The 68,396-nt window shown below is 33.2% G+C and overlaps 3 protein-coding genes across 7 annotated transcripts; 2 read left to right on the plus strand and 1 right to left on the minus strand.

The window, feature by feature from the left end:
- Positions 1-13,069: 13,069 nt before the first annotated feature.
- LOC130640574 (uncharacterized) lies at positions 13,070-19,240 on the plus strand. The gene is made up of 5 exons (XM_057447163.1): positions 13,070-13,305; positions 14,883-17,093; positions 17,514-17,989; positions 18,347-18,484; positions 18,913-19,240. The coding sequence occupies exons 3-5, from the start codon at positions 17,702-17,704 to the stop codon at positions 18,973-18,975; spliced, it is 489 nt and encodes a 162-aa protein (XP_057303146.1). The 5' UTR covers positions 13,070-13,305; positions 14,883-17,093; positions 17,514-17,701; the 3' UTR covers positions 18,976-19,240.
- Positions 19,241-29,248: 10,008 nt separating this feature from the next.
- On the minus strand, positions 29,249-30,107 carry LOC130630495 (equistatin-like). The gene is made up of 2 exons (XM_057444049.1): positions 29,895-30,107; positions 29,249-29,555 (listed from the first exon to the last, which is right to left on the minus strand). The coding sequence occupies exons 1-2, from the start codon at positions 30,049-30,051 to the stop codon at positions 29,305-29,307; spliced, it is 408 nt and encodes a 135-aa protein (XP_057300032.1). The 5' UTR covers positions 30,052-30,107; the 3' UTR covers positions 29,249-29,304.
- A 6,856-nt stretch (positions 30,108-36,963) lies between these two features.
- Positions 36,964-59,764, plus strand: LOC130640590 (calcium/calmodulin-dependent protein kinase type II subunit gamma-like). 5 transcript variants are annotated; one of them, XM_057447167.1, is made up of 13 exons: positions 36,964-37,384; positions 43,124-43,363; positions 43,998-44,219; positions 44,416-44,554; positions 44,906-45,078; positions 45,408-45,434; positions 45,732-45,884; positions 46,043-46,094; positions 46,391-46,471; positions 47,168-47,248; positions 55,970-57,749; positions 58,266-58,323; positions 58,935-59,073. In XM_057447167.1, the coding sequence occupies exons 2-12, from the start codon at positions 43,278-43,280 to the stop codon at positions 58,304-58,306; spliced, it is 2,835 nt and encodes a 944-aa protein (XP_057303150.1). In that variant the 5' UTR covers positions 36,964-37,384; positions 43,124-43,277; the 3' UTR covers positions 58,307-58,323; positions 58,935-59,073. The 5 variants fall into 5 exon arrangements, with proteins under 5 accessions (XP_057303150.1, XP_057303149.1, XP_057303147.1 ...); XM_057447166.1 differs by lacking the exon at positions 58,266-58,323 and adding an exon at positions 41,558-41,598 and having other exon boundaries at positions 36,968-37,384; positions 58,935-59,764; XM_057447164.1 differs by lacking the exon at positions 58,266-58,323 and having other exon boundaries at positions 36,968-37,384; positions 58,935-59,764.
- The last annotated feature ends 8,632 nt before the right edge of the window (positions 59,765-68,396 follow it).

The following is a 68,396-nucleotide window of genomic DNA, read 5'->3' on the forward strand; positions in this document are numbered from 1 at the left end:
ACAGCCTTCAAAGATATATTTACGTGTTTTAGGTCCCAAATCGGGACAGCCTTCAAATGTATACTTGATTGTTTTAGATCCCAATTCGGGACAGCCTTCAAATGTATATTTGATTGTTTTAGATCCCAATTCGGGACAGCCTTCAAATGTATATTTGATTGTTTTAGATCCCAAGTTATGGCAACATTAAACATATGTTCATGTGCTTTAATGGGACAGTCTTTAAAAATACATAGTGATTTTGGTACCAAGTTAAGATTGTCTTAAAATATATATCGAATGTTTTAGGTCTGAAGACAAGACAGCCTTATATTCCGCATTTTTATTACGTTTTTTAAGTGCTCATTTCAGTGTGATCAATGCACGTCGGGAATTAAATACGTTATTTCTTCCGTTAACCACAAAATAATTCTTTAAATGTCAGAGAAGCGACGCCTCTACATAATCAATCGTCTTTTTTTCTCTTTTTTTATTCTTTTTTTTTTCTTGTACTCTTCTTTTCTCTTTCTTTGTTGTCTTCTTCTTCTTCTTTCTTTTCTTTATTATCGTCTTTTCCTTCTCCGCTTTCTTTGTCTTCTTTCTTCTTTATTGATGTAGAAAAATGTATGACTTACCAGTACACTAAATGCGTTGACAACTGACATTTGGTGTGTGTGAGTAAAACAAAAAATAAGTTTGTTTCAAAAAACATGTTTTTGAAACAAACTTGGGTGTCCGAAGGTTGCTGTCAGTTGTCAAAAATCCGAATAAGCTTTTTGAATAATATCTTTTGTCATTATTTTTCTTTAATAAGAAATATGTTCTTATGAATATAATTTTAATTTTATAATAGATAAAAAGCAGCTTATTCGGACTACCTTCGTTTGTGGGGTAAACTTAAGACAAGTATGTTTTCAAAACAACACTTAACACGTGCGCGTTATATGTATTACGAATAGTAAAAAATGTTTATGGCAAGATCATTTTATGACATAACCATAAAGCATCAACAAATAAACAAATAAAGTAAAATAAACAAATAAACAAAACAGACTTGACTGCTTAACTGCTTGTCCCTTGAGACCACCTAACTTATCGTGAAAAGTAAGCAGTAGAGATAGAATAGAAATTGAAAGACGCGTCCCTTACCTAATCCTGCCTACCTGCCTACTTACTTAGAGACCTCCCTACCTTAAGCGCGCAATCCTGCCTACCTGCTTACTTACTTAGAAACTTACCTTAAGCGCGAAACAGAAACAAGGGTGAAAAAAATTGTACTTGATATACATCTTCTTTCTTGTCTTGTGTTGTCAGCATCAATCTTCCTTCATGATGTTTCTTCTTACTTCTACTTATTCTTTTTCATCTTCACTGCACAACGTATTTTACTATTCATCCTTCTTCTTGTTTTTTGTATCAACAAAAATGATCCCTCCAAAATAATCTAAAAATAGAATTGCACAAAAACAAACAAATAAACAATCCAAACATTTAACTAACCAATCAAAAAAGTGAAACAAAAGCAACAAGAAAACAAACACAAACAAAGGCAAACAAACGAGAAAGGAAATATTCTCAACTTTAACCAACCAACCAACCCAATTGAACCATTCAAGTAAGAGAAAAACAAACAAATAACTTACCAACAAACTAAACAACTTACAAATCAACCAATGAGTCAATAAACCTACAAGCATATTATAACCAAGCAACCGACCCATCAAATTGTTTGGTTATTGCCAATAACTAACCAACCAATAAATTAAACCAACGAACTAACTCTACAAGCAAAACTAACAAACCAAACAACCAAGTAATCGACCAACCAACCAAGTAACCAACCAATGAAAAACCTTTTAACAAAAAATTTAACCAACAATCAACCAACCAACAACCAATTTATTTATCATCCAAGCAACTAACCAAAAAAAATCAAACCCCAACCTACAAAAAAATTAAACTAATTAACCAACCAACTTGTCAACTAAGCAACAAAAAATTAAACCAATTAACCAACCAACTTGTCAACTTGTCAACTAAGCAACAAAAAATTAAATCAATCAACCAACCAAACAAAAACAGACAGATCAACTTAACAACCAGCAATGGGGAGCGTGGGATAGAAAAAAAACCGTCACACACAAATATTATTTTGTTATTGTATACCAAAAGAGAGGTATTTCTTACTGGAACATTCTTTATCTTTATCATAAAGAACTTAATATTTTTAAAAGAAAACTTAAAGAGGCTAATATTTTTTTAAGTTGAAAAAAATGAATGTAAGTATTTAAAACAACTTGACAAAAACAATCCAGACAAAAAAACTTTCATACATTAAATAAGAGAGTCTAAGATAGTATGTTAATATTATCATGGCATCAAAGTGCTTTTTATTGAACAAAATGCCTTGTAAACCAACCTCGTACAGAGAGCTATTTGCTATTTCTTCTATTTTGCCGTGCAAGATTGTCTGAAAGAAAAAAAGAGCGCTGGAGACGAGATCGAATTAATTAAATAATTAAAGTTTTCAAAAGGTTCACAAACAAATAAATAAATACACAAATAAATAATCAACAAAAATAAGAGTAAATAATACACATACCTGTGCGTTCTTACTAAAATATGACATCGAAATGTTGCAGTGGGTTGTTCGTCTGATTTATTGTACTGTTAAATCTAAAATTAAAATGTATGATAGAGAAACCAACAAACGTGCTCTCATGTTAGTAGGAATTTGCGAAGGAAACAATTTCGTATTTTTATTTTTTATTTTTTATTTACTCTTGCGAAAATTATTGAAAATTTCTCTAATTTGAAGAATATTGTAAGAATAATGCAAAGGCCCGACCATCACACAAAACAGATTTTCTATTTTCTAGTAAAAAATTGTAAATGTGCTAAATTTTGGTTCTTACCTCATTAATTTAGCCATGTTTTAAATGATATCATATTTTTCGCATTTTTACTCAGTGCCACTTATTTCAGTGATTTTTAATTTCTACACTAAAAACCCTGAAAATTCCTAAAAATGTCTTCAAACTCTTTTGTCGCAAAATTCGTGACATTTTATATCTTCTAGATCTTCTAAAATTTAGATTGACATTTAGATTGATTCATTTCTCTAGTCATTCAGTTTATTCTTCTTATTTGCATTGTAATCTCTGTAAGTGATCAAATCATGCATTTTTACTACCTAGAGGGATTATAATACAAGTTAATTAAAATTAATACTTTTCATTACCGTGATTTGAGAATTTCATGTCCCTTAGGAAACTACTTCAGAGCATTTTATTCTCAAGAAAATTAATTGTTAAGTTCGTGAAAAAAAATGAAATATCTTGCGAATATTAATTCTCATTAAAATTAATTCTTTAAAGTAACTTTTCAGCAAAATATTTTTTCTTGGATTATAAAAAATAACTTTCAAAGGAATAAAAGAAACTTTTTTATTCTTTCTTTTTGCGAAATATTCTTTCACAGAAACTTTCTATGCATAATTTTATTTTTTTCCTTACGAAAATTTTTTTTATGCGAAATACTCATACACAATTTTTGCTACTTACCTCAACTTTTTTTTCAAATTTCGAGCCTTTTTTCGGCTTCTACCTCGTTTCACAAATTAATTTCTCACACCACCGCTACGTTTCAAGCCACTTGTTCTGAAATTGCCGCCAAGTTGAACAGTCATGTCAATTTCATAGCTCTCCTTATTAAACTTCTTTTTTCGTATTTGTTTTCTAAAAAAGTTTTTGTTTCAGTCTCCGAGAAGAAGAGTATTCTCTGCAGTACAATAAATTTCGTTTAAAAATAGATATACGTAGAAAGTACGACCTAGTCTCCCAGAAAAAGAATCTTTAGCATAACTAAATTCCCACAAAAATTCACTTATGTGAGACCCATACCTAGTTGTCCTTTAAGACCAGAGAATCGCTAGATACGCAAACAACGAACGCTCTAATTGGATTAAAATTTTATCACTCTTTTTCCGACAAATCTTTTCCTACATTGGATTTTTTTTTCTCTGAATTTTTTTTGATTCAGTTATTCATTTAAAATTGGCACTCATAATCAATGGATGAAGGCTGTCGGACAAAAATAGCCACAAAATAGTCTCCAGCCTCGTTCCTAGGTCTTTTCCAGCCTATGATATTCACACGGGGCATCCCGTACCTGGGGACAATAGTCCCCTCAGTTAGGGACATTGCTTGTGGTATACTATTTATCAGAAAAAAGATTAGCGGAGAAATTTCACTCAACGGAAGAAATCGCAACTATTCCCTAAGAATTTATCTCAGGCAGTGCGAGATATTGCGACAAGAAAGGTGTGAGCAAGCCGTCAGCGAGACCGACCAGAAAACTCGTTTCAACACATTGAACGGAGAAGCGCAAACAATTTTCACAAATCTGATTTGTTATTAACCACATTTATTCCATTCCGAAGTAAAAGTTGAAATCATTTTGATTTTCTTTTACTGCCAACAACAGAATTTTCTCAAGACAAAATAATTTGCCCGCTTATTGAAAGTACTGTGCTGTCAAGTTGCTATACTCAAACATTGAGCCCTGAGCCGTTATTACGGAGCGCGCTATCAAATTAATTAAGAAGGCAAAACGCACTGGGAATGAGGTTGCTTACTTCGAAAAAAAGATGCACTCATGTCGCTGGGTAAAAGCAGCATAATAAAGTGAACTAATTACAAGGTATTTTAATAAGTTTCTTAAAGTTTATGATATCAGTAGATCTGTGCATCTTCATGAACATCAAAACGCATTTTCTAGTTTTTACACACGTTCTCCATATAAGCTTGAGTGAGTCATGTGACATTGACAAATACCCCAGCTAAACGCCAGGGGTATTTTCTAATTTTTAGCGGAAATGCGAATTTTAAGTCACATAATTAAAATAAAAGTTAGAAAATTATCATTGAGGACACGGAAAATATTAACCGTATTCAGGTTTGAAAAGGAGGAAGGATCGGGGAAGCTTTATCCCTATAAATTGTTTTCCTGAACTAGGGTTTATTCTGGTGACTTTTTGTCCGAAACGTCATCCCATAAAATATAAATTTAATGGCGGAATAAAAGCAATTGACGTCTCCTCGTTCAAAGTATCTCGCCCTCAGAAAATAAAAAAGAAAAGGAAAACAAGAGCGGGGGACGAGGTTGATAGATAAAATTTCCCATCTTTCTTAAAAAAAAACCACATAAAAATTTTTTTTTACTAAAATAACAAATAAAATGAAGAAAACGTACAATAGACAGTTTTTCTTAGTTATTGTTCAATAAACGTTCTGTGCCTTATACGAATTACAACGACCACAGTACCCACATATAAAGGCCGTGTAAATATATCTTCATTTCGGTCCATAACATCCAATACTCTCTTAAAAGAAAAAATATCTTTCTTGAATGTCGATATGTTTTAAATTCTGCATTGAGTAAAAATTTTAGTATTTAACTATAATTATAACTCTAATTGAAGAAAGAGACGATAATTTTTTTTTTTTGGCAGTTCATCTTTAAACTGTATACGTTTATACCCCAAGTCGTGTTTTATTTTCACTAAAGGACCTTTTGAAGGATAAATTATTCGCATAAAGTTACTAAACAACAATAACAGAAAAGTATTGTATTTAAATTCAAATACAGTATAACCTATTCACTAATTTTTTTCTCATCTATATTAAAATGCCGTATACGTCTGTCCGTCCGTCCGTCTGTCTGTCACGCAAAATGGTAGCTTAGCCGCGACGGGGGAACCCGTGGATTTTTCCACGGGCTAACGACTAGTATGTTGAGTTTCTCATGTTAAAGCCTTATTTATTCTCACTTGTCTATTCAGAAGTGAAACTTAACAGCATGATAATTTTGCACAAGTTGCTAAACTTGGAGTTACATGTACTACATTTCGTTGACGTATTTCCGTTTACGTAGTTTCGTTATGGCTATGAAACGTTATATCCCTTCACAATTCTAATGTTTTTAATATTTCAGATGCTTTATTTACAGGCATTTGTTAAAAGAGCCATGAGATATCACTGGTTGGTGGTATTCTCCTGTGACTGTTGCCATCTCGTCCCAGAGCTCCGCCTCGTTCGATTTCTATGTCATCTATGTTATAAACTTTATTCATCTATTGAAGCATACAAAATCATTGATGAAGTCATTAAGTCATTTAGAAGTCATTTATTTACCAAATCCATTTATAATAAATGCATTCCTTTTTTCTTTTTTTAAGGCAGACGATATAACAGATCTACTAAAATTGAATCTGCGTAGAAGAGTATTATTGTTATTTTTATAAGCATTGCCGTAGCAACGCTTTTATTACATGAGTGATTTAAATAACATCGTAAAGTGATAGCAGGAGTTTTAGTTTTTTGGAAGAAACGATTAAGACAAAGTATGGAAGAAAACGAACAAATCCTCCCTGGGGAAAATGATTGCACCAGGCAAGCTGGAAAAGTAAAAGTTTTGGGTATACTGGTACCTGTTCTACAAGTGTGCTTTACAATTGGGATTCAAGTTGTTATATTTTCGGTTGAAAATTTGCCACTAGACTTAGGGTTTTGCGTAGTAGGTGGATACATGCTTTTATCAATTTTTTTGATGCTTTTTTACCTTGTGTACCAAAGGATAAAAAGTCGAGGTATTTGCCACCTAATTGAAAATCACCATTCAAATGCTCATTTACTAGCTGGTCTGTATATTTTTGGTGTTGGAACACTTTTATACAGTATGCTACAAATAGCCGGCGTTATAGAGTGTATCTTACATGGCTATGAAGCGTTATATCCCTTTACAATTCTGATGTTTACAATATTCCAGATGCTTTGTTTACAGGCATTTGTTAAAAGAGCCATGAGATATCACTGGTTGGTGGTATTCTCCTGGTATTCGTTGATAGGGACGAATTTTTCCTCATATATAACTAACACAGTTCTAGAACTTCATTTAATATCTGGCGCATCAAATGGAACTAATCATACCAAATGTCACGGTAAAGTCTTGTATAAAGAAAGCATAGTGTGGAGGGAGTCATTGATCTCATTTGTATCTGAGTTTAACATTATCTCTGCTGGAATTATTGGATCCATTATTTATAACATATCAGCAATCAGAGGTGCTGATGCCATTGAGAATATGCAGCATGATAACAATGAAGATGACAATGAAGATGACAATGAAGATGACAATGAAGATGACAATGAAGATGACAATGAAGGTGATAATGAAGATGATAATGAAGATGACAATGAAGATGACGATGATGCAGCAAATGAACACAATTTGTTATTTCGTTCACAACCAGGTTTAGCTTTTGGAATTTTCTTTGGTGTACTTATTGTGACAGCAATCATTTCTGTGTTGTATAAAAATAATGTAGTTCTGGTCTTTTACTCCATATCAATATCAACTTCGGTCATTGCAATGCTCATGTTTGTCAGAATGCAGTGTTTTATTCACAGCCATCACATCACGGTAGCCGTTCATACAGACGATATTTTGTTGTACATATCTGTGGCGGGTCACATCGTGAAATATTTTCCCAACTTGTGTTCATCTGGATATTCCATTTACGACCAACACAAATTGGCTATAGCCTGGTGCTCTTTTTTTGTCTCTTTTTTCAAAATAAGTGCTGCGATATTTCAAGTGTTTATATTGGTCCAATATCTGCACTTAAGAAGAAGAATCAGCAGTATGGTGATCAAACAGTTTTTGTATTTTATTCTTATGCAAAACTTAACATTTTGGGCGATTGATACCTTTATATACTTGAGAAAAGATGCATCTTATCGTACCCTGAATCCCACCCTCGAATACTATGATGCAGACTATGAAAAGGTGGCTTCCGTGGCTAACGTATTCTCCATATTGTTTCGATTCCACTCAGCTGTTTTAGCATATGAAATCACATCAAATAAACTTATTTAATTGCGCACTTCTATCTCAGCATCAAAATCTTTGATACTGTACCTTGTCAATATGCGAGATAATTATTTATTGTGTAACGCACTTTAAAGTTTTACGTTTGCTATTCAAGAAATAAATTTCTGTCATTATTTTTTTTGCCAACGTTTTATTATTTTATTATTATTATTATTATTATTATTATTTTATTATTATTATAATTATTATTATTTAATAAGAAATACGATGTTATATATACAACTAAATTTACGTTTTAAAATAAAACTTGTCGTCATTTCACTCCTCTTCAAACCACTTCAATATTTTTTTTCTATATTCTTATTTCGGCACATTGATATTACATTCTTATTTCGGCACATTGATATTCCTTTCTTATTTCGGCACATTGATATTACATTGCAATAACAGAAAATGTTTTGAAAATCTAATCAGTGAACTGGAAATACTGCAGCAAGTCAAACGACTTACGATTCGTTATATTACATAGCTCGCTCTGACCATATGGCTGGTTAAAGGGCTTGAAATATCTTATGTGTTGCGTTGAAACGATAGACATGTCTCAAACAGATATACTGTAGAAACTGTACATTTTCTTATTTTTTTTAAGTAAACAATGGAAGTTTATACTAAATAATGGTCATTTGTTTGATTTAAAATTAATAAAAACATCCATGTTCTTATTTTGGATGTGTCAATACTATTCATTGTTGTGACGTTACAGTGTTTTTATTAAGACTTCAAAGAACTTTTTCTTATTTTCTGGAACTGTTATTCTTATTAGTCATGACTAAAATTAGAAATCCTCTTTTCTGCGAAGTAGAAAATACAGTCACATGATCGAATAATTCTCACCCTGGAGGAGAGCAAAAAGATTCTCTCCAGATTCCAACCTGAACTCTATTGTTCTTGTCTAAATAAGGAAGCATAATTCCTTTTTTATAATACACCTTTCTCGAATTTCATAAATTTTAATAATTATAACGTCATCCAAAGTTTTATAATAGTTCTATGCTCTGATATTATATTGAAAACGAGGCAATTTTTAGAAAGCTCGGTCATATAAAATGTTTGACTGTAACTTTCAGCTTGCAATTAAGGCACATAAGAAGCAGAAATATTTACGAAATTAGGTAATTTGTTCCACCTTTTCTTGTGGAACTCAGGAATGAGAATCATTTTTTGTTTCGACCTCTTTTATTGCGCTTGGCATAATTAGGAAATCCGGGAATGGTTTGTGGCTTTAAAGCCGGTAAAACTTTGAAAATAGGCTCCTTTTTTGTCGCCGTTTCAACTACAGAGAATAGAGAAGCACGAAAGGGTAATAATCTAGTGTAGCGGTGCGTAAATTATCTATGTTTGAGTGTGATAATAGAACTACCCTGCTGAACAAGATCCAAAAATCCATTATTTTAACAAAAAAAACATTTTGTATTTATTTATGCTCATTTATTATTTTATGCTCGTTTTCTTCGCCAATGCTTAGCTACAGTGGTCGTTTGTTATCTTTTTGGTGATCTAAAATTTCATGAAGCTAGATTTGCATTTGATTACAAGGAGTTCCAATAACTTTGAATGCTTTTATTCTTTTTCGTATCTGCAAGTTCTCATCAAAAAATCTTGATGGATTAAAATTCAAAATTAATTTTCATAAAGTTAATCTAATAATCACGGAATTAACTTTGAGCAAAATAAAATGGACCTTGTTTTTAATTTAATCTTTGGAAACTAAAAAAGTCACTCCATTTGCATAACTTCAAAACAAAAATTAAAAGTTTTAAAATCGGGAACAATAACGTCTAAGATCATACTGTTAATAAACTGAATGCAAAGAAAAGTGTTTTACTTGCATCACATGCAACCGAGGCGGACCGCGAAAAACTTAAAAAGACGCAGACTTCAAAAATACAGTGAAATCTCTTCAAAACGAACATTATCGAAACATTTAAATAAGAGAGGTGTTCGTTACATCGAGCTTCTTACCAATTTGCTTATATCACCTGCCCTAGGGGTGGGCTAGGACGAAGTGAAGTCGTCCATACAATGTGTCCACTTGCTAGATTATATTGCAAATTTGTTTTCTTTTTTTCCCGAAAAAAGCTCAAGCTTGAAAGGTTACCAAATACTTTAAAAATCTTTTTTGTCCTTGCAAGGAGAATTTTAGTATAATATAGACAAATTTCTTACAAATATACTTTATATGCGAGATTACTAGCTATGTCCGCTATAGTGGGGTCAGTTTTGGGGAAGTAATATATATTGGAAACTATATATGATGTCCGCTATAGAGAAGTGTCCGCTGTAGGGACATATCCGCTAAAAAAAAAGTTCTCTGCAAGGTTTTTTTGGTATAATGTCAACAAGCTATGAAGTCAGTCTGTATATTGTTTTCTCTCCTTTTGAAATGTAAATGCTGATATAATTTTTTCGGGCAAAGAATGTTTGAGGATCTTTTTCAGGACTTTAAGAATGTGCTTTTTACTGCTAAAAAGGGAAATTAAAGATTCAATTTATAAAAACAACTACATGTTGCCAGATGTTACATTATACAAAAATAGATAACGGTTGCATATCATAGCGATATAATAGAAGTTGTGACATAAGAAAACTTGTGCCATAACAAACCTTGTCAAATGATACACCTGACGGTAAGCAATCAATTGAGTATGATTGATCGATTCTTCTTGATGAAACAAAGTTGTGTTGTAAGTTTCAAGTTCTAAACATAATCCTAACAAGAGTTGTTATATTTTTCCTATTATAAGAGTTTCATAGAGATTTTTAGGGGTAGTTTCGAGTAATAGCCCATATCAAAGCCTCTGAGAGGTATGGGACCTAAAAATTTTGTATGCAGGTTTCTAATAGATAATATTGAAACTCAGTAAGTATTGTAGCCATGCTACATAGCATTAAAGAGTTATTAAAAAAAAACGTCAGCAAGGTGTATAAACTGCTAAAACCGTCTTTCTGATCCTTTGCTAAAAATCTTGGATTCGTCCCATTAATTTCTGGCTTAACATGCTTTTTGAATATATAAAATTTCGTCAATTTGAAATTAACTTTAAAAGGCTAGCTTCTTTCCCCATTATCCAATTCGTTTATGACTATGATATTGAATTAAACTGAAAAATAATTATTGATTTCCGCCAGCGAAAGCAGAATTTTTAAAATCGCATGAGGAGATAGATAGAGAGATAGAGACAGCGCAGCTAGGCTGGCCGCCCGAAACTTATCCGGGCTAAAACTTAAATCCTCGTTTTGACAGATTTTTTTCTGAGAACGAGGCTAAAATGAGTTTTAAGCTAATAAGAATCCTTACAGTGCAACAAATTGTTTTATTATCCAATGAACAATACTTTTTTTGTAAATTTATATGCTATCGAAAGTTAAAGCTCGTGCAGTGTAGCATAATGAAGATCGTCTTATAATGCGCCATCTTTGATGTTATTAACGTTTCCCTTAAATAATTACGTCATTTGCTTCTGTACAATTTTGCAAGCACGTAGACTAAAGGGGGATTCTCACGAATTGAACGGCGAGTTTGGAGGCGAATTGTGTCTGAGCATGCGCAGTTCGATGCAAAATCAAAACAAACAAAACTGCGCATGCTCAGATACAATTCGCCGTCGAATTCGCCGTTTAATTCGCCTCTTGAAAATCCCCCTTAAAGCTTTATCCAGGAGAACTAATTAATTATTCATGAATTTTAATTTAAAGAGGAATTGTTTTGGCTGAATATTTTTGCTGAAAGATAATGTATTATAGCTATAAAATGGTGACAAGTGTGCTTTAAAAGAAAAAAGAAAAATATGTAGTCTGAAAATAACCTTTCGTAACTGATTATGTAAAAAAAAATTTGTTGCTACCTTTAAAGATATTTTCCAAGTTGTTTTTCACAGAAAAAGAGAAAATAGATAAATTTTCAGCCTTGCCGTTGTTCTTATTTTGTTTTTATTGTTCATCAATTTTCAGGTTTATTATTTTTCTTTTAAAATTGTCTTTACAGAGAAATGAAAAATATTCAATGATTTTATTCCCCCATATTACTCAGTCCTCTTCAAAGTTCAGTACTTTTTCAGATTATTGTTAATGGCGGAAATCTTTAAGCTGCAGGGTTTTTGTATTTTTTTTAATGTTTTTATAGCATTGAAATTGTAGATATTAACTTTAAATAAAGACATAATTATGTTTTATATGCCTTAGGTTGTTTGAAAATCGTTTCTATCTTTTATGATAGAGTTTTACTCGGGAAGATTTTTTGCTAATAATAACTGTTTAAAAGGTTGGGTTTTCGTTTTCTCTTTAAGTGTTTTCACATTTTTTTCACAAACAATAACAACCTTAAATACATAAAAAGACATCCATATTTGCAGATAAGACTTTGATCTACCAACTTGATACCAGACACTTTACCAGAGCAAGGTCAACGAATTTTTTTTCTTTCTTTATCAAGCTCTTCTGCGTGTTGTATAAGAAAGCCACAGTTATTTGCATTTAAAAAATAGACCTGGGCCACGATATGTTCACAAAAAAGACTGAATGTAATTCTTTATGAGTTAAAACTACAGAAACTACGGATAGCATCTTTACTAAAGAGAGTTCTTTCTCGCTCTGCCTACAAAACACACCTAAAGGATAAAGCATATGACCCACGCATCACTTTGTGGACTGGTAGCAAGGGTGTTTATTAATCAAACAAACTAGATAATAAGCACACAAATGAGGGATGACATTTAAGTGAGGATAAGAAAGTAAAAAAAGAAATGAATGTTATATTTGTTATATTTTCTTTTTTATGTATGGTTAATGGCCAAACATTCGAAGGTAAATACATCTGCAACATTTCTTAATATATACAAGAAATATAATACGTTACTGGCTTTAGAATTTAAAAAGTCTTTTTCAGATGTTTAAATAAAGAAAATGATGTGGCTGACTGAGTGAGAACAGGGCATGTGACGAGAAAAAAGAAGGGTTTTATGATACCATGGTTAATAAGGAGAACTTTTTACACGATTGAGTTTCTAAACGTTATATTTAAAGTTTTATCAAAATACAGATACTATATTTTTCTCTGACACAATAACTTTTGGTACACAATAGGTTTTCTGTTTTTCCTTAAACGGAAATTGCCGTTAGAAAGCAATTTCCGGTTATAAACACTCAATGTTTTTAATGCTTCTCATACCTCTCAATCCTATTTGCTTTAAATTAACAGTTTTAAACGTAAAATCTCTCTTGTTAATCTTCGCTTATAATAACATCATGTTAAAAAATTTTCGATCATAGTTTGTGGAACGAACGCGACGAGTTGTAAAACATTAACATGTCTGAACGAGTACTGCATGTACACGATTTGCAACGAACAGCGCGCATCGTTTGGCTGCCAGTTAGGTTAGTAAAAATACTTTTTTTACTTTTATTAAAGTTAAACATGTGCTGTGAAGTCCCGAATAGCATGTGGAGGGGAGGGGTAATGAGCAGGGAGGGATTCCAAAAACTTATAAAAAACATTTGACAATAAATTGCAAAAATATATAAAAATGAAGCTTGCTTGCACGCTAAAAATATATATGCTTATTTATTATACAGAACATTACATTTTTAGATCACGCCATTTCTTTATGGAAACGTCAATTATAATGTGTTAAAGATCATTAGAGTGGGTTTCTCTGTTGTCTTTCGGTGTGATATTAACTAAAATTTAAGTTAATATTTTGTTTAAGTAGCACACGTCGATAGACTACAATCATATTTTTTTTTATAAAATTTAGCTACCTTCTTAGGCTGTATTTATTGGGCTTTTTTACTTCGCTTAAATGAAGTGACATATCAAACTGAAGTAAAAGAGACCATTTTTAAATTGCGGTAACCATTATGAATTTTTACGTAAGCGAAAAGAATAAAACTTTGGACCACGCGTTTTCAATAGTAAAGCAAACTAGTCGGTCACCCGTGGAAATATTCACGGGGTCGCCTGTCCTTTATATATCGCATTTCGTGTTTCTGTAAAGGACAGATGAACAGACAGACGACGGCTATTATTATAGCAAAAGTCGTTAACCTGTGGAAAAATCCACAGGGTCGCCTGTCCTTTATGTATCGCATTTTGTGTTTCCGTAACAAAAAGACAAACAGACGCACGAACAGACAAATGGAATACGGCTATTATTAAACAGATGTGGACAAAAGTTGAGACTTCTTGTTGTTTACAAAGCAGTGATAAATTTTATATTCTGGCAGCTAGCCATCTGTTAGGATATCGTGAACCTGGATTAGCCCGGACTTGACATGACTCAGAAATCTCTTTAACAATAGCCGTATTTCGTCTTTCATCGTTGTCTGTTGCTGTCTCTTTATGCGCGAGAAATAAAAATGTCGTGTTACAGAAACACAAAGAATGCGATATATCATAGAAGGAAAGTGAGGATTTATCCACGGGCCACTGACTAGTTTGTAGAATTACAGCAGGGCGTATGATCTAGTGTTACTTATTGGATACTAATAAGTAAAATAAAAAAGACATACCACGGTAAGCGAACTCTCAAAGTAGTCATAATCTGTAGGCATTTAGTGTGTGCTTAGCTGCCAAAAATACAGATCTAACTCACACCACTTGCGCAAAAATCCATAAAATTACTGCAATGGGAAAATGGTTTATTTTCATATGTTTTCAGTAGGTTTTACTCTGTAAGTAAATTTCCCGGCCGAAGTTTTTACTTTTTTGCAGTCATATGATTGCTGAAGATGCGCAATTGCTGTTTTTCAAAGGTTTTTAACCTACAGTTAAATTTCATTTCTGTCAAACAGAAGGAAGTGAGTATCACAATTGAAAATCTTCTTAGCGTGCACCTAAGTAATCTCACTCGCCATTGTATCAACGGAAACGTGAATGATGAAGATATTTTTTTAATGCAGATGATACTTATACAATTGATTCACATATTTTACTTTCCTTTTATTTATCTTAGGGAGCGTGATAAGTATAATAGATGTATTTTTTGGTCGAACAAGCGCAATCACATGCCCTGATAGAAATGCAGCTGTTAATAACTGCATACCAAACGACACGCTTCACCAGCACCAAATGGAAAAAGGAATGCGAATATGTAATAACGAAACACATTGCAATTTAAAAGCATGTTAGTCTATTTTTATAAAAGATTATTCACTACGGATGGATACTGTTTTTGGTAAATTTAATGCTAAGATCAAAATATTTTTGAATTTTTTTACTTATTGTAACGCTTGAAGGATGTTTTTGAGAAGACCCGTTAATAGATAATCAGCTTGTCAAAATTTAAGCCGCGATTGGTCGGCTACGGACAGATTGGTCGGCTACGGACAAACGCCACCAAACATGAGTTAGTATTTAATTTCATTGCCTTCATAAAACAAGTAGGACAAGAAGAACACTCGGGACAATAAATTGTGACAGCCTAAACTTCAGACCTTATGGCAGTCTGTGTGAGGTATTTTTCAGGTTTTGGCGAAATATTTTACCCCAGCCCAAGTTTTAAGGGTTAACAATTAAGTACATTGCTACAAGACAAATTAGCCAGTTGTCTAATACTCGAAATATTCTTTATTTTTCAGCTACAGTTTTTTCAGATGCCTGTGGTGTCAATGTTTGGGGAGAGCCATGTAGTGGAGTAACAAAATATCTAAAAGTGAATTATACCTGTGTGAAGAAAGGCAAGTCATGGAAGCTGAGGATAGCCAAACCTACTTTATTTATTTCTGAGAACAAATAATCGCGACTTGAATTCTAAAATTGCTCAGTATGTTGGTTGTTGTTGAGCTACCAGAATACGACTTGTGTCACTGTATATACGATGTTACACGCAGTATAAAAACATACCTACAATACTAGACATAAAACACCAGCGGGGTCCGTTATTTATTACGGATAGATCTTACTAAACTTACTGCACGTCACAATTCTTTTACAGAGCTTCTTTAGGATTTTTCAGAATATTTGCCTATTAACTCAATGTGTCTATTTTTTGTGTGCGCAGGAAGGGGGGACGATTACCAGAGAATTAGCTAAAATTAAAATTAAGGCTTTAAATGGACCAAATGCTGGTATTTAGTTTCCTTTTCTAGTTTTAAGATCCTTTGTGTATCTGAAAAAATCGATATCCCAAGATAGAAGAAAATAACGTTTTCATGATAAAAACGAACATTTAAAACGTACGTTGTATGTAGGACTTTGCGTCATCAATGACGCATATTTTTAAGTGCAATTCTGAAAGTAGTTTTCAATTTGCAAGTGGATTACAAAGTAACTAAATTTAAAATAATTTCTTTATTTCGATTTTTATAAGCAATTTTAAAGGTTTTTAAAAACACAATGCAACAGTGAACGCATAACGTATATCGATTCCATAATAAATATATGTTTTATTGTAACTCAGAAAGAACATTCGCAGATGTAGTTGCATTTAAATTTGCAGTCGCATCTTTAAATTTATTTATTTCTGATGATAAAATGAACAAGCCATAATCGCATAGTCTAAACGCTCGTATATATTTTATCGCCATTTTTCCGCAATGCGCACAAAGCACACAAGTTTATTAATTATCGCGTGCGCACTTTCACAAAATTAAAAATTATCTACTTTATTGTGACGGGCGTATTTTCATAGAATTATCCACAGGCTAACAATTTATTTCTCTTATAATCTGTCTGCATTCTATCTATTACGAAATGGTCGCGGCGCACCGTTATTTCTGCATCCTATAGAGAGATTCATTACTTGGTCTTATCAGGAACAAAAATGCACAAGATACTGATGCGGGAAATATGTACGACGGTCGAATTTCCGTCGATTTTTCTACAGCCAATGACTAGTTTCTATGACGATAGGCGTCGCAAGATGCGATATATAAATGACGTGCGAACCCATGGATTTATCCATCGGCTACCGACTATGTTAAAATAAAAACATGAGATTTTCTTGTGTGTAAATAAAAACGTACAAACTTTCTTACTTTTTTTCAAACAGAAAGCTTAAACTACTGGTCTTCATGGAGCTCTTGGACCTTATGTTCTACCAGTCTTGGCATCAGATACAGAAACAAATCTTGCATCAATCCACCATATAAACAATGCACGAAAAGTACGTGCAAAGGACGATCTTTACCAAATAATATAACAGAAAGTCAAAATTGCGTGAAAGGTAAGATTTCCTTTTATTCTTCTTCTTCTTCAGTGTAATATCTTTGGGCTCCTATTAATACTGCAATCATTATGAAAGATATCATATGGAAAAAGGGTTCCAGTAGGGGCTTCAGTGTATTTTAAACTTCGAATATTGCTCCGAAACTGTGGCAGAGGAGCAAAAGCCCAACAATACCACCTTATATTTTGAGGGGAAATGGTGAGTAAAACTGATTAAACTTTTTTGTATAGAATCCTTCAATCACCAATGTTTGATTGAAAAACTTCACCACTGTCATGAATTTCATTCATTATTAAATTAAAGTTATTCGCTCAAATATTTTATTGTTTGTTGCGCATAAATTTTGCCTAAAAGTATCGATATTTGTTTTAAAATTCGGGTACAGTGCTTAAGCCCAATTTTTTATTACTGCTTTAGTTTACCCTTCATCAACAGCAAACATACAACCTACCTCCGTAAACACGATTGCACTCACAAAAGTGGTAGCTACATCTACAATTTCACCAGTACGAGAAAGCTCTGTTGCACCTTCCGTTGCCAGTACAACATCGCCATTGTGTACCATCCTCTCGATAGCTGGTACAAATAGATTCGCTAAAGTATATATGGAACTGCATTTAAGAATCACCTGGAAATTGTTTTGTTGCTCACTAGATGTGTTCAAAAAGAGAATTGCAACTTTAGTTGACGATATTAAGGAACTTCATCACGTATATATTGCAAATCTTCAGCAATGTAATTCTACACACAGTGCAGATGCTTTTGTTCATTTATTCATTGAATCAGAACCAAATAAGGTTGATGAAACATTAACAAGAAAGCTACATGGAAAGATGGAAGAAATTTTAAAAGGAAATGACACCTCAGAGGTCGGGAAATACTTCAAAGACCTAGTAAGTAATGTACTGAACTTAATAATGGTTAGTCTAAACCCTAATCCATCCAACTCTTCTTTCTCCCTCCATAACTTCTGATAGCCACAGTTTTATATTGAAGAAGAACTACTTTGTTCATCACTAACATACTGCCAAGCAGTGAGCGGGATTCGATCCGCGGTCCCCAGAACTGGGAGCCGCAGACGAACCCACCACACTTGTTAAGAAACTCAATGTGTCCGAATTGCCATTGTCAGCCTAAAATCCAATTACATTAAGTGTAGAAATAATTTTAATTTTAACATTCTGTTCAAAGTTCTTAAGAGCAAAATAAAACTTCAATAACATACCTAATTCCATGAAATAATCATTTAGATTCGGGATATAAAATTGATAGAAGTAAACGAAAAGAATGAAACGAAGAAGATTTGGAAAACATGGAAAATAGTTATCATTGTTGTTGTTTCAATTGCGTTCGTTATTTGCCTTGCAATTTTTATTGTGTGGATGAAGGTGAGTAGAATAGATTATTCATTCATTCATTCATTCATTCATTCATTCATTTATTCATTCATTTATTCATTCATTTATTCATTCATTTATTCACTTATATATTCATTCATTCATTCATTCATTCATTCATTCATTCATTCATTCATTCATTCATTCATTCATTCATTCATTCATTCATTCATTCATTCATTCATTCATTCATTCATTCATTCATTCATTCATTTATTTATTTATTTATTTATTTATTTATTTATTTATTTATTTATTTATTTATTTATTTATTTATTTATTTATTTATTTATTTATTCAGAAACTTCAATAATAGATTCACATTCTAATATTACTGCATTTTGAACGAGACTTGTTCTCATAACCAAATATATCCCTATGACTGAATAATTTATATACTATGTTTTAATATGTTTTAGTCACGTGGTAATCGCATTCGACCAATCAAAAAGAATACCAATAATACAATATTACTGAAATAGAACGTTATTTATTCTCGAACTGTTATGATGGATATATCGTTTAAAGGATGAATAAATACTGCGCTTTTCTTTTGGCGAAGAGCGAAGAAATAATTTACAACCTACAATCAACAATAATGTTGATGCATTGAAATGAGAATGAAAGAGATGTTTTCTAAATGATGTGCTTCCGAAAATTAAAGAAACGATTTATCCTACCTTGTAGATATTGCTTTCGAGTTGTTTTTTAAATAAGTTTTGGCAGCTTAATTTTGAAAAACTAAACTGATTTTGCAATAACTAGAAACGTCCAGAAAATTTCTTCCATTTTAAGACTAAATCGCAAATAAAATTTTGAATTATGGTTTCTTTCTTAGTTAGTACGATATTCTCACTTTCTTTTTACATGATGGACATGCGCAAACAAAGCGAATCACGAATCACGCTTAATAAATTTCATTTTACTACTAAATCCATCCTTGAAAAAAATTTCACCTTGTCTCATATGAAATAGCCTGAAATAGCGTTCACGTTGCTATATTCACACTGCTATGCAAGAAACATTAATTAAAAACTTTTATAATGCAAACTAAACTTAATATTATACTACTTATTTAGTCTTTCAAGAATTTTTACTTTGCCAAAATTGCTATATAGAGGTGGGACTTCAACAGTTGTGAGTGATCAGTGTTGACGTTAAGAAATGGGACGGTTTTAAAGTTTAGTACTATCGAGTTTTATTAATGTTAACAAAATCCGGCGGCTCAAAATGGACAATTAATGCGCAACGATCGCTTTAACTTTCTTGCTCAACCATATAAGAGACGCAGGGATTTTATCTCTTTAATTATGCCGTATTTTGTTTGCTTGTCCGTGAAAGACGCGTCCTGTTACGGAAACACAAAATTCTTAAATCTGCATTTATGGCGTAAATTAAAATTCGACCAAAGCTTTCATAACACTCAGAACAATGAGGTAACCATAGAAACAGCCAGCCGCTCGATAGTAAGTTTAAACAACTCTATTAATTAGAATATTTCCAATGGACACGAAACAGATTATGATAGAAGAATGAAATCAAACGTAGAAAGTAGTAATTGCCATAAATGTCATTGGGGCAAGATTTTTAAAGGTCTACGGGGACTCAAAGCTCATAAAAGATCATGTCAGATAACGTCAGTTTTGGACTTTAAAGGCTTGTTTACACATTATATGAATGTCTATACAGGATTGATATAATTCAGTTCTTAACTACTCTCAATTTATGTCCTGTGACTGCTCTTAGTATATGCATGTATGCGTGTATACATGTATTCTTTATTTTAAGTGGATTTACGACACAACTCCATACCTGTACTAAAGCACTCCATCTGACCGTGTCGTCCTTATTAACCGCTCCTCAAGGCGTTCAACGATAAGTCACACAGTTCAGAACCTTAATTAAACCAGAAGTTTAATTCAAAACGTTTCTTATACAAAATTCGTGGATAATTAACTTTTATTGATCGTTCGATACAGTTTCCTTGTTAGAAATATCTACACGGTCAAAGTTGCAGACAATAACCATTGCGTTGTCTATTTCTATTAAAGAAGTTGTAATTATTTGCGCTTTTTAACAAATTTATGTTGAGAAGAGCAATAAATTTTGGGGCGTTTTTGATAAATTATGGGTTCTTATGAAAACAAAAACATGTAGTTTTTAATACTTCAGTACCCATAAGTAGATCTTTCAGGGGTCATATGACTACCATAGAGTAATTTCATACCAGGTCAAAAAAAGATTTGCGAAATACCGATGCTAGAAGAATGCATGACCGGTAAATTCCCATGGATTTGTTCCAGGGGCTAACGGCTAGTCTCTTTAATAATACTCGTATTCCGTCTGTCTGTCTCTGCGCAACATGGCGTCGCAAGTGGCACGACCCAGGAAATATCCCCGCAGCCTTGCAGCTTTATTTCGGATCGCGGCAGATCCCGTTTTTTACCGGCTTCGTTTTGACCGCTCACGCGTTATTGACCAATGACGAGGCTCGATTTTCACTAATAACTAATTTAAGTACTTCGCGGCCTCAACATGCCGACTCGTGCTACGCTTACAAAAGCCATTTTTGGTTTGAAAGTGATATTTTGAGGTTTGTAGGTCTCCTTTCGATCCTTTTTTTTTGTGCTATGTTAAGATGAATATTTCCTCCGTTTTCTAGCCATCTTAAAATCTTAAACAAACCAATTTTAAGCTATTGACTAGGTAGCTATAAACGTAGATTTTGAGGCAGCACGCTGCTTTTAAGGTAGCTAGCTATAGCTGTCTCTATTTATTTCTATTCTTTTAAAGTTTTTTTCAGTTTAGTATATTGTTATTTATTTCTATGTTGAAGTTGGGTCTACCTAGCTAGCTTCTCTGGCTAAAAAGTGAAAGTAGCTTAATGCAGTGTGGCTGCAACACAATTCTTAATTCTTATGCTAAATGCAGTTAGGCAGCTATCAATTTTATTACTGCTACGAAAACTTATCCTGCAAAGTAAAAATCCTGAGTATTTTTTTTTAACTGAACATGATAACCACAGGCGGTTTCCTGAATTTTTTTTTTTTAACGGAAGTTGCGATAAAGTTTTTTGAAAACTTGTGTAACGCCTTTACTTATGTGCAACATTGTTAACCTATACTAAGCGCTCGGCTTCACAACTTTTACCAGGAACATTCCGTGAAAAATAAAAACGGTTGGCCAGCTAATTTCGCTTTCACAGAGTAAGAGTGTTTAGGACTGCCATCACCTAATGATGTTTGCGGTCATAATAAAGCTTTGAGGATAAGTTAGTATTTTATTTAAAAACAAATTTGACAATCAATATTACTTTTTTAGCCCACTTTGCCGCATCCTTCTAATAATTACAGCCATATTTCATCTGCGTATAGTAGCGTCACAATTCCATTTGGAATATCCGAGAGTATTTATTTAGAGTATCATTATTTCATGCTAAGAGGCGAATAGGGATGCACGAGGGAAATATTTACGACGGAAAAATCACTGTGAATTTTTCCACGCGTTAAGGTCTTATTTATTTTAATAACATCCGTTCAGATTCTCCTTTCTGTAACAAAAAAGCTTTAGAATTTTTTCGTAAAATATTCTTGATTTTTGGGTAAAATACCAGTTTAAATTTAAACTTTGTCGCAGCATGCACGCGTTAATGAAATAGCTCGTGAGATTATTTCCGCTATTGCAGAAAACACAGTCCAATAGAACTGAGACTTTATGTTCCTTTAAAAACGTTCCAGTGCAAAGACTAATCGACTTTTTTATCATTAATTTGTTTCTTTATCTCCTTCCTTGTTTTTTTGCTTGTTTATGTGTTTGTTTGTTGTTGTTTGTCTGTTATATCAGTAAGATATATCAAAACTTTAAGAGCCCTTAAGGAATGTCAGCTAAAGCTGTAAAGCATAATGCTTCTCTTCTTTCTTATGTTATATTGATTGTTCGAAAATTTAGCCACAAGTGCTCTTGATTGCAAATTTTACCAATTTAAGGGCCAAATTATTTTCTTTATTTAGTTACAATTTTTCACCTCTTAAATTAGCTTTAATATTTTTCTCAAAACTCTTCATTTTCTCATCAAAGTCTGTTTGTTTTAAATCGTCTAAAAATTCATGGTAAAGTTTGCCAGTAGTAAATAAACCAAGAGCTGTTATGGGATAGTATTTCTCCATTTTGAGGAGAATAATTTTCTTCTTTTTATCTTGAGGAAATTTATACTTCCTTTCTCAATTCACTGAATTCTCGTGATATTATAATAATATTATATTAAAATTATTATATTATAAGGATTTCATAAAGATTTTTAGGGGTAGTTTCGAGTAATGACCAATAAAAAAGCCTCTGAAAGGTATGGGGCCTAATTTTTTGGCATACAGGTAATAGTTAATAGATAAATATACAAACTCGGTCAGTATCAAAACCATGCAGCATGGCATGAAAAAAGTGTTTTCTCGGAAATTGTTTTTTGTTTCATAAAAGTAACGTATTTTATGACAACATAAGTATTGAAGGCACCTCTGGTTGAATTACTGCTCGAATAAGTTGTACATTAGATGCGTAACTAGTAGATATCATCATATATTTTAACAGCAGATAGTGCAAATAATCTCTGTCCATCGTAATATTGTCTGCTCTGTTTCCAAACGACCCAAAATTTCATTAAGTTGGTCGGTCGATATAACAATGGAATTTAGAGTATTACAACTGCACATTTTCGAAAATTATAGCACTGTGCCTCTGTTCACAGAAACACATTTGTTACAAATAACAGTATTGGACATTAATGTAATTTAATTCTTAGAATAGAAAGGAGCAGCCACACTCAAGGTGAGTAAGATTAAAGGCAGATGCTTATTACGTCAGAGATATCTGGCAGTGGAGATATTTGAGCCCTTAAAATAGAGTCGATATGTCGTCAAATATAAAAAAGTCTACCTATTTAGTCAACAATGCGTGATATCTGGAACGTTAGAATGAGGCACAACAATAATAATGGGTAATGGCCGTGGAGAGACAACGAGCATATATAATATTTTTTTGTTCCAGTTCTTTTACCTCTGTATTTCAAAATTCGCCATCAAAAACTGGGTCAGTCGGATTGAACTCTTACACCAAATATTTGTGACATTGTGCTAAAAGAATACGAAAATGGGTTGTTACTGCCAAGACACAGAAACTCAAAAATTTCTGTCTAATGTTGAAACTAAAACAAGTAATACCACACTACAACAGCTGTGGCCAACAGCGAGATGGTTAAATCCTTTCCTAGCTAAGAGAGCAGAGAAACTTTAATTGATTTAAAGATAGATATCTTTCAGCTAGGTACTTAGCTATTGCTTGTTATGAGCTGGCTAACTATGAAACAACGCTGCTTTAAAATGACGAGTATTATGCCAAAGATTTTTTTTAGCTAGCTACATACCCAAGCTAAACGGACTGCTAACTACCATGCCAGTGCTGCAGAGGCAAATTTGTGTTCAAATAATAATTTAAAGTACAAGTAGCTGTATACATTCTAGCTAGCTAGCAAAATCTTCAGAGAATTTTGTTATTTTATTAATAAGCTATATGGATCATTCTTAAGCTTTGCAGTATATAGCTACCTAGTTGTGCAAAGTATTATATGCTGGCCAAAATGTTGTCGCAGTGAATATAGCTACGGATTTTCTTTCATCGTACAAAAATCTATTATCTTATAAAGATTTTTTTGCAGATTTTCAGGATTTTATTATAAAAAAAACGAGATCTAGTAAAAAATGATGTACACTGTGAAAGTAATGATATGTTTTAGTAATGATAGGTTATTGTTGTTGTATTGTTGTTGTAGCAGAAGTCTCCGGGGTGAATACTTAGTGCAGGGTAAGTACAGATATATATATAAAACTAAGGTTAACTAACGTTAAGTGATTAATAAGGTGCATGATTTTTCGTTGCAAAAACATTTACATCATAAATGTAAAGGGAAAACAAACAAATTCACGGAAAGGTTTGGTCTATTGTTGCACATTTTCCTCATTATTTATTTTTAACTATTATGTGATGCTTAAATAAAAATGACAACAAACGGCGTTGGAAGGCATTTTAAAATAAGAAATTGGCCAAGAAAGAAGTATTCGTAAAAGTTTTTACTGATGGAAGTTTAAAATAGGCTCCCTCCTTGAAACCTTTTTAGCAATTCTTTAGTTCTAGCGTCCGAATTCTTAGTCATTTTTTTAAAAAATGATCACTGATGGATAAGTAAGAAATAAATTTTAAAAAAATGAAAGGCATCAACGCTAAACATTAATATTATTATTGAAAATATTTACCAAGGATAGCCTCTTCAGTTTCTGTTGGTACTGCTATTAACGAGGGTCCTGCGAAGGGGGTTCTAGTGCATTTAAAGCTCCTATTTAAACTACAAAATTCGTGCGAGCACAGCAATCGCTCAAAAAGACAAGAGTCCTATTTTCATACTAAGCGCTAAGAAGAAGGGAAAGATTTACACTTATCTCTGACATGACTCGGCCGGGGTTTGAACCCGCCACCTACCGCACTGACAGCGAACTTTCTTCCTCAAGGCTACCACAATAATCGAATCCCAGATATGTAATTTTAGGATTGTCTTGAACTTTTACACGAAATACGCAATAACCACGTCAGCAGTAAAGACTGATTATCTTCATTATAATCAAAGTCATAAAATAAGTTGGGTTTTTTGTTGAAAAGCGTACAGGAGTTAAAAGAAGCGTTCCAATAGCAATGATGGAAGCCGATTGGGTAATCTCTCTATTAAATGAACAAACCATAAACTGAAAACCTTGCTAGACTAATTTTAACCGGGGTTTTTTTCTGAGTGTAATAGTATTTTTGGAAATGGATGAAACTTAAAGGAGATCCAAAACGGGCTAATAATTTTTTACTTTTGTGACTTACACGAAAGTCAAGCTACTGGCGTAAAAAAAGATGTACTGGCACTGAGGACAAAAACAACATCTACAATAAACCTAAATATCACATTGGACATCCTGAATACGACAGAAAAGTTCCCCGCGTGTAATTGATATGCATAATTCATGATATAAGCATTTACCATGTTATTAAATCAACCCTTCTGATGAAATAAGTTTTAACATTTTTTGAACTAGCTATCTATATTCGTTTAGATTTTGCATAGAAATATACAAGATTATTCGCATAAAGCCACTCTAAGCAACGACGGTGATTTTAAAATCTTTTTAGAAGTAATAATTACCTTCTTTAAAGCTAGTAACATAACATTTTTACCAAATATAGTTTCTCGTGTTGTCGTTTGTTTCCTCGCCAAAACAAAATTTCGATTTACTGATACTTAACATATTATACAGACCCTAGCTCGTTTTAGCAGCAGCAAGTTCCTAATAAAAAACGTAATTGTCCATAAACAGGTTGCCCATTCAGTACAGTGTGTATAATTTCTTGTCACTTGATCTTTAGAGTGGTGTATTTAATACATATCTTCATTTAGAATACATATGGATGGAGATTAACACCCATGTCGGAAATCTTACTTGTAGACCTTTTAATATTGATGCAAGATGTACCTTTTGCATAAATTAATATGGGCGAAATTTCGTTTTTTACATAAAATAACAATTTTTTTAAAACTGTTGAAGTTATTTATTGCATTACAAATATTTTTTGAAACATACACCTCTAAACATCCATACACGAGAACTAAAGTTATCAAAGCTGCCATCAAAAATCAAAATGAAAGCGTAAACTAAAATGAAAAGAGTATAATTTGTGTCTAAACGATACAATGGTTTGTATTATTGATTTGTATCATTTTTTTTCCGAACGGGTGTGATAAATCATATTAAAGCATTGAGTTGATTCTTTAATAGACAATTTATTCTTCTTGTTTATTAGTAAGTAAAATTATGTACAAAAAGAGCCTATATTTTTTAGGATAAAATGATATGACAAAGTGGGGACATGGAAAATGACAAAATGTTTTAGACAGAAAGTAACACAATAATTTCAGCGGAAGCTTTGGATTCCTCTGTCAGCAACACACGAATCTTGACACCAAGCAGGACTTTTTTCATTGTACTTGTTTCCGAGCAATCTCACCGCTTCTATTGCATGAACTTCTCCTTCAACTTCGTGCGTTTCCTAATCAGATAAAAATGTAATGCTATGTGTCTTATCTGTGTTTACTACAATTCTCTTCATAAAGTGTTGGAAAATGACATTTTTTTTGTCATTTCTTAAAATGGCTAAAACCTCCGCCTGTGAAAGCTTAGCAGCCCATTGGTTCAAGAGCTCTACTTAGACAGATCTGTAGGGTGCGTGAGGAACGAGTGAGAAAAATGCGCTAGTTGAAGTTCCTTTGATGTCTGCATTATGGAACAATAAACGCGGCGAATTGAAATTAACGCGGTGGATTGTCAGAATCCGGGATGTCGAGAGAATAGGCCATACTGAAGTCGGCAAGAATTATCGCGGTTAAAGATTTGAAATGTAACGAAGTAACATAAGATTCTAAGTATGAAGTCTTAAGTCTCAAACCTAAGTGCAAACAAAACTTCTTAACCTTTCTTCCAAATTTACGATACTGATAAAAAATATTTAATTTTTTAAAAAATTGTTTTGTGTATCATCAATTTGTCTTATAATACGCAAAAATGAGCACCTAAATTCAACAATACGATCGCGATGAAAACGATAGGTAGAAACTAAATTAAAAACTTTTCGTAAGCCTAAAAGATTTTATCTATACGATAAATGATTACACGAACACGTTAAATTATTTGCTCCAATATTATTGTTTTTCCTAGTCGGTAACCGGTGGATAAATCCACGGGTTCGCCCGTCCTTTACTAACCGCATTTCCTGTGTCACGCAACTGTGGTTACCATCTTGCGTAACAGACAGACAGACGGATACGAGTATTGTAATATAGATTAGTCATCAATCCGTGGTTGCTTCGGCATAAACGAGAGAACTTGTAAGCTAATAGTTAAAACTAGCTCTGCGTGACTGAGGAATGCTCTAACACTTTTCTTTCAAAATTACTACCTGTAGTAAAATGTTGATAAGACAAATAATAACACATTTCAATGAAGGGCATTTTTCCAGACCATGAAACAAATGCAACGCATTTATATTTTACTACTTCTTAAGATAACTGCTAGGTGCAACTTTTGCCTAAATAAATACCTGAACAATCCACATCTTGTCCTTTTCTAGTCCCAGGGATTTCTTCGCCACATAGTTCATCGACACACCAACAATATCCAGTAGATCCATGGCATTGTTTCTTTTCGTAAGAGCCGTCGTCTTTACATCTTGGTACAAAAACACCAACCATACCGGAGTTGGTGAGGCTGAGTGCATGATCTCTTTCTGTTTCGCATTTTGACTTAGAATAAGCTACCAAAAAGGATATTAGGAAATTCATTCTTTTTTTGTTGAATGTTTCAACAACGTAATTTTCATATTCTCTCGCAAAATTTAAATTCTTATTAAACTTTTGCAGCTACGTTTACATAAAAACCTAAAATTTAAGGTCCTATTGAAAAAGCCTTGAAACGGAATGCTCTATCGCTTTGCTTAAAATATGAGTACATGTAATGAAATGTTAAGAAGTCAAATAATAGCACATTTCGATAAAGAGCGTTTTTCCAGCACATCTAACGAATATATTGATTCATATTCTACTACTACTTGAGACAAATCCTAGGAGTAGCTTTTGCCTAAGTGCTTACCTGAGCAATCCACGTCTCCTTGATCACGTCTCTTTCTACTCCCAGGGATTTCTTCGCCACATTGTTCATAGACACACCAACAATACCGAGTAGATTCATGGCATTGTTTCTTTTCGTAAGAGCCATCGTTTTTACATCCTGGTACAAAAACACCAAGCATACCGGAACTGACGAGGCTGAGTGCATGAGCTTTTTCTGTTTTGCATTTTGACTTAGACTTGGCTAGAAAGAAGGATACTGAAGAGATTCATTATTTTTGGTTGAACTTTGTAACATATCAGCTTAATGTTCATACTCTGTGGCTAAGTTTAGGTTTCATTTATTTTTTACAGCCACTTTCACATAAAAACCTTACATTTAAGGCCGTATGAAAATTCCTTGGAAAGGAACGCTCTAACACTTTTCTTTAAAAATTACTACCTGTAGTAAAATGTTGATAAGACAAATAATAACACATTTCAATGAAGAGCGTTTTTCCAGACCATGAAACAAATGCAAGGCATTCATATTTCACTACTTCTTAAGATAACTGCTAGGTGGAACTTTTGCCTAAATGAATACCTGAACAATCCACATCTTGACCAGGTCCTTTTCTAGTCCCAGGGATTTCTTCGCCACATAGTTCATCGACACACCAACAATATCCAGTAGATCCATGGCATTGTTTCTTTTCGTAAGAGCCGTCGTCTTTACATCTTGCTACAAAAACACCAACCATACCGGAGTTGGTGAGGCTGAGTGCATGATCTCTTTCTGTTTCGCATTTTGACTTAGAATAAGCTATCAAAAAGGATATTAGGGAATTCATTCTTTTTTTGTTGAATGTTTCAACAACGTAATTTTCATATTCTCTCGCAAAATTTAAATTCTTATTAAACTTTTGCATCTACGTTTACATAAAAACCTAAAATTTAAGGTCCTATTGAAAAAGCCTTGATACGGAATGCTCTATCGCTTTGCTTAAAATATGAGTACATGTAATGAAATGTTAAGAAGTCAAATAATAGCACATTTCGATAAAGAGCGTTTTTCCAGCACATCTAACGAATATATTGATTTATATTCTACTACTACTTGAGACAAATCCTAGGAGTAGCTTTTGCCTAAGTGCTTACCTGAGCAATCCACGTCTCCTTGATCACGTCTCTTTCTACTCCCAGGGATTTCTTCGCCACATTGTTCATAGACACACCAACAATACCGAGTAGATTCATGGCATTGTTTCTTTTCGTAAGAGCCATCGTTTTTACATCCTGGTACAAAAACACCAAGCATACCGGAACTGACGAGGCTGAGTGCATGAGCTTTTTCTGTTTTGCATTTTGACTTAGACTTGGCTAGAAAGAAGGATACTGAAGAGATTCATTATTTTTGGTTGAACTTTGTAACATATCAGCTTAATGTTCATACTCTGTGGCTAAGTTTAGGTTTCATTTATTTTTTACAGCCACTTTCACATAAAAACCTTACATTTAAGGCCGTATGAAAATTCCTTGGAAAGGAACGCTCTAACACTTTTCTTTAAAAATTACTACCTGTAGTAAAATGTTGATAAGACAAATAATAACACATTTCAATGAAGAGCGTTTTTCCAGACCATGAAACAAATGCAAGGCATTCATATTTCACTACTTCTTAAGATAACTGCTAGGTGGAACTTTTGCCTAAATGAATACCTGAACAATCCACATCTTGACCAGGTCCTTTTCTAGTCCCAGGGATTTCTTCGCCACATAGTTCATCGACACACCAACAATATCCAGTAGATCCATGGCATTGTTTCTTTTCGTAAGAGCCGTCGTCTTTACATCTTGCTACAAAAACACCAACCATACCGGAGTTGGTGAGGCTGAGTGCATGATCTCTTTCTGTTTCGCATTTTGACTTAGAATAAGCTATCAAAAAGGATATTAGGGAATTCATTCTTTTTTTGTTGAATGTTTCAACAACGTAATTTTCATATTCTCTCGCAAAATTTAAATTCTTATTAAACTTTTGCATCTACGTTTACATAAAAACCTAAAATTTAAGGTCCTATTGAAAAAGCCTTGATACGGAATGCTCTATCGCTTTGCTTAAAATATGAGTACATGTAATGAAATGTTAAGAAGTCAAATAATAGCACATTTCGATAAAGAGCGTTTTTCCAGCACATCTAACGAATATATTGATTTATATTCTACTACTACTTGAGACAAATCCTAGGAGTAGCTTTTGCCTAAGTGCTTACCTGAGCAATCCACGTCTCCTTGATCACGTCTCTTTCTACTCCCAGGGATTTCTTCGCCACATTGTTCATAGACACACCAACAATACCGAGTAGACTCATGGCATTGTTTCTTTTCGTGAGAGCCATCGTTTTTACATCCTGGTACAAAAACACCAAGCATACCGGAGCTGACGAGGCTGAGTGCATGAGTTTTTTCTGTTTCGCATTTTGACTTAGACTTGGCTAGAAAGAGGGATATCGAAGAAATTCATTCTTTTTGGTTGAATTTTTGAACATGTCAGCCTAATTTTCATATTCTGTGACTAAGTCTATGTTTTTTTTATATTGTACTACTACTTGTACATAAAAACCTACATCACTGTAGGAACGTATTTATACTTCACTACTTCTTCGTACAAATGCTAGGTGCAGTATTTGCCTAATTGCTCACCTGAACAATCCACATGTACTTGACCAGGTCCTTTTCTGGTTCCAGAAATTTCTTTGCCAGATATTTCATCGACACACCAACAATACCCAGTAGAGGCCCAGCATTGTTCCATTTCGTAAGAGCCATCACTTTTACATTTTGGTACAAAGACCCCAATCAGATGGGAGTTGAGTGCTTGTTGTCTTTCTGCTTCGCATTGTGACGTAGTGTTAGCTACAAAGAGCAATATTGGAAAGATTCATACATTTTGGGTAAATTTTTGAACATGTCGGCGACTAAGTTTAAGTTTTATTTATTTTTAACAGCTACGTTTTTCAAATAATAAACAAAATCGCTATGCCTATCTGTCGCATACACACAAATGTAATAAAATTTTAGTTTAAAACTTTAAGTAATTGATAAGCCTACGGAAAAGTCATCAAAGGCGGAAGAACAATGAAAAATATAGCTGGTCTCTTGATGGCTTGATGACGAGAATAGTGTATATAGAAAAAATTTTAACGAATTTGTTTACCCATTGCCTCTATTTTGTCTCTATTATGTAGAGCTAGAAACGTTGATCAAGAAAACGTATAAGATCTTGTGCTTTTGACGAAGGTTTGCAGAAAATCTTTTTGATGATATCATCATCTGTCTGTTCTAAAACTGTTGGGTTAACCAAGGCTTGGTTTAAGCAATTCGTTCTAGTTGTACTCAGGTGGTCTTAAGTTGTTTCTTAGCTCCTTAGTTGTTACATTTATACATTAGTTTGACATCAACGCCGCTATTATTAGCGATCGCAATGCACTATAAACACAACCTAATCCCCAGGGTCTTTTGGTCCTTGAATCGTTGTTAGATTAATCAAAAAGGAAAAATGCAGTTGAAAGGAGGTTCAAACAGGCCGACACACACACAAATAATTTAATCACCTACTTAATTGTCTTGTTAAAGCATGGGAGCAGCCATTTTTTCTAGTCCACCAACTTTCTCCTGTGCAATACGATGGCATCGCACTTTTGTCAAATGCAGGAATCTCAGGATCGTTGCCAGCTATTTCATAAGTCAAATGTGCGATTATAGCAAACACGAGAATCAACTTTGGCACCATCTGAAAAACAGAAACAAAGTACATGCTTTTGTTAAAAAAACATGGATTCTAAGAATATTTGCCAGGAATTTCGCTTGGAAAACAATTATTCTAATGCTTAGAACAATCGAGAAATAAGAGTAATAACCAGCCTAGCTCTCAGAGGTATGAGAAAGGTATGCATTACTATCAATATACTTTAAAAGGGAATTAACAAAAGATTTTAATATGTAGTTTGCTCCTCACCATTAGCTTTTTGCGCAATATAGCCAATTACTTCTCCAATATCAAATGATTTTTAAAGAATGAGATACATGGGACAGTATTTATAGCCTGTACGCTGTGTATACTTCATTAGTTGCGGTTTTTCATTCCCGAAACCTCCTTATCAACCTCTAGCCAAATTTATCCGGTTTTGAAAACAAGTTTTAAGCCGTTTTTATATTCGGACTACTTTAGCTAAATCCGAAACATGACAAAATTATGCTTCTCGACAGTGACTATTAACTTGTAAAAGGTGGATTTTCGTTCCAATTATTCCTGTACTCGCACATTCATTCTCAACATTCTGTGGTAAAAATGCTCTGGTTAATTTCCAGCTTTATTTTGCGACGATATTAACACTATTTTAGCCCATGCAGTGTATTCTGTTGCAAACCCCGCCGTTATTATAGTTCGGTGCCTCGTGGATAAATCCACGGGGTCGGCAGTCCTTTATTCACCGCATTTAGTGGGTCTCGCTACTTACGGTATTATTTTGACGCACAAACAGACAGACGAACGGCTATTTTTAAAGAGAAGAATTTTTTGCAAAAAAGAAAGAAATCTTTCGTTGTCAGTCTCTCTTCTTATAGAGTTTCCTTTACATTTAATAATTCAATATTATGATTAGCTTTTTTTTTACAAAGACATTTTGACGACCGCATCAATAGGAACTGCTTCTATTTTACTTCGAGCCTGATTGCACGCTGTAGAATAATGCAATAACTGTTTGAATTCTGCATGTGCATGTTTACACCGATTTACTGTCTCAAATATACGCGTAAGCGTAAAAATAGATTGAATGGAAACCCGCTTCAAGAAGGCCTTGTTTAGTCTCCGTATAAAGTCATCCACCAGGAAAAAAATTCATACACTTCAGTGTTCGAAACCAATTGGACACAATCAGATCGTCATGTTTTTTTCCGCGTTTCTACCGTCATTTTGGTACGATTTTTCAACCGTTTTGGAACAATAATGGCAATTTTTTTTCCTTTTTTACTCGGGAAGAAACTCATACGGCGCAAGCTGTCGAAACCAATTAGTGATAATAAGATCGTAGTGATTTTCAGGAATTAATTTTAATTCATTTTTAATTTTCGCTGCTTTTCTATAATTTTTCTATAATTTTTTGTACCATTTTTGTATAATGCTGGCAATTTCCTCTATCGTAAAAGTCAGTACTATAATCTTTATTATATTTGAAGCTTGGATTGGAGGACAGATTGGACGAGAAAACCCATTCGAACACTATTAAGACGGCAATGTGCAAAAAAAATGCAAAGCTCCCTTCCTTTTTACTAACAAGATTGTGAAAAACGTTGGCTGTAATAAGGAAAAGATTTTTCTCCAAGGAGCATGCGGTAAACATTAACTTTGAATCTGTCCTTACTTTTCTAGAAGATTAAAGAAAAAATTCACTTTGCGACCCAAATTAAGTAATCTTGAAACACCAAAATGATAGCAACGACAAATTCGACTTCAAGTTGAAAATTATGGTGGTGACTATTGTGATTTTATGCCATGCAACAAACTAAACGCAAAAGTACACTTTTCTTAGTAACTACTTGATTATGAACAAGTTTCTCTGGGAAAAAACAAATTTTAAAAGCACAAAAAAAAATTAGCTTTAGCCTGAATCCTACAACACAGGGAAAAATATAAGGGAAGAACCAGAATTGAATCAAATAAACTAATCCATCCATTAATTTTTAACTACAGTCCCTCTACGAATTCAATGCGAAAGGAAAAGTCCTTGCAGGCTAAAATATTTCAGATTTTTGGTGTTTCATAAAAAAAAGTGAACAATTGGAAATAGTCTTCTCTAATCAAGTTCCTGTTAAACTATAAAGAATTGACCAGAAGAGACATACGTTTTTACGTCAAATACTGTACGATTTTATTTTCTTTATTATAGTTATTAAACTAAATTCTCTGCTGTATATATTATATTGGCATATCCAAGAAAGTAAGAAATATATAACTAGGGCCGTAAGGCAACCCTAACTGGTCTGGGCCAAAAGATGTATCAAAGTTAAAACTAGGGAAAAAACTAGATTCGCCCCTGTAATCAAATTTCTCGAGTTTCAAGGAGCCACTAATTAATCCAAGGCAGCCTTTACACGAACTTTCACTGCAGAGGCAGTAAAAAACTTTCAATGTTCCGCTCTGGTCTAATTTCCGAAAGTTCCACAGATCGATGTCAACCCATTATTCTGCGATAAATAAAACCATTTAGGAGGTGACTTAGATTTAAATATGGATATCGGACGTTCTGAAACGATTTTGTAATGGGTAGGGTTCTATTTTACACAAAGTCGAATAATTGGCTTCACAACAAAGAGTAATTCTGATTCAGTGCAAACGTTGATATGATCTTTTTTTGATGCTGCTAATCCCACAGTTGTATTTGAAATGTTGTACAACTAAGATTATTTACTTTTTTTTAAAACTTTGTATACTAGCCTATAGAAAGATCCACGGGTTCGCCTGGCGCACATATTTCTTACATTGGTATTTTGTGCACCTGTTATGAAGTATGGATTAACAAGGGAGATCCGGAGACACTGCGTTTATAAAGCGTTAAACATTAGGTTGAGCACTTAGACATGTTACACACCCGGTTAGGTACTTCCAGTACAGGCATATTGTGTGTTACAATTCTATTGGAGTGCGCACATCAAAAGCAGAGAAAAAGCGATTTCAAACAATAAATTTGTAATTCAATGTCAGCTGATTTATGTTGGACTTTGAACTGTCGTACGATATGATGTAATTACATAGGCATTCATTAACAATTTCCTTCGTAATACCTTATACAAATTTTTCATCATCTTTTCAGATCAGTAGCGGACAGCAAACAGACAAGTCAAATTTAATTTTTCGACTTTCAAGCCTCAACCTTTTCTTCAATCGAGCCTATAATGCGCTTCAGTTTCCCTACTAAATCTAACAACTCACATTTCTTAACTGGCGAATTATTAAGCTGGTTATTATATATACTTCATATTAAACTGTTAAAAAGCAAAGTTGCGCAATTTCTCCTCCTTAAACTTGTTTAGGTCTGCCAAAACATCACAGAGGAAAATCCATACAACACATCCAAATGGAGCGCTTCAGTACAGATATTGTGTTTTAAATCGATTGAAATATGCTTGACTATCTAACTGCATTTAGCGAAAGAAAGATTACTTGAACATTTGCTCTTATACCAAACTGAATAAAAACCCTTATATGAATAGAAATAAATAAGGCTAGCTAACCAACTGACTTTAGACTGCTCCCTCAAAATCTACGTTCGTAGCTAAAATCTTAAAATAGGTGTATTTGAGAGTTTTACATGACTAAAAAACCCAACACAACCAGACACCTTCCAAACTAAGGTGGCCGTTGCATGTTCCTTCGTTCGCAAATAACCCGGATTAGCTATTCGCAAAAATCGGACCTTGTGATTGATCTACAAACTATGTGTGAGTATCAAACACAAAAACAAAAAAATCAAGCACTGCGGAGAATCTGAAATAAAGTTGCGGCGCAAACCTTTTGAACAAACAGATAGAATGAGGCTATTTAGAATAGACTAGTCGCTAGCCCATGAAAGAATCCACTGGATTTTGCCCGGCGGACATATTTCTCACATCGGTATTCCGTGCAGCTGTTAGTTCAAAGTAGATAGTTCAAGAAGTTCAAAAATCTTTGAAACAATCCATTTACAGACCTGAAGCATCAAAAACTACATATTTTTTCATTGAATCTTAGTTTTTCAAAACATTTAGCTTACCCCAGGTAAACTATAAAGCACATCCGTGTGTGAAGGAGTGGTTACATTAGTGCGCCCTATATATGCAATCCCTTTTAAAAAAAATTTTAATTATGTTTAGCGCATATACTTTTAGAACAACTCTCAGAAGCTTGCAGTTTTTATGTTCTGTTTTCATTGTCTTCTTTTACAATTTACACACTTCAGGCTGTTGCTTCGTTATTTGAAAGATTTAGGCTTAAAAACGATGAAGTTCTTCTACTGTTAACCTTCACTCATACAGCTGCCATCTTTATGGATGATGCACAAACCACAAATTAGAGTAGACATGTAACTAAGTTTATCTCATTTCTATGTAAACAGTGCATGGATTATTTACATAGTTGTTTTTGATTCGAGATTGACTTATTTATTTTGGTATTGTATTTTACTAAAATATTTTTGTTTTACATTCTCTTTTATATATTCTTTATTTATTTATTCAAGACTTAATGACATGTCTTGTTTAAAGTTACTATTTATGATAATGTTAAAGAAGCTTTTTAAAACGTTTACCCTAGGTCTTCATCGCAATTGGTCCGTTGTAACTAACAAAACCTAAATTATTGGTGTTAATAAGTTTTAAATCTGTGATATTCGAGAGATACACACAAACTGGAATTTATCGTGCATGAGCGTTAATGAAAGGGCGTTTATCGATCACAAATTGGGCGTTTATTAATAATACAATAATGCTTGTCGCGTGTAAGAACAAAGTTGTCGTCTTACACTTTGCTGCAGTGATTTTTATTAACAACGCCCCTACTAAACGCCCACCATTAATTAAACGCCCAACTACCAACTTAAGCAAATTTTTAAGGAAGTTTTTTGATTTAGCAGCATTCAAGGTATGCCAGACTTTTTTTACTTAAACAATTTTTTGCTCACCTAGGAATCATTTAAACTTTTTTTACAGTCTATAATTTTCTATTCTTGTAGCTTTTTGTGTATTCGCTTCTTTCTTGTTTTTTCCTTCAACTTTATAAATGACGTCGAATACGGTTTCCATGGTTACGTCATTAAAACATAAAATAATGTAACAATAACGTTAGCGGATAGCTCGACATATGAGATGTCCTTAACGCTATGTGTTTCTAAGGCAGATGAATTTTCCAACGTTTTTCTTTTTCTTCCCGCCAAAAATATTTTTGTTTATAATTTTGAACAATAAATGGGAATGAAATTATCTTTAAATCGTGTTTGTATTTGAATCGAGCTGTTATTGACTTTTCTTTTACATCCTAAGCGCAAAATATTTATTACACATTCTTTCCAAAGTTAGCAGAAAAAAAAATTCATAAAGATGTTTTTTTCACGAATAAGATTTTAAAGTTGTTACTACAGAGATATCTCATAATAATCACATCCGGCAGTTTTTAGGTAAATATGTTGTTATTTGTTTTGATTTTGTCCAAGGACATGTTTACATGGCATCATGAGAGGAGAAATTTAAGGAATAAAGCAAATCCTGAAAATCTAGAATAATATAGATATCACTAGGTCGGATATTTTTTTGGATTAAGTTTTAATTCAAAGCAATCTCTTCTAAACTTGTAATATGGTGTAGAAAATACTTTATGTTATCAAAATGAATAAGTGAAAGAAATATTTTTGTTATAATGGTCAAAAATAGGTTTTTAAAAATAAAAATTGAATATTTTCATAATCTCGTTATTGACATTATCCTTGATCTTCTTAATTTAAATTAGAATGTCGGCTTCTTGTTCTTACCTGTTTGTTCTCAATTTGTTGCATAAGAATTTTTACCTTTCCGCCTGATGAAGAATGAAGGGGGCAGTACAGTATCCTTATCCTTCCTATGGCAATACCGTATGAACACGTATGAAACAAGTTCTTATAGTGACACACGTACTCCTTAACAAAATGAGCAAATTAAAAGATTTAAAACATACATAACTTCAGTAAATGAGTAAGATAAATAATGGGAAGTCTTAACGTCCTTGGGGATTTCATCCTAACGGTTGGCTCTTCCTCCCCTCCAACTGTAACTATGTTACATTACCGCATAGTATAGCATAGCAAGTTAGAGCAATGCTTTACATACGTATAGCATTGCTCTAACTTGCTTGCCTGCCACACAAGCCGGTTAGCGTTCAGTAGATGGCACCAAATGGGCTGACAACACTACATTTAAAGTGCGCCGGAGTGGTCAGCTTCTAGTCTCAAATTTCCTTAATATGTTCTTAGCTAAAACCAGCGCTTATAAAAACCTACTTTTTAATTTTTCAATGTCAATGTGTTGATATAAATGCCTAGCTACAATCGCTGACAAAAAAAATTAGTGCAACGAAATTAATATAGATAGTTGACGTTCTCTAATTCAATTTCAAGGAGATATTTATTAAATTAGAGAGCTTATCGAATAGTGGGAAGTCTCTCAGATTCGATATTTGGGGGTAAATGCCGAATTAGAGAATGGAATGCAAATAACAAACTAGACTAACCTAAGTTCTTAGGGAAAATATCTTCTATATTTGGCAGCTTTTTCATAAAGTTTTCTAAATTAATTGCGCTATTTATATCTTTTAAACCACTTAATACATTACATTGAAGAATACCTGTATTGATTTGATCAAATTTGTCAGTTTTGCCCCTTTTGGTTAAAATATCGCCTTTTAAAAATGCCTCGACTATTTTTAGATTTATTTTGGATTTATTTCCTTTCCATGTAGAAATTGTGTTTTGTGGAATATCAAACATCAAACATCAAGCCAACTTCCTTGTTAGTTTTTCCTTTATCTAATTTCAACAAGGCCTTGTATTTGGTTTCCAAATTGACATCTTTACGTTTTCGTTTCGTTGATTTCGCCAATGCAGTCGCAACTTTTTGTCAACTGTTTTGTATCGCCTCACCCGTTTGTTTTGAAAACTTTTAGAAAATTCGAAGCCTAATTGTTCGTTCAAAATTCGAAATTCGAAACCGTGTAAAGGCCTTTTACACTCTAGAAATCGAATAAGGGAGCAAAATTCCTTCTCGGGTCCTCAGATTTGTATCAAAAACAAGAGCTTATCGAATAAGAGAATGTCAAATAATGGAGCTTTGTTTATGAGAGTTTCTTAAGGAAATTTGACGGTAACTTTTAATTTAATCGAAAGCGAGAGCTTATCGAATAAAGGAGCGTCGAATTAAAGAGCGTCAACTGTATTAAGATGTCATGAACAAGCAAGTTGTCATTAACTGTTGTAGCTGCTGTAGCTGTCAAAACGTAGCTAGCCTATAATAAACTTGCTTGTTGGTGACATGACAATATCTATATTTTGAAATGATATTGACTGAACAGATTAGTGGTAATATTTTTAAAGGCAGCAGTTTTGGTTATTTCTTCAAAGTTGGCAAGAACCATCAACTCGTCAAACTTCTACAGCGGAAAGGCTGCAAAATTGTAACTTCCGTATAAACGTGGGTTTGCTAACTAACATGGCGAAACTATGGGATAATTCACGATAGATCCAGAGAAGTGCCAAAATATCATGAAAAAGAGTCATCCTGTCGTCAGCAAGAATCAGCACAGCTTCAGATTACAAATTTAACCAAATAACCCAAGATTATTTTTTGTCAGCGATTTAAGATGGCACAGGGAAGAAAAATTACAACATAGCTGGCAAAAAGATTTTGTCTTCAGCTCCATTCTAAGACTTGGAATGTGATATGTATACTCTTTCCAACATGTTTTTGTTAACTTTGGGTCTTTTTCTTTTGCCTATTAGCAGCCGCCTTACCCACTTTATAGTTTACATCGTTTTCCAGTACTTAAGAAATTGACGGATAATCCTTGGAACTAACTTTTAATGTTGCAGCTTCCAAGAATTTTAACCTTATAACTGGTATAAAGTATTAATATCCGTTGAGATTATGTTTAAAATTTATACTTACGCCATACCAAGAAAAATCATTGTACAAAATGATTACTGTTTACGAGAATATTTTCCGAGTTTTCAGACATCAAAAAATTGGGAATATAAGCAGATTTTTTACCTCTTTCCGCCTTTTTTTATCACAAATAAAAAAATATATGTTACATATATATTTAATATATTGGATACTTTAAACAGCACAGTTTTTAATTCGCTTTTAACATGGATGAATTTCAGGGTGCTGATGAGATGAAGATGGTGTAGTGGTAGAGCCTTAACTTGTAATGAGGTTCGACTCCCCACATCGGCGCACTTTATATGTAGTATTGTCAGTCTATTTGGAGCCATCTACTGAGCGCAAACCTACCTGTGTGGCCAGCAAATAAGTTAGAGCAATGCTATTCAAATCTCATGCAGTAATATAATATACCTCAACTTAGGGAGAAGAAAAAGTTAGAATGGAATTTTCAAGGACGTTAAAATTGCCGCTAATTACTAATCTAAAATAAAATGTCATTGTTTTTGTTCTATGCAACACAGCAATCGTGCAAATCGTCATTCTATTTGTAAAAAGAACTATTAATTTCGAGGGCTGGGACATATGACTTAAAATTTGACTAATAAAGGAATACATGAAAGTTGGAGAGCTTAGTATATGAGGAAGTGCCTTACTTAGTTGTGTATTATGTATACATTATGTATTACATTACTTATATTATGCCATTTATATTTAACTTATTTTTACACAATAAAAACATGCTGTTCTTCAAACTTAAAAGCACATTTCACGTTTTTTTATTTGTAATCTAAATATATACACAAATTTTACGGCACGTGAATTTCCACACAACCACCACCAATGGAGGAGTGCATAGGAAAGAGTGCTGTTCGTTGCTGGAAAAATGGGGCATGTATTGTTATCAAATAAGATTTAAAAAAATGACATGCTGTTTTAAAGGGAATCTTTCTATAATAACAAAGTTGATATTAAGTTTAGTAATATTTCTTCATTTCCGTCATAAAAATTTTCCCATGCAAGTGTGCACGCTATGAAATTAGGATCATATCTTTTTTTGTTAATGAATGTCTCATTATATGACACATGCAAAAATATCAGGGAAGTCGGGTAATTCTCGCAAAATTATAAATTTATGACAGAATTTCTTTCCAATTATAACTTTAATTAAAAAATGCAACTTAGTTTAATTTTAGCGCCAAAACTTATTTCGTTTTACTTCGGTTTGTTACTTCCAATAGGAGTTTGATTCATATATGACTTTTATTCTAAGATCGCTACTTACGTATTATTTCCTTATACTTTTTTCCGCGAAGAGGTACATTCTAGTCCCAATAAACCCTGTTACAAAATACAGTGACCTTCTTATATCAAATTAACATTTGCGAAGGAGAGCAAACGAATGATGTGCACTCTATGGTGTTAAAAACAACTTATTAATTGTGCTAATGATTTCCATAATTAACTGCGTCCCTTGGAATGCAACGGAGTATTGTACGTTTAAACAGCTTTGTGCCGACTAACCCCGCTATATAATTAACTTGCGTACGCAAAAAGAAAATGTTTAATTTTCTGTCAACTTAAACACAATGCAACTCTGAAATGATGTGAAATGTTTTTTTTTTCAAATTAGCTGCGTATATTTTTTTTCCATATTTTAGACGGACTTTAATAGATTTAGTCGTTTCTTTTTGAATGTATGGTGAGCATGTTTTTGTTTATTATTTTATTTACTTATTTGTTTGTTTGTTTGTTTCTTAATTGCACCTTTTCTTTAAGTTTCTTTGGAAAAAAATAGCTCACAACACCACTTCAAACATGGGCAAAAGGTGAATCAACTTGAACATACATCTGAGAATTCAGATAAAGGTTAAGAAATTTATTCAAAGACTCAAGTACTGACAGTTTCTTAATTTTTTGACAATTTTACTACTGAAAATTTCTTATTTGGTTTCTTAAACGTATACATATATCGAATGAAATTGACGTCGACTTGTCCATGTACGCTATTCAATCACAGAAACGTATACACGAAGAGTTCACGAAAAGATATCCAATGTGAAAATATGTTGTTTGTTTTTTTTGAAGTCTAAAAATCCAGCACTGAAGGATTCTTATTTTTTGGAAGCTTCAGCCATCACTTTCTTATAAACGGATTTTTTAAAAAAACAAGACATGCACCAGTATAGCAACTGCTTGACTGAGACGGGGGTGAAGTGATTAGAGGCTTGGTGGCGTATGATTGTCTACGATATTATTATTTATCTGGAAAAACGTTCGCTGGAAAAAAGTTATTGGTCAGCAAGATCATTTGTCACTCGAGGAAATTTTTTTCTCTTTTCTCCGACAAATTTTTCTAAGATAAAGTATCTAACATTGTAGATTGGTATATAGAGGTGTAGGCGTTTGAAGAAATAACACATGTTGCTCTCTAGTACCATTTGAGACTTCTGTGAGGGGAATTATTCCTGCCTGTAATTTGTGTGTTCGAAATGACTTAGACATCATATTATATATTTAGATGTTATTATGTAAAAATTATGAAAACATAATTCAGTAGAAATCTTGTCATTTTTATTTTTAATATTTTTACTATTTTTGTTATTTTTATTAACATTTTCTACGAAATTAAAAAAATCTGAATTTTTGTTATATTTACAATACAATACAAAAAACAGTATTGACAGATTTTAGCATGGCCAAAGTTTTGTTGAGATACAGTTCACCCTTTAGTTTTAAAATATTCTTTTCTTTTAAATAAATTTTTTGTTTTGACCAAAAGTGACAAAAATGCCTGTTTCACAAATACTCAGATTAATAAGATTTGATTCGATAACATAGATATTGTAACATGTTGTTTTTGTCGTATTTTCCATCACACCCACTGCAAGGTTGTGGCATGTTTTTACAACTACACTTAAAGATTTTTATTATTTCAAAACACAATACACTGTAACATAGAAACGAAAAGAAATTCAGAAATAATTGACAAAATAATTAACAGCTATCACTTGAATACAGTAATTGTATGTTAATGGTGTTGAAACAGAGTTTTAATGCTGCATGTTTTGTGCAACTTTTTTATTGTTTGCTTTGCATTTGAAATAAAGATTAAAATGAAGAAATGCAAAAACGCAGATAATAAAAGATAAAAAGTTAAAGAAATACCGCTTGAAGTAATATCGTAATATTGTAACCGTAATAGTTTTCCTTTCTTTAAATTTTAGGAAATACATTACGAAAAAGGAAGTTTAACAAAGGTATAGGAGCACCAACAGTAACGGCACGAAACAGCAACATCGACGTGTAACGAACGAAGAACGTAACAACGGCAAAAAGACGTATAACGACGGCGGAAGAGCGTAACAACGCTAAATAAATATGACGCAAATACCAACAGAAAATGGGTTAAAGTGTCGAAAGGAAAAGATCGAAAACTTTTACGACATCAAAGAAGAATTAGGCAGGTTAGTAAAAAGGAAAAAATTATATTAATGACCTGAAGAGAAAAGATATATACGTAAGTGTTATTTCCGCGCCATATTCTGCTTGAAAAGATTCAAGAAAAAAAACGTTCTGAGCATGCGCGTTTGAATTGTTAATAGTATAGTAATGTAAAATCAAACTTTAAACGAAAACTGCAGAAACTTCACAAAGTAAATCAAAACGCTAAAAATAAAACAAAATTAACAAAACAAAACGTAAAATTCATTTCTCTTTTAACCAACAAGTTTGTTGTTTATTTTATTCATTCGGTAATATATAATAACGAGTTGTTAATTTCATTTAAATGGCGGGAATGAAATAGACAACACAGTACACTCGCATTTTATATTATATTTCTGATTTCTTCGTCTCGCATTTGTTTTCGACGATGATATAAAGGGGTCCAGTTCTCTACTAAGTCTTGTCTGTTTTTGTTTTCAATTGTTCTAATAAAAAAATAAAGAGCTACTGTTTTTTGTGTGGAATTTACCATTCGAACGATCCAGCAAAATTTTTTCTGGTAGTAATTTTTAAATCTAGATATAGTCGAAGTCTTTGATTATACGCAAGGTTGAGCAAAAAGTGATTTATTTTTTTCTCACTGTTCCATTATAGAGGTCAATTTGCTGTTGTCAAGAAATGCATTTCGAAAGAAACCAACGAAGAAGTAGCTGCAAAATTTATCAAACTGAAACGCACCCGAACTAGCAAAGCAGGATTAAGTCGGGAAATGATCGAAAGAGAGGCCTCTATTTTGAATCTGCTGAGCCATGATAAAGTGATTAAACTCTACGATGTTTTTGATCTGGGACCTGAGATTGTTTTAGTGTTGGAGCTGTAAGATTCTTTACACTTTGTTGTTTTTATACTTTTTTCTCTTTCTCTTTGTTTTTATTACTATTTTTTAAGTATCATGATACTATATATGACTAGCTCTATGTCTTGTCGCGCATATACGTTTTTAATAAGAATATGTTTTTTTGCAGAATTGTTTTTTCGCAAGGTATCGCAAGCTGTGCTGTGTTTTTTCTAGTTTGTCTGGTGGCGAGTTATTTGACAAAATTTGCGAATTGGAGTATTTAACAGAACTCGATGCTTGTTGCTACATGAAACAAGTGTTAGAAGCCATTGAACACTTACATGATTCAAGCATTGTACACTTGGACATCAAGGTCAGTGGTTATGCCATTATCATTTTAGCTAAAAGCTACTAATTGAGGAAATTTTGGACAGGAGTACCATATTTATGGGGAGGGATTGTCACATGGACATTTGTTTAACTGTTTTTTGCTACATCTGTAAACCATGAAAATTTCCAATAAAGACAATTGAAAAAACATGTTTACTTTGTTTATCAGTATTTCTAACCAAAATTTTAATTTTGACGTGGAAGTTAAAAAAAGCAGCAGAGTACTTTTATGTTCCACTGTCTGAGTTTTATACAGTCAACCACTAGGAGTAACGGAAAAACAATATTCTATATATAAATTATATCACATTCCGCCTTCTTAACGCTTTTTTAGCCTGAGAATATCGTCCTAAAGTCATCTGACAAAACCGACATCAAACTTGTTGATTTTGGTCTTGCTCAAAAATTGGAACCTGGCAAAGACCTTCGTGAAATGATGGGTACTCCAGAGTTTGTGGCACCAGAAGTGATCAATTATGAAACTATTGGATTTTATACAGACATGTGGTAAGGGCAAAGTAAATCTATGCATGGGTTCCTAATTACAAATTGTTAAATAATTACAAATGTAAGGAAGTGACAGGATGTTTAACATCCATGAAGGTTCTATTTTAACGTCTTTCTTTTCTCTTCTTCCACCTTGACAGTAACTATGTTATATCGGACTTGCTCTAACGTAGCTACTGCGCAAACTGGTTTGTGGCCATAAATGGATTGGCAACACTACATTTACGTTGTGCCGGAGTTGGGAGTCGCACCTGCAATCTTACATTAAATTGCAAGTCGTCGAAACTTAGAATAAGTGTCTGCATTAACACTTCTTGTTTTTATTTTAGGGCAATAGGTGTTCTTGCTTATATTCTGTAAGTATAACTCTACAAATAAAAATAGAAGTGTTTTCCGTTGCAAATTTTTAATAATCTACCCAATAGACCACCTTGTAGTGTTTATATGACTGTTTTGGTATTGGTATATTTTTGGGCAACAATTTCACACCAAACTAATTAAAATCAACCATGTTTATAATCTAATTGTAGAGGCTTAATATCGTTACAGAATAAAAAAGAATGCAGCTAGAACGTTTTTTTGAGTTTTTGGCATATGTGTCACTTATCTCTTTTTAGAGTTAGAATGTTCAATTCTGTTTACCTTTCGTTCAGATTAAGCGGCTGCTCACCATTTTTGGGTGACGACAATCAAGAAACATATGCAAACATTGTCGAAGTGGATTATCATTTTGACGAAGAATATTTTGATAAAATATCAGACGATGCCAAATTATTTGTGTCTGAATTACTCATCAAAAGACCGAGGTAAGAAAACTATTGATTTTCTTGTTTTTGTTTTGTTTTGTTTTTTTGTTTTGGATGTGTTCAAAATATTGGCACAAGGATGTTGCAGTCATTTGCCTTCGTAACTTGACATTCAATATTGGCAAGCAATATTTTTTATTGAAATCTTTTTTCTTTAGCAAGAGGAGCACGGTGAAGGACTGTCTAACTCATCCATGGCTATTAACAATCGTAAGAATTGCTTTTTTAACTTTTCATTGTTTATGCTTCAAATTCAGTATAGAAGTAGGCGAACATAGAATTTCAACAAAATATTTTATAAAACTAACGTTTGAAGTTTCATTTACCAACAGCTTCTGTTTATACGTTATGTCAATTACAAACTTTAATGTACCATATTTAATAGCTTATAACTTTATTTTTACGGAAGTATACCATCCATTGCATTGCGAATATTTTGCAGGGAGCATGTCTGACTTCTTGTCAAAAATATATATGTATATTTTTAAGACGATATTTTCTCGTAGAGTGGACCAAGAAAACGTCAGGACTCGTCTATCATAGCAACGGGAAGATTTAAAGCGTTTGTCGCTAGAAGAAGATGGCAGGTAAGAATAAACTTCTTCTGTATTTCGTAGAAACTATCATTAACAACATGTGGAAGTCTCTTACTGTGTGTTCAAAATGATCGCACCAAAGCTTTATTTCTGACCCAAAGCGGAGTAATTATGCTACTTCATGCTAACAGGCGAAAAAAATACACAATATCGATGTGTAAAATATGTACGACGGATACCACAGAATAAAGGCTAGTCTCTTTTATATTGATGTTATAAGTGTGTTTGAAATGGCCAAGGCTGAATAAAATAGGCTTGGCCGTAACATAAACATCGGGCTCAAAATCCGATTCTCAAAAAAATTATAACGAAAACAACTAGTTCCGTTAATTGTTTGGATAATATCTCCCCAGACATAGCGTGTTCTGCTCATAAGAGACGGACCCAAAAAAAATGTTTCAAAGAAAATTTGTATATTAGAGATTTTTATAAAGCACATTCCCTCCTCCTGCAATAAGGAAAATTTCAAAAATAGAAATAAGGGCGAGTTGAAGATAAAGAATAGGAAAGGGGAATTGTTATTGACCTCCTAATAGTCTATTGGTGTGAAATAAGGGCAAGTTGAAGATAAAGAATAGGAAAGGGGAATTGTTATTAACCTTCTAATAGTCTATTGGTGTACAGTGGTATTCTTTTCATTGTAAATACTATTTCGCCCCACTTTAGAACTTAATATTTTCAATTTAGCAATCATTTCAAAAGTTGAACGCAATCACAAGATTTTCCAAGTTCCTAAGAAAAGGAGTATTACCTACTTTTCCTGAGGAGGTTAGTATCTAATTTTATGCTTTGTCTACTGGGTGGTAATATTGAGATATGTTTTTCAAATTTTCTACATTTGTACAACATTTATATTTGGCTAAAACGCCTTTTTGATATGAGTTATGTTGTATCATTTTACGGCTTTTCGGTCCCGGTTGTTTTAAATAATGTAGGACAAGAGGGTCTTGTGAGCAGATCGGTTGTGTTTATCAGAAGTTCAATTTGTTTTAATGTATATAATGTAGTTTAATTCAATATTAGTCAGATTGTAAATCATGATGTTAGCAAGTTAAATAATTCCACATTTTTGCGACAGGCAATTGAAAGCTTATGTATTAAAATGCCAACTACAATTCTGAAGTAAAATTAAAGTATGAGCTTTCCAAAAAATTGGATAATATGCCACCGAAACTCTTCTTTATAAATAAGTGGAATCTGTATAAAGCGAATATAGTCTAAGCGAACAGCTCTATAAAAGGAGAGGATATGTCAGAACGATCTGACTGATTTCACGCCGAACGTTTAGCAAATTTTGTATAGACCGGCATCTTTATAAGCACCAATAGTGTCCGATTGAGACAAGTCCTAGTGTATCTGGTTCTATAATGAATCGGTATTACAATTATATTGCACGAGGCTTTCAAATAATCAAAGAGGTATAAATCACGGTCCTTCGATACTGTTGAAGTACTCTTTGCTATCTCTAATTGCAGATTACGGCTCAAATCACCTGAAACAAACAGGGTTAAAACCATTTGAAATATTTCAATGCTGAATAATTGTTGTGGAAAAATATGGGATTTAATTGATTGGGAACTTCGTAAAACTTATGTTAATGTATTGTATTTTTATGCTTTAAAATCAAGTTAAAGTTTTTTAAAGAAAACATTGTTATACCCAGATGTTGTATTCTCTTAAACTACGGCCATATGTTCACCCTGTTACTATGGCAACTATGAGGAGATTCAAGTTTAGATATTGCATTCATTTGTGCTCCAACGTAGAGGAATATCCCGAAAACCGAGAAATCGTATTTAGTTAAATTGAAATAGCAAAATGCTTGGAATAAATGCTCTCTTTTTAATTTAGAAAATGTGAATAATACCTAAACGTTTAATTAAAAAATTACTGCATTCCGTCGCGTTACTAAAAATATAATCTAGGCCACCCAGGAGGAGCGTTGTAATATTAAAATACTAAGATCGCACCTTCGTGTGATCCTTCATGTGTTGAAGTTTAGTCTTTTGATTAACAAGCTCAAATAAATGCTGCAAAAATATGATTAGTAAGAAGATCGATAAATTATTTGTTTTTCGATGTTTACAACAAATCTTGTTTGATTAGTTGTAAAGAAGATTCATGAAAGTTTATAACACGAGTTGGAAATGCATTTTATTTTTTATTTTTATGTTTTATTTTTATAATATGTTTCATTTTCTTATTTTTTCTTGTTCTATTTTCTTTCTTCTTTTTTTTTTTTTGGTTTATCACCCAGTTGTGTAATCCCTACGGAAGTCACGGAGAGACAAATCCATTCCCTTTCTTCGCGATAATTTGAATCACTTTTTAATATTTGGGTTTACTAGAATAGTCCCCTCTCCTCGCTCCACATCCTCGCTTCCCATCCCAACTTACACAAGCAAAAGAAATTAGTTCAAAATCACCTTCACCATCTCTGCTCATACGTTTTTGAAGAATTTCTGCATTTGTAATCGTTTTTCCCTACTGTTTAACAATAGCTGTTTGCATGGCGTGTTCCCACCCTTTAATAGTTGCATTCAACTTTTGAATTAAACTCATCTCTTGTTGACAGTCCTTTATACATGAATAATAGACTCTTTAACAATATGAGAGAATGACATGTAATAGCAGAAGTTAATCGTTGTCTTGCAAAATAGAAATTGTATTTTGAGTTTCTTTAGCGCATGCTGGAAAGTTTTGTGATTCTTATGTTTCTCTCGTAGTTTTGAAACAACTATTTGTTTTCATTTCTAATTCTTTCTGTCAGATAATAATGCTAATAATAATGTTAACGTTTTTGAAAAGCTAGAATTTTTTCTGTTGTAAACACAGGTTCTCGCAATAAGCATGATGTTTCGTATGTATTTACTTATTCGTTTTATTAACTTTCTTAGCATATCGCTACAACAGCTACACTAACAAATCCACTAACACCCATCCCAGATAATAATACCTACAATCCACTGCGAGATAATACTAACACTAATGCACCAGTAAAAACATTCCGACCTGCTTCGAGCGTCACTCCAATAACTTCTTGTGAAGTTGAGTTAATGAAAAATATATTACATTCTATTAAAGTAAAAAAGGACAATAAACGAAAAATAAAACAATACGTTCCGTTAGATGACGACGAAGAGTCCGACGAATATACCGACGAATATAGCGAAGAAAGTTTAAGTGATAACAATTCATCGGGTACAGAGAAAAAGAAGAAGAAATATTTCGCTTCTGACGTTGTTAGTGACGGGGACAAACGGATACATGGTACGTTGGAGCTTCTTTGGCAACAAAAGGGGAAAAAAAGGAAGCGAAAGATTATGAGAATAAAACGACAGGCTATTCTATACGCATCATTTTCTTCAGAAATAAGCGAGTTTGAACTCGAGAGAGAAGCCACTTTTGAAGGCAGGCCTATATCTCGAAAGATCTCAATCGACGACTTTCATACGCCACCGGAAGCATTTAAAAGCGCGGTAATTATTAACGAAAAGGACTTCGCTCCGGATTTTAAATACAGTCACCGGAACGGACAGTCGAACAAAGATCACCCCAGTGATATAATTGAGGAAGAGGAGAATATGATTTCCATCACGCCTAATAGTTCCACCAGTACTAGCGTATCTAACGTTGTACATATGAACGGAGATATAAGTTCTGAAAGCGATAATGAAACTTCTTCAAAAGTTGAAGTGTTTGTCACCAACAAAAAAAATAAAAACAGAAACACTAGCAATGTAGAAGCAAACAGTGATGTCGACAGCGTGTTTATGGACAGCGTTAAATCAAACTTTGACACTTCTACACCAAAGAAACCGATTAACACGCAAGTATCGAGTTCTAGCAACTTATCTATAACGCACGATAACTCAACTACAAGAAGCATGAGTACAAATAGCGCTTACGAGATCGTCGAAATATTCGACAAGTTTGAAAACATGCAAATTCAAACGGTAGAAGAAAGTGGAGCCGTGGAGACTGAGTATTTAGATTTTGTTAACATAAGAAAGGTATACGAAACAATCGATTTGGAAGACCATATGAACGATAATGATTCTTCCTTAACACGAACTGATAGCGTCTGCTCGCAACGGTCATTAACACCAAGACCATTCGATGCAAATGATCAGTCTAATAACAACCCGATAAATAAAGTGTGCAAAACGTATGGCGGATTCGTGTTTGATTTCGATATAATCGATTCAAAATCGAATGGTATCGTATCGAGTGACAAATCGGATGAAATTAACTTCAACTTGTATGATGACTATATAGTGATTGATATAGAAAAAAAGAAACTAACCTGGAATGAAAGTAACATGTCTGGTCTGTATATTATGCTTAACAACTAACTGTTAATCTGGTCTGTAGATTATGGTTAAGAACTAACAGTTCATCTGGTCTGTATATTATGCGTAATATATAAAGCAACTTTTTGTTTCTGGAGTGTACCTGCATATTTATAGCGTCATAATATTTCATTGTATTTTATTGTACCGTCTGTCAATTTCTTTTTGAGTCATAACTTAAAAATTAACTAACAATCCCCATTAGATAATAATTTTCGTCTTTTAGATTTGCTTACGAGTATTATACAAGACTGCACGAGATAAGAGTATTTGACGAGAATCTGAAGTTATATTAAACACGTGCTATATATTCTAAATAAAACTTTTATGACCACAATTTATTTACTAGAAACTAAACAGACTCTTTGTTAATCCGCAGTTAAAAGTTACAAACTAACCGTAGTAACATTGCAATGTTTCTTCAAGGATTCTAACTAATAATAAAAGCAATGCGACTATTTATTGTAAGTCTTTTTTTAAATTGAAAAACAATTTTATTCTATTGTCTGTAGAAATATAACCCAAGGAGTAAATTATCTTTTTTGTTTCCGCTTGTTTGTTATAACTCAGTCTATCGTTTTACTATATTAATTCAAATATAGTTATTTCGAGCTGGTCACTTGTTTTATATAGCTCTTCTGTTTACTGAAGCCTAAATATTAATTTCCGCTTATAAATAGAAGTTTGAACGGACCGGGATAGACAATTTTAATTTCTTGAATCTGATTGGTTGATAACATTATCTGTTCTAGAAGTTGAATTAAAGGGGCTACGGAACGGCTGTTAGTTTTCGGTTTTAGTGACTTAAGGCCGGGGCAAAAGATTCCAACATTCCATCCAACATCAAAAATGAATTGTTGGACAAATGTTGGATGAATGTTGGATGCCCTTAAAAGCGTTTAATCGTAACATCCAACATTAGCTTTATCCAACAATGTCGATCATTCATTTATTAGCACATGTTCTACTCATTTATTTCAAACTAAACATGGCGGCGGCAGAAGACATGCTCCTCTTGATTATTTTATCAGAATTCTCCGATTCTGATGACGAAAAGCCTCGAAGGGGTAAAACAAGAGAGTGGGTCAAAATGAGAGGCCAGTTTGGAATATATGAGATTTATAAATTTTACTTTCGTTCAAACGATTCCAACACTTACCCAACATGGGTGTTGGATGTGTGTTGGATGGAATGTTGGAATCGTTTGCTCCGGCCTTTACACGAAAGTCGAGCTGATGGCGGTGAAAAACAAAAATGGCTATTTTTCTGGCATGTATGTAATTTACAGACTCGAACATATAGATTTATCTAGAATTTTTATCTTCTCCAGCCTTGGTCATGTTTTCATCCAGAATGAGTCTTGCTGAAATATTTCTTTGTAATATACTTTTCGAAAAAAAATAATGAACCAACGAGCACAGTGCACTGGTCTGTTCATTGCGCAAAACGAACTTGCCGGATTTTTTATATGTGCACGGGATATATTTTGAATCTTCAAGGAAATCTTCAAGGAGATTCAAAATTTGTTCGAATTACAAGGGGGTCGAATTATAGAAGTTTGATTTCGGCCGAATTTTGGTGAGGAAGTGTTAACGGGTTTACGGCGCCATTAATTATCAACGTTGCAACATTCTATGAAGTAAAACGACGCGTAGTATTTGAGAAATAAGTTTCTAATGGAAGTATTGTATTCCTTGGTTACATCTTTGTTCAAGCGCCCTTTTTCTAGATCCTTGTACCTCATTTTTAAAGTCTTCTCATTGTGTTACCTCTTGGATGCCATTGCTGGAAATGATGTAAAATATCAACAGGCAAACAAAAACACTCAAAATACTTTTTCAAAACATTCTATTTGCAACGTTCGATTGTTGAAAAATTCGAATTTTATCAGAACGTTCCATTGCTAAAAAGTTTGAATTTCACGAGAAATTTCGATTATTGGAAAAGTTCGAATTTCATTGAAACGTTCAATTGTTGTAAAATTTGAGTTTTAGAACTTTGAACAGACGAAAATTTGCAAAATTCGAATTACATGATCAAAATTTGCTCACGAACCAAGAAAATTGTTCGATTTATATGATTTTTCGAATTACATGAGTTCGAACTATAAGAGTTTTCTTATAAGGATTATAGAGTAACCTCGGACGGGACCGGAGAATTCGTTCGATTTATATGATTATTCGAATTATAGAAGCTCGAACTACATGGTTCAACTGTATGTGAAAAAATAAATAGATGGTTTGTGCAATGTTTTTCCAGATCTCTTGCTTATAACAATTCACCCAGAATTATAAGCACCCAGAATTATTTTAAACAAACAAACAAATTTAAATGTATTAAACCAATGTTCTTTAATCATATCACATAATTATAATCCAATATAAAGATAAAGATTAACAAAAAAATAATGAAAATTTACCTTTAAGAGGATCAAGATTTGATTTGGAAAATTATATTACAGTAGACGTCCATTAATTCGAACACGCAAGGAACTAAATTATTTGTTCGAATTAACGAATGTTCGGATTATCGGAAGTTCAGAAAAAACAAAGATTTTAAAAGTGTTTCAAGGTTTTATCCTAATATAACTTTATTACAACTTTACTACAACTTTTTATAAAAATCTTTTAACATTGTTTGTTTCGCGATGAGCATGGCCTCCAAATTCCTTGTAAACTTTATTTGATTGGAAATGCCAATTTAATTGATTAATTGAAAGAAATTTTGCCACCATTGATGCAAAAATAATAAATAAAAATGAAAACGTTTTTTTTTTATTTTCTCTTAAGATTTTATTTATCGATACTCGATACACAAAATTTCGAATTAACGAGCATAATGCAGCTTTGGGACTAAAAAGTTGTTCGAATTAGCGAAATGTTCCAATTAGCGGAATTCGAATTAAGCAGCTCAAAATATAAGACATAATAACGGAAAGTTCGAATTAAGCGGCATTCGAATTAACGGACGTCTACTGTATAGTATATCCAGTTGTTTTTAGCTCAAAGTTGAAATAATATTAAAAAAAACCTTAAAAATAACTTTGTTTAACTGAGGGACATTAAGTTGGGCATGCGTGATCAGCTATTGAAGTCTGACTCGCTTACACATGCTTTCTACATCTTGTCGATAATATTTCTAAGTTTCTATTCATTAAAAAGGTTTAACGTGGTGTTTCTTAAAGATTTAGAATATATTTTGAACTAGTAATGTATCGAGAGTACAATATGTGTACGTACATTTATTTAACAGTGAATGCCGTCTGCTTAAGATGTCTACATGATTTACTCTCGCATTAAGCTGAATCTCCACTGGAAGATTTTTGTGACGAAAAGTAGAAACCAATTCAACTTTTCGTTATGATCACAAAATCGCGACCAATACGAGTATTGATGACGATCGTCGTAAAAACGGTCCCGTGGAGATTCGCCTTTACTCTACGCCTTTCAGCTACAATATTTTACAAGGTGTTCAACTAAAAAATATTAAAGCAGTTTTCCAATCTCTAGTCCATCTCTAGTTTTGGACCTTTCGACGTCAACACGTCCATAACAACAAATGAGTGGGCGGGCAGATGTTTAAAATGTGTTTCTAGTTAAAATAATAACAAACTAATTATAAGTAGGATCTAATTGTAAATGTACTTCTTGATTTTCTGCGAAATGTTCTCCCTTTCGCAGTGAAACATGGCTGCGCCTAGGGGATACAGTATATTATTTAAGGTTTTGTGATGATTTTGTCATGATTGATCGGATGCCCATATTTCATATCTTTTGCGCATTTCCATATGAGAAAAAAGGCTTAATTTGATTTTCCCTGTACGAAAATAAGTTCAATGCAAACTTTCATAGTCTTGTTCCGAAACTATTAGTTGACGTGTCTGAGTAAAGTACCCACAGTATCCACGTAACAAAATGCCTTATATTGCATATGCCTTGTTATGTCAATTTATGACAAGCTGTGCTTTTAAATGCATGTGCAAATAACTATGTCATTCACATTAAATCCAATGTTTTCGGATATAATATTCCCTGATTTAAGGAACTTGATGGGCTGTTGATATGAAGAGTGTCAAAATCAATAATAAAATGGTCGCAAATATGCGCAAATAATTGTCTTTGTTTTTTCAAGGGGAATTTTGTGATGACATAGATCAAGAGAAATCCTGGGAAGGAGAACGCATGATAAAAGGATTGTTTAAGGATAGTTTCAGTTGTATGTGTTTTGAGAGGGAGGCATCTCCCGTCTCCATGTATAAGCAATTTTTTCTTGAAAATTTGTTTACCTGTTTCCTTTATTGCGCAGAGTTTAAAACGCTGTTCAAAAAAATATATAAGATCATATGGTTTTGAAGAATGGTTGAAGTGATATTGCGCTTCGAATGTTTTTTAATGATCTCGTTAAGCGACTTGTTCCGAAATGAGGGTCATCTCTGGCTACCTTGGTGTTGCTTCTCGTTTTAGTTCATATTATTGAGTCTCGAATTTTATCCATATTTACGAAAACATGTACGCGCGAAAATCCCTTGAAAGTTCAACTTGCAAAAATAATTTTCCTGCAATAATTAGAAATGATTTATTCGCTAAAATGAACATATTTTATTTTCCCCCATTCGCCGCAAAAAACTGGGTTTCTTAACGCACAGGAACAAATGAAATTAATATTTGCGTTAAGCCTTCTTTGCAAGAAGACTTTAAAATCATCTATTTTAATCCTCTAAACGCCTGCTAGAAATATCTCGAGAGGACTTAATATTCGCGAAATGCATTTTTTGATCTCGAAAGTTGATCGGCTTAAAAATACATGTAACACCTATTGCCCATGTTAAGAATACTGTCTTTCAAAAAACTAGATAAATTTCTTATCGAATAGTGTTATTTTTGTCATAAAATAATAAACTGGGAAGATGTAAAAAGTTATGGAACACTATTCTCGAACTAAAAAGGTACAGGAATTTGAAGCTTGTCACATAAAAATCACGCCATTAAAATCGTGGTTTCGAAATTATATCGACTTAACAATTCATTAAATAACAGACACCGTTTGAGAGCTCAGCATGTCCAAGTCTTGTATTTATATTTGTAAATTCTTTTACCTTTTAGACTATAACATATAAAATTTATTTTGATTTTTTTAGAGCGTAAGTCCTTCAGCATCACCATGTGTATCTCCTGGCCCTGAAGATACGACCTTTACGCCCATTTCTACGCCCTCGTTAACAGATACACCCAAAGGAAATACACCCACACCTGATAATGAAGAAGAGATTAACCAACATGCAGAAAACAAAGAACCATCAGACGTGGTAGATTGCTCGCAAAGTACTACACAATGTGAAAATAAAGGAATTGGTGATGTTTGCAAGCAAATCCAACAGAGTGCCGACGGAAACATTACGATTGAAAATGACGAAATACAGAATAGAAAAATGAATAACAGTAAAAACGATTTGACAGACTGTGTAAATCAAAGAGTCATTATTAAAACTGAAAACAGCGTGCGCAACAATGAAAGTAACACTGATTTAATTGAAATAGAAGAAGCCTCAAGTAGGCCTTCAAATACAAACACTTTGCCCGCGAACCAGGATACGGCCATTGTTAATTTAACTAGCGAAGAAAATAAGTTAGACAATGCGAGCAAACAAGAGATATCACACAATGAAAGCAAGCAAGACGAGGACAATGTGGTGTTAAGATCAGATTCTACAAGTGACGAAAATGTCGTAAATGTAAACACAGCTGTGTCTGAGGTGAAAGATGTAAAAGACGAAACAAACCACCCTGTGCCGTCTATTGAAATTCGCGTCAACGATTTTGGATCCAAAGCAAGCACTGATGAAATCAACGCTACTGTTACAGAATCACCTTCCAGATTGCGAAAGGAAAGCCATCACAGGAAATACAGTCGTGAAGCACCTGTACATTACACACAAATGTTCTTAGATGAAAGAAGAAGGCAAATGATGAAAGAAGGAAGTTTTGCGTCGGTCGATGAAGCTTCTATCGAAATCAACGCCGCACAAGAAAGCAAGGCGCCAAATTGCAGTGTCGAAGTTAAAGGAGTCAGTGAGGACATAGATGAAAATAACAGCATAGTGTGTAATACTCAACCAATTATAACAGAAGATGAGAAAAGTACCACTTCACATGTTATTACTTCAGATAGTCCATCCAAAGCAAACGAAAAAGCCAAAAAATTTAAAGAATGTATTGATCAATCGTTTGCCGTAGAAACGGAGGTAGCCCAAAACAATCCGTCAGAAGTAGTACTGGACGATTGCACAAAAAACGAGAAGGAATCACTCACTTCCATAAATCAAAGCAGTGTGGTAGAGACTGACCAGGGAGCATCAGTTCCGCAAAAAAATGTCTCGTTCTGTAAAAACACAATCGTAGATACGGATTTCAATGAAATCAAAGGCTTTGATATTCGCGATACAAAAGGCTGCAAAATAAGTGGTCGAAAGAAAGCTGTATTCACAGACCATAGAAGTATATTAAACGATGAATCAATAAAGAAACCAAACCGATCGCTCTCTTTAAAGGAACAAAGAAAAGCGTTCATACTCGGCACCAGGTCTCAATCTCTAGACAGCGCGACGATGAAGACAAGCGAGATGGATGATATGAAAAAGTTAGAGCCGTTGCCGGAAGATAATGTGGTAACTTTACCGAATGAAATCAAGGAAGATATGTTGGAAAATAATACAATGGTAGAAAATGACGAATCCGAAGAGGATGACAAAATGGTAGACGAGCTTTATCTTGGAAATACAAAAATTAGCAACGTTTTAGATGAGAATGAAAACGTAGATGGGATATCGGACCAAGAAAAAATTGACAAAACAGAAGGACGTTATGAAGCCAAAGAAAAACAAGAATTGTGCTTCCAAGAAAAGCATACTGCTAAAAAAGGTTTGTGAGAAAAATATGATTTTTTTTGTGATTTTTTTTAGTTGTATGTTGATAATTAAATAGCCGGGTCAACACAGACTACATGCATGAGATTCTCTTGACCGCGGTCCCCTAATCAATTTATAAAGTCTACCGAACATATTTTTAAACAATTAATTAAATTTCTTAAGACTTTGCCATCTTTAATTTTATATAAGTTGACAATATTCAACATTGAGAGCTAAATTTATGAACGCGTTAATTAACTAGTTGATTAAATTAAAATTAATTAGTTAGTTAATTTATTGGAAGCGGTCTTAAGTCGTCTTTAATAAGAGTAATTATCCAGATTTTCGCAATCGAATTCTTACAAATAAACATCTAAAATCGCTCTTTTCAACGCCTTTTAAATAAAAATAAACGTTAGTAAGAGTGGGCTTAATAAAAGCTGAGAAAGTAATTTTTTAAAAAACCATTCTTTAACGGATTGGAGAAAATTATCTGTCAAACTATATCGTACTGATCATGTTTTTCTAGAGAAATCTTGTGCATGCAGTATGCGTTGCTCATTGATGTAACGAGAGTTTCAGCCAAGGTAAGAGGGGTTGCTATACGAAGTTCATTTGTGATAAATTCGTAGAAATGGAATATGATTTATTATAACATGTGTTAAAATTCTTTACCGACTTGTGGTAGAGCGTTCGCTTCCAGTGCATGGGGTCTTGGGCTTAAACCCCCGTTCAAGTCATGCCAGAGACTATAAAAGTGTGAATCTCACTTTTCTCCTTAGTGCTAAGCATGAAAATAGGATTGATATTTTAGACGGTTGTCTACTTGAGCGATTGCTGCGCTTGCACGACTTTTGTAGCTTAAATAAAAGCTTTAGGTGCACTAGGACCCCATTAGAAGGACCCTCGTTGGTAGCAGTATAAAAAGGAACTAAAAAGGCTATCCTGGGTAAATAATTTCAATAATAATAATTACTTACATGATGTTACAAGCTACAAAGTGGTTTTTCAAAATCACGAGAAATTAAGAAATCAAGGCTACTAGGCCCTTTGCTCGGTTTCTTATAAACTTTAGAAAAAATATGTAGTTGACTGACCAGGGTGTTTTCGATACGCTTCTCCTCATTTCACAATATCTTTGTTGATGAAATTGCGCTTTAAAATAGCTACCACTAACCCCAATTTTTGATAACTTCAGAACACAACCTCGGGAAACCAGGGAACAAATCGCATCATGTCCGGAAGCGAATTACAGCGGTGAAAACAATCGATATGAAACACTTGATTGACGTCATATTAATGGACGAACCGAATACAACATGTGAAACGAACATTGAACATGACGTACGAGACGACAAACGTGAATGCCCATATAAGGAAACACCCGTTTAACAATATTGTAATAGGTTTATCATATAGAAAGTTTTGATTATAAAGTTATATAAAGTATATAAAAGGATATGTAAATTTAGTATGTGAAAATAAGAAATAAGTTCTGCCTCCAACATTTTTGTAAAGGTTTAATAAGAAAAATCACAAGTATATAACACGACTATATAACATACTTTATTGGTAAAAAAAGTCGGTGAAAAGTGATTAAATTTCGGCTTTGAAACTAATATTTTTTACCGGCTAAAATTTGTTTCCGGCCTTTTTTTTACCGACATATTATTATTGACGTTTTCATTAAAGTTTTTTGCCAATTACAACTGCTTTAAGTGCATTAATAACAATAATTGCCAGTTTTTATTTGAGTTGAAATTTTTCTATCAAAAGGAGAATTTTTTGTCTCAATAGGAATTGGTTTGTGAAAAATCGTTTCTTATTAATTTTTTCAACAAAATCATCCTGCAAAAACTGATAATGTTGGTAAGATTATGCGAATAAAAACTGTCTAGATTTTGTGTAAAGGACTAATATTTTTACGGACTTAAAATTTGCAGAAGATATATTTTTTATACAAGAGCGATTTGTATTCTTTTACTCATTTTCTGACGATTAAGTTTCTCAGAATATTGGATTGCACTTTGATTGTAATTTTTACTACACTTCGTCCGTTTTGAAAATAATGGTAGAGGGACGGAGTGGCGAGGGAGCGGCCATGACCCTTCCCTTCAGAGGTAACTTATATAATTGGGAAAATTCTACTTTCTCCATTCTAACACAGTAAAATTTTAAAATTGGAATAAAACTTTCACTAATCTGATTTTGAGTTTAAAAAGTTCCTAAGGCAGTCACAACCATGGTTGGACAACCTTAATCACTGTATTGTCCCTTTCACTAGAAAAATCAAATCGTCAGTCCTATAAAACATGAAAAAATAAGAAGGTAGGCATTACGCTTGCTTAGCAGGTGCAATAACTCTCTTTTCTTCATTCAGTTTGCATGTATATTTCCATTTCAGATATGCAAGGTATAAACCAAAAGGTGGTTAAAACACAATTAAATCATCGAAATAATAACGAGTTAAAAAATATTTTTGATATTTTTGATCTCTATCTTAATTAGTACTGAGGGGTTTGCGGTGAATATGTAACTACAGTCTAAAAAGAAGCTTCACCTTTCCTTGCATTATGTAGTTCCAATGCATTTCGAGGAAGTATATTTGGAATATCGGTGCAGAAAAAGATCACCATGCAGAGCAAATTTAAAATTACTCAATATAGGGATTTGTAGATATTTCAGGAACACAAGGTCCAAAAGTCACTGGAGTTGATTTTTTACATTTTTTTAACTATTTTTTTTTAATTATCAGTCTGTAAAATATTGGTGAGTTTTTTAGATTGTGCTGATCAGTTTTTTATATTTAATGTCTCCAATCAATAAGTCACGCTGGAACCCGTTCATATGAGAAAGCAAGTAAATGAATTAAGAAATATTTATAGGAGTCAAAGTAATTGCAGTAAAAGAATCATCAGGAAGTTTGAAATTTCTCCAGGATAGGAAGTCTTTCGGTCGTACGACAATGTCGTAAATATTACACAACAACGTAGACGTCGACGCCGTGTGACTGCTCTGTACATGTTTAGTTTTAAACTACAATGTTTTTTTATTATTTTCCCGCCAAATGTTTGTACACAAACCATAAAAACACTAATGTCGTCAATACATCATTTTTTGCGAGTGTCCTGATGAAGTTAAATGTTTTGTAATTCTGGTGTTAAAGGCAATAAATTTGATGAAAGTATTTGTGTAATTTATAAAATCTCCTTGGTAAAATTACATGTCCTGTTGATTCTAATTGGAGAATGGCATCGTTATTATGGTGCTGGTGAAATCAAACGTTCTGGTAAAATTAGTTGACATTTTTAATCAAAATAGGAAGGTTACTCTTTTAATTAGCTAAGTTTATTAGAGTAGTCAAGACTACAGAAGTGGTACCAGACTCAACACCTGCAAGAGAAGGCAAAATACTGAAACGGCTGCAACAAGAATTAATTAGAAATTGTTTTAACTAGACCTTCAGCAAAAATGTCTGAGTGCTATGATGTGTGCCCGTTCAAAATTATTTCCTACTACTCTTCTACATTCTTGACCACCGAAAGTAGAACTATGCCAATTTCCATGTTGTATAATTCAGAAACTGCTTTGGTGGTCCGTACTAGTTTGCATTGGCCGAGTACAGACCGAACTTGTTACATTGTTGTATGTAAACATGTACTAAAACTATCAATTCGAGCGCCAGAAATACCACAATATTTTATTTCATTAGGTTGTGGTTACTCGATACAACAACTCCACCATTAGAATCACCAGAAGCATTGGTTCTAACACCAGAATTACCGGAACATTCGATTTCATTAGAAGGTTCACCAAAAACATCGGTTTCAACACTAAAATCATCAGAACATGTGATTTCATCTTAACCATGAATTTCAACACCAGAATCACCCAAACATTTCATTTCACCAGGACATTTGCCAAAAAGTAGCTTTATTTCAAAATGAGCCTATTTTATTACAAAAAGGTTCTTTTTATTTATCACAAAAAGGGTCTTATTACAAAACAAGTTGATAATTTATTACAAAACGCGTCGGCTTTTTGTATTTCAAAATGAGTCGTTTTTATTACATAACGCGGCACAACAGCGTTGGAGAAAGTTGGACATCGAACGCCTGATTTCCGTACCTATGACTACAAATGGTATTAAGTAGTATGAATTAGGCAAGAAAAACAGGTCTAATTTTTCTGCTTCTTTTTATTACAAAACGAGTTGCTGACAACCAAGAAGACAATAAATTTTCCAAAGCACCAGCTAAGAATTCGTCCCTAAAAGGGCTTTACTAGTGATCGGTCCGCCTGCACCATATAAAGGACGGTAATGGAAAATGATATGTACAACAGAGGAAAATTTATATATCTGTATACTGAACACAATACCGTTCGCAGGGTTGTACGGAGATTTAAAAAAAGAGTTATGCTTGTTTTTAATTGAGATTAAGATAATAAATAAACTAAACATCCCTAATCCTCATTTTATTAGTGGCTGTATAGTTTCTCGCAGAACCATAACATACAACGATCTTCGATGACTTCTATATCAGTCTTTCTTTTTCAGATTGTCGAGATCTGTTTTGAATTACGATACAATCTTTATTCTGTTATTTGATGTTAACTGCCGGCTCGCATGTTCTGTCAGAAGTTTGATTCTTAGACTATCTGTGTGTCGGTAGGAATAGGAATCAAAACATTAAGGCGCACTTGCGATTCTACTCTCATTTCAGTTTTTATTCACCGGATCTTCATTTCATAGGGAAGGCTCACATGCAGCACAATTTTTTCACAAAAATTGACTTGCAAAAGCAAAATAGAAACTTTGTAGGGCTTCCTATTTTAAAGAACTTTATTTACACTGTTATCGCATTATTACACAGAAATTTGATTCTTAGTATATTCTTTTCTGTATTTTAGGATCTATCTTATCGAGCATATTATCGGTACCACAGAAGCAGGGACCAGGTCCAGGGCGTCAAATTTGGTGGGGCGCTGTCTCGAGGGCAGGGAACGCGAGGGTTTCTACTGGCGGCAGTGAACTGGGCACCATGCACGTGAAGAGAAGGCAAATCCCTTTAAATTTACTCCCCTGTGTGTTAGTGACCGACATCACTCACTTTGCAATCTCATTTATTTTTTATTATTTTTTTATTATAATTCCAATTTTCTCAGTATTCAGTTCAAGTCACTGATATGCGACTATCAATATGCTCCAGATAATAATGGTTGTAGTGTCTATGCGCAACATTTGTAATTTCCTGTTAAAAATCAAGTGATAGGCTTAATTTAAAAAACAAAACCGACTATTTTGAGATGTTGTGTTAGCTCCCGAATGAAATATAAATTTTTTATTTCAATTAGTACACTACCCTAAGAGTACAAGCAAACAGTTGAATTTAATCCTTCGATATAAAAAAATCCAATATGCAACAAAAGCGCAGCAGTTAAGCCTGTAAAAAAACGTAACATTAATACTTTTTTTTCTTCTTCTTTCTGTATGATTACTGCTCGTCAGCTTTATTCCCAGCAAGGTATTCATTTTTCAGCTTTTTATGATCTATAATGAGATAAACTGTGTCACTATAGAAGCATGTTTCGGGGACAAAAATCTTCTCCATCCTTCCCTTTTCCAAAAGTGACAAAGGAGACCTCGTTTTCCCATAAAACGTGGCGCAAAAGTTTAGTTATTGGAAGAAAAAGGGGATGAAAGGTTTGATGACATCATTCCAAGTCAATGACACCCTAACACAAGATGGTAGCCATTGTCCTTGGTTTGATATATCTTCTGCATATAAGGCAGATAATAAATGCCAAAAAAAGCTAAGGTCCCGAATAACGAATAAAAACCTTAGATAGCTAAAGTCGCGTTCGCCAAATTCGTATATATATACATGTATATACATGTGTGCAACTTTTTTAAAATCATATTTCAAAAACTTTATTTCCCTTATCAAGATGAAAAATGTTACAGTTTCAAACTGTCTAATACAGTATCTACTAATTGTGATGCATGAGAAATGCCACATGGGAGATTCACAAACATTACAGCAAAAATAAAAAAACACCGAAATGGGCACAAGGGGTAAAGAGTGTATTTAAACTATACGTACGAATATATACCTCATTAAGCACCGTATGATGCTATGAACACACTCAAAATAAAATAAAAAACATCATGCATACATGCAGAAAAATAGATGAGTACATATCTTTTTTCTTACGACTATAAAAAGACGAAAGACGAACGTAGAAAAATGAGCTCAAGTTTGCAAACACCGTTTTTTTTTTAACTACAGTTGACTCTCTCTAATCCGAATCTCAAGGGGGGATAACTTTATATTCGGATTACAGAGAGATTCGGATAGTGAAAAGTTTCTCTAATTGGAATTTCAGAGTTTCAAGGGTGAAAATTCGGATAAGAGAGAGAAATCGAACATTTTTGAAAAATTTTTTTAAAAAAAGTAAAGTGAGAAATAAAAACGAATAACGAAAATAAAATAACTCATTGACTTGCCATTTCTTGCGATTTCTGTTTGTCTTACAAATTACGAAAAACAAAAACATTCGAAAGTGTGGTATATTTACACTTAAAAATTCGGATTATAGAGAGAATTTAGCCGAAGGGACCTGAAAATTAGTTCGGATTATAGAGGTTTTCGGATTACAGAGATTCAGATAATAGAAAGTAAATTATGAGAGTTTCTTAAGGAAAATTGACGGTGAGTTTCAATTTGTTCAGAATTATAAAAAGATTCGGATAATAGAGATTCGGATTAGAAAGAGTCAACTGTAAATGTAACGTAAAAATCAATAAAACTTTTTGATTTATTTCGTTTTTTAAAAAGAATTTTAGCCTGTTGAACCTCGTTGTAAGCAAATACAATTCTAGTTTAAAGATAATTAACTCCTATATGTACGGAGGTGTGGCACCCGAGGGCCAAAATATGCTGATATCAGCAGCAAATAATTGAAAATCATAAGGCTGAACCACATTTTTTCAAAATTACCCAGAGTTCCTCAACGTTGTCCGTCACTTTGGCTAGCGCTGAAACATGTGACTAAGACGGGTTGGAAGCTCAGGGATCGTGGCTTAAAACTAAAGGCATGCAAAGAAATGCCATGAGTAGTGCAAGGGAAAGAAGAGGAATTCTTAAGTAATTTTTTTTCATTGGATTTACAGAATTTGAGGTACCCCACAATGAGAAGTAAAGAACAGAAACGCCTTTCCGATGTCTGATGATGAGGGATGGTCACATCTGAATAATATTTATTTTGTGATTTTAAGCTACCTCTAGCCAGTACCATGCCAGCACTCCAGGGAACATTTGTTATTAAATAAATAAGTGATAAAGTACAAGAGCTAAATATATTACTTTAATGTAGCTAGCTGCACAAAAGATTTTTAAAGCATTCTGTCATTTTAAATAAAAATAGCTAGGTAGTTATTTGGATCTCCCATAGCAGTGAACATTCAAGACTTGAGTATATAGCTAGTTAGGTATGCAAGACATTGCATGTTGGTAAACATGTTTCCACGACAAACTGAAACCTATATTTCATAAATAAATTATGTAGATTTTCAGTTTTCTTTTATGAAATAACAAAATTTGGGAAAGTATAGCCAGAAGTAATATTCGCTTGAAGTGGGAAGACCTAAAGTGTTTATGTTAAGACTTAGTAAAGTGTAAACTGTTTCACATGGAGGACACTTAGTGTAATGTGTTACAAATCCAGTGGAGCACTTGTAGCATTAAGAATTTCTTTTTCATAAACCAACATTCAAAGGACTTATGATAAAGATAAGCCTATTGTTACTTCTGCAAAGCAAATACAGTTGTTTAGCATTTTTCATTTTGCATAAAAAGTTCCTGTGGATATTCAAAAATTAATTGTGAGTGGCAGCAGACTGGGCGATTAGTGCAAAGTAAACGTGTTGCAGATCCAGGTGGACAAAAAAATAACTTTCTAACCACTTTGTATTTATACGGCATAAAATTTAGATTATGTATTTAGCACTGTGCTTCAGAAGCACATTCCCACTTTATCTGAGCTGGATAAGGCATCTGGATAAGGTCCTAAACCTGGGACACATTTTATCTGTTGGAATTATTTTTAATCCTGAGAATCACTTAGAATGTTATCTGTACACATGGCTTGTCAAAACTGATATGCTGTAAAAAAAAGTTTATCGGCGTCTCCAAAAATGGCCAAAATTAAGAACTCAGAAACTATGATAGTAGTAAAAAAAAATTTTTGGCTTCATTTCATCAAACTGGTCTAAAAACATGTAATACTAAGTTTCAAGTCATTATTTCAATTTTTACTGAAGTAATAGGACTTTTACTTAGTGACAAATGACTGCAGGGACTAATCGGTTTGAAATTATTTATAATATTTTAAAAACAAACTTTTTCTCTTGATGTGTTTTTATTTTCCTGCAAAAGTTCCTGCATAGCTTATGTATTAACATTAGGATAAGAACGAAAAAGTTACCGTGGGACACCGGTTTTAAAGCTTAAAAATTTCCAGCGAGAAATTTGAAAACTAATGAATGACAAAATCGTAAAAGTTTATCTTCAAATTTTTAATTTTTGTTAATGTAAAAGTAATCCACATGAAAAAAGTTTCTGATGCTTTTTATGAAATCTTTCATATTGGCCATATGGGGTAACTTGATGAACAATGCATTTTCCTGCAGGTGTTCTAAAATATGTGTAGCTAGTATAATCTTAAAAAATGTGATGTAATTTTCTTCTTTAAGTTTTGACTTTTAACCCAGCTAAAAAGCTCAGCCTTGTCCTTTCATGCTTAGTCTAGCTAGCTATAGCGAAAAAGTTTAATATTCAAACTTGACCTATTTTACTGAGTATTAAGTAATAAATGCTAGTTTAATCCTAAATGTAACTATAGTAGCTAAGCTACCTGTAAGAACAACATCAAACAACATCGAGGTTGTTCTCTTTTGTATACAAACCCATTGTTATTTTTGTAATAAGTACCAAATTTTATGTGTTCATTTCGTGTGCTTATGAGTGTAACCAAAGTGCCCTGTACGTAAGTCCTAAAAATTTATGTCATTGGCTCACTCTTTACGAATGACACCACATAACAAAGGAAAACCATGCTTTGCTATTTCCCGTAACCTATACCGAGATTTGGTTGTTATATATATCAGAATTAATTGTCTTTAAAATTTCAGATCACAAAAAAAAAATAACAAACGACCGTTGTAGCTTAGTGAAACTGGCGAAACCAACTGAATATAAAATAATAATTCAAAATGATTTATTTGTAAAAAAATTTAAAATAAAGGTTTTTGTACCTTTTGTACCGTTCAACAGGGTAGTTCTGTTATCAACAACCAAAAACTAATAATTCACGTACTGCTACACTAGACTGATACCCTTTCGTGCTTCACTAGTCTCGATAGTAAAAACAGCGACAAAAAAGAAGCCCATTTTGAAGTTCTACCGGCTAAAGCCGTGGATTAGACTTGAATACTAACACTTTTTTATAATGGCGTAACTTAAACAACATTAGATTTTGGGAGATTTTTAGTATTACTGAATTCCCCAGATGATTTTTAAACACAAATAATAAACAATCTGTCTTACTTTCTTCTGAAATTCGATGTGTACAAAAAAATAGAACAATACCAACAAACATCAATATAATAACTATTGACAAAAAAAATTCTGGTAGATAAATTCAGACGAACAGAAAAGCAAGAAATATTTGCTACACTGTCGTCACATTTAAACAGCGTATCATTAACTTTATAAATAGGATCAACTCACGTTAAACAGGAGCCTGAAATAATATCCTAAGGAAGAACTAACAAAATAACTCAAAATATAAAAGAATAATTATCTGGAATCAAATATCACCTCACGCTCATCCAAATTATTCTGTTGGAGTGTCTTTAATATATTGCCAAATTGTTACTTTTCTTCATACAGAATCAATATTACCTGTCTGGTCAGTGCGTTTAAACATTGCTCCATTTCATTGTGACCGTCTTGGTCAAAATAAGGTGTAGAGAGGCTTGTGGAATGGAAGTGTAGAACTATTATCTCCGGCTGCATGATTTATAGTTTAAATTAAAACAAAGTCGAAATTTTGTGGACGCACTACCCACATATTGTATGTCACATACCTTGCACTCCACTAAATAAACAACATTTTCTGAGTTACAGTTCAGTTTACCACCTTTGGTTAAAAACTTGTCGTTACCTTTTTTATTAGATGAGACCAAAATCCAACCAGCTCGATTCTTTGATACTGCGAAGACACACAAATTCCAAAACCATATGATATTATTGTGGAAGATTTAAAATTAAGACCGATTATTGACAAAGCAGGTACAGCAGTGTATCAAACATAAAAAAAAATCTCGACATATTTGTTATTGAAGATTTGTTCACAAGCATTTCTTTGGAGGAAACAATAAATTACATATGTCACGAGATATACGTCAAGGAAATATTGAATCCAGTATGCAGAGAAAGTATATTTAGGAAATAACTGATCAATTTATGTTTTGTTATGTTTTCACTCCACCCATGATTGTCCCATAGGTAGACCTATCTCAGTGAATTTTTCTAGCATATGAACAAAACCGAACATAAAATCGTAACTCCTTCCAACCCAGTTTATATTTGCTATA

This window comes from Hydractinia symbiolongicarpus, chromosome 1, assembly GCF_029227915.1.
Source record: "Hydractinia symbiolongicarpus strain clone_291-10 chromosome 1, HSymV2.1, whole genome shotgun sequence".
Taxonomy (NCBI): domain Eukaryota; kingdom Metazoa; phylum Cnidaria; class Hydrozoa; order Anthoathecata; family Hydractiniidae; genus Hydractinia; species Hydractinia symbiolongicarpus.

Excerpts from the sequence above, each read along its gene's own strand:
- LOC130640574 (XM_057447163.1), top strand. The coding sequence starts at position 17,702 with ATGGAACTGCATTTAAGAATCACCTGGAAATTGTTTTGTTGCTCACTA. Across the intron at positions 17,990-18,346 it reads GGAAATACTTCAAAGACCTA|ATTCGGGATATAAAATTGAT; the intron begins GTAAGTAATGTA and ends ATAATCATTTAG. Across the intron at positions 18,485-18,912 it reads TTTTTATTGTGTGGATGAAG|TCACGTGGTAATCGCATTCG; the intron begins GTGAGTAGAATA and ends AATATGTTTTAG.
- LOC130630495 (XM_057444049.1), bottom strand. The coding sequence starts at position 30,051 with ATGGTTGGTGTTTTTGTAGCAAGATGTAAAGACGACGGCTCTTACGAA. Across the intron at positions 29,556-29,894 it reads TCAAGATGTGGATTGTTCAG|CCAAGTCTAAGTCAAAATGC; the intron begins GTATTCATTTAG and ends CCTTCTTTCTAG.
- LOC130640590 (XM_057447166.1), top strand. The coding sequence starts at position 43,278 with ATGACGCAAATACCAACAGAAAATGGGTTAAAGTGTCGAAAGGAAAAG. Across the intron at positions 45,885-46,042 it reads TTACTCATCAAAAGACCGAG|CAAGAGGAGCACGGTGAAGG; the intron begins GTAAGAAAACTA and ends TTTTTTCTTTAG. Across the intron at positions 57,750-58,934 it reads AAAGCATACTGCTAAAAAAG|AACACAACCTCGGGAAACCA; the intron begins GTTTGTGAGAAA and ends TGATAACTTCAG.